The sequence below is a fragment of the Juglans microcarpa x Juglans regia genome, chromosome 4D (genome assembly GCF_004785595.1).
Source record: "Juglans microcarpa x Juglans regia isolate MS1-56 chromosome 4D, Jm3101_v1.0, whole genome shotgun sequence".
Lineage (NCBI taxonomy): Eukaryota > Viridiplantae > Streptophyta > Magnoliopsida > Fagales > Juglandaceae > Juglans > Juglans microcarpa x Juglans regia.
This window is the reverse complement of record NC_054600.1, coordinates 2,042,920-2,095,761: the sequence shown is the minus strand read 5'-3', so window position 1 is coordinate 2,095,761 and position 52,842 is coordinate 2,042,920. Positions and strand designations below refer to the sequence as shown.

The window sequence follows — 52,842 nt, the reverse complement described above, 5'->3', positions numbered from 1 at the left end:
TAAATAATATAAAAAATTATTTATATATAATAAAAACAATATATATGTAATATATGAACCGGTCTAGCCCGGTATTAAAAAAAAAAAAAAAAAAAAAAAAAAAAAAAAAAAAAAAAAAAAAAAAAACCAAAACTGGAACTAGACCAGTTTGGAACCGTTTTTGAAAAATAAAACCGGTATCGAACCAAACTGGTTTTGCATCGGACTGAAGACATCTATCCGGTTCGGTTCGGGCTGGTTTACCAGTTTTTATTTTGAACCCTAGCTAGAAAATGCAAGCTAGTGAGTTCACTTGACTGTCGCTCGACCTTGGCTCAAGCAAAACTCAGACAAAGAGTTCGCTCAACTTGCTCTAAACAGTTGGCTCGAGCTCGACCTGACGCTCGAGCAAAACTCAGGTAGAGAGTTCGCTAGAGATTTGTGCAATGGTGGGCTCGAGCGAAGGAAAACCCTAGTATTTGCTCGATGTTTGCTCGACACTCCGCTCAAATGAATGTTGCACAGGTTGTTCGCTCATAGTGTGCTCGACACTGCACTCGAGTGAAGAACCATATTTTTGCAGCCTTCGGGTTTCTCATGCCTGTCTATAAATATGAATGTTATTTCTTTGATATTGTATCAGAGGGAGTAGATTAAACTAAAAGAGGCAAGAGGCGTGTAGAGCATATTTGAGAGTGAAAAAAGCAATGTTTTGAATACCATTTCGGTCGAGACATTGAAACGAGATATTTCAGTATTGATATCATTTCGGAATAGTCTATATATGAATAAATTATATATATATATGTATATAAATTATAAATAGTCTGGTCTGAATTGAAGGGGTCCAAAAATGAGCTTGCAGTTTGAAGAAATGAAAAAAAAAACAAAAAACAAAAGTGTAAAGGCCGAAATATGTATATCGGCTGAAATCCGACATATCGGCCGGTACATACCAATATATCGGCCGATACAGGCCGATACATGCCGAAATTTTGACCGGTATAAAATAATATACTTGTTTGTACCGGCTACCCGGCTGGTACGGCATATTTCAACCGTACCGGTCGGTACAAAACAGATTTCAAAAAACTGGAAAAAAGCCCTGTAGAGAGAGAGAGTTGAGATTGTGTGAGTAAAGTGAAACTCTTGTAACTCACTGTGTTGTAATCTCCACTGGAATAAAATTTCCTATAACTCTGTTGATGTAGGTAGGTTGACGAACCACGTAAAATACTTTGTCGCGTGTGTGTGCTTGATTATTGTGTTTCCACATTATTGTTTCATTGTCTGTCTCAATATCATTGTGTGTGGGTGTGGTTTCTCTGGTGTTTACCACAACACCATTTTGTCTAAGCAACGAAATTATGAAAATATATACATTGACAAAAATCATATGGTATAACACTTGTAAAAATTATTAATAAAAGGTAAATATTCAAGATATAATCAAGATACCATTACAAAATATTCGACTTATAATACTACCATAATATTATCAGACTTAGAATTTTAAGACAATATGATGTTCTTATTATGGAAGTGACATATATCAATATACTCTAATATCTAATTCCCTCGGAGGCGACAAGATTGTTCTCAAAGGCGATCATAGATGCAAATTGTCTTGTTGAAAATGATGACATACATAATGACAATCTATCTCGCTATATTTGGCATATTTCGAAAGACATGATTATGATCCATTTGTATGAGATTAAAAAGTTCTTACTCTTTATAATACTTCCAATGGACTCCAATTGAAATATTGACTAGTCTTTTTAGAGTATGACTTAAAAATTTGATTTAGGCCTTACTTTGAGGCACTACAAATGGTATTAGAACATATCCCGACCATAAGTATTGTGGGACTTAAGCCATGCATCTCACCTATGATGGAATGGCCTGACGTGGACGTCAGTAATTTAAGGACAGAAAATTGTGATAACTCATTTTGAATAAGTACATGTGATGTTTGAGATAACTTATTGTTTGAAAATAAGTAGTTCTTATTTTTTATATTGATTATGTGCATCTTTACCGTTGATTGTATGGCAACCCATCATACAAGCTGGAATTATTGACCCTTGCGCCACAATTTTTGATCTGACTCACTTGCGATCCTTGTGGGAATGAAATCATTGATGGTTCCAACCCACCAAAAGCCGTGATTAATTGGAGGAGAAAGTTTTATCTTCTCCCATGAGTTGCTCCACCGAATGCCAACAAAAAATGAGCTGTGATCATTTTTTTCCCTTCACGTGTTTTCTTTCCTCTATAAATGTGGAACTCTCATATGGAGTTGTACATATCAAAAACGAGAGAAGAAAAGAAAAAAAGAAGGAGATAGAAGAGAGTTGAGAGAGTTGAGTAATCCATCTCCTCTGTTTTTGTATTAGTGAAGTTTTATATGTAGGCTGTGGAGGGGTCCCCAGGCCCAGGCCCAAAGAGACCAAAATGCATAGACCTAAGTCCCCTCAAGTGAAAATGCTAAACAGGCTCGTGGCCCGGACCAGATGACCAAGTACCAACCCCACAACCGTGAACTTGCCCGGAGAGGTCATGGCAACAAGCTCGGTAGCGCCGAGCTCGTTGTTTCAGGACTTGATGACCTGCCGAGCCTTGTCATAAAGCACTGTACAGACTACTAGACACACGCGGTGGGACACGCCCGATCGTGGGCACGTCAGACCCGAGCCACGTCGTATTCAATGCATGTCAGGGAACCCAGCACACAACGGCGTGATGTCGGGGGTGCGCGAGACAGCTAGACCATGACCTGACGCCCTAACACAACAGGATGGTGGCAGCGGGACTGACCATGCACGACCTGACACCCCACGATTTCCCTCAGTAGTCTGAGCTGCGGCCTGACACGCTGTTATGACAGGGGGAAGTGCTAGCAAGTCTGGCCCTATCTGATATGCCACGATCTCCCTTGGTAGTCGAGACCAAACCAAGTATAAATAACGGTCATCCCTCCCATGGGAAGCCTCTCTGAACTTTTGACCATTTTCTCTTATTTCTCTAAGCCTTCCCCATTTCCTAGAGTGTTCTTCACTAACTTAGGCATCGAAGCTACCTCGTAGGTCACCGAAGTCCTTTCTTCCTCTCTGTTGCAGGTGCTGCGAGGTTGGCTACTGTGGAACTGCTCAGGTCGCGAAACACGACATCAACATAGATGTAGGTAACTACTGAACCACATTAAATTTGTTGTGCAAGTGTGTGCTTGATAACCTCAACAATAAGGGCAGGTTTAACTTTTGTGCAGTTTGTTCCTTTGTGCTTCAACTACTTGCGAATTTGATTCTTAGGAGGAAACATAATTGCAAGTGATTCTTACTAAGAAAAAAAAAATCTCAAATGTGAGAATTTGGAGAATTAGATGATATTTTCTCTCATTTATTTGAAGAGAAGTGATACAACAACAATTTCTTCACAACCCATTCACAATTTCATAGTAAATTATTTTTATTTTGTCATTTATGTTTATCGTCTAGAATGCATAAATTATAAGGCGTTATTCTTAATTAGTTTCTTAGTTAATTATATATTTATGATCATGAGTGAAGAGGTAATTATCACACGCAACACTAGGATCGGTCAGGCCATACAAATATACTCTTGTAAGTACGTACGCAAGTCAATAATCTTACATCAATTCTTCTACGTATAAACAGTTTTGGATACCAATTGTGTACCGATGCCTGACGTGGCTCTTATTATATTTAAAAAAAACAAAACAAAAATAAAAACAAAACACGAAACCGGAAGAGAAGAAGACAATGCAGGGCAAGACCGGAGCTCTTCGCAGAAGAAATCCAAGTTAAAATTCAAAACTGCAGTCTCTATTTTTTTTCAATCACCAACATGGAAGCCAAGGGTTACAACAGTTGTTCTTTAAAAATTTCTAACCGATTTTCATCTTCATCTTCCCTATTCTCAACTCGCATCTCATAGAAAATCTTTAAGAATTAATAGCAACTTAAGTCCTTGACTCCATCCAGGCAAGCTAAGTCTTTTAGTGGAAAAAAAAATGTCAATGATCGGTAAGCTGCCTTTGATTTTTTAGGCCTATCTGCACCTGTTCCCAGAAGCTCCTAAGGCAAATGATTCCAATCTATTGAGGAAAAGAAAAGCAAGCTTCTGGAAAAGAAAATCACAGAACTAGAGAAACTTAAACTAACAGATCTTGAAGTATCGTCCAAGAAGAAAGTCACAGGTAGTAGAAAGAAGAGACCCAAAGGGGATGGAATGAAACTGGTATCCATTTTTTTCTCCTCGAAAAAGCATTTTTTTCTGCTCAGTAAGAACCATTTGGTTACTTGACGCCCCAGTAAGATGAAATTGAAAATAAAATTATGTTGTGGTCCATCATCCCGTATGTAATTTCATGAAACGGATTTTCAATGGCATTTTTGTGAGAGTCCATTGAGAACTGCTTCATTTTTAAAAATGGGTGTTTTTCTTAAAGTGAAAACAGAATATAATGCTCTGCTTTTTTTTTTTTATTATTGAACAAAATGCTCTGCATTTCTAGTCGCTCTCTAACAAGTCATTCTTAAGATAGGAGAAAGATCGATATTGGCTTAGGCCAGAAACGATGTTTAAGGGAAAATTTCCCCTCAAGCATCCCCTTCTAAATAGATATACTTTTATATATACAATTTTTAACTTAAATCTACAATTTACTTTATTTATTGTAGGCATGTGCAGCGCTGTCTTCCAAATTTGATATCATGCCGTAGCTTTAGCGAGAGGAAGAAGAAGATGGACCCTGCCATAGCGGTTGTTGATTAAGCTTTTGGTTTGCAATGCCTCCGGTACAGGATAAATAGATGAATCCAGGTTCTCGGATATTTGGGGATCACAATTTCTGAGCTTCTCTGACTTCAGATTTCCTCAAATATTGTTGTAAAGTGTGAGATAATCGACGAAGAAGTACAGGCTTCAGATCTGTCAAGGGCGAAAAGAAGAAGAGTTTTGTTAGTTACAAGCGAGTTCGTGTACCATATCGCGTACCGATAATTTTTTTAATTGAAAAAAAATAAAAAGAATTTTTTTGAGAGAAAAAGAAAATCTCTTATATTATAAAAATTATTTTTATCTTTAATTCACATTATTTTATTAAATATATATATTATATATTAATATTAATACACGAATTGGTGCATAACTTGTTTGTAATAAAATTTTTTAAAAAAAAGATGTGTTTTCATTTTGTGGGTCCCATACCTGACGGGTGCGCAATGGATGCGCAAAAGTGGCTTGCGTTTAGAATTTTTCATCTTACATATGTCTGTGTGCGCGTGTTCATAAATAACACCATGCAGCTAGATATAATTTGTATATATAGAGACATGATTATAAATCAATTATTGGTAGGTAGTATTTGAAATATATATCAGTACGTAGCTCCTAGAAAGTGGAAGCTAGCCTAGCTAGCTCCTTAATTTCAGAGGTGTGTATATATATCTATATATATATATATGTATCTTATCTTGCTCTCACCATAAATAAACTACTTTGAGATCATTTGATGTCACTCAACACACGTTATTTAGTCACAAAATTAAACTAATTCAATGGTGACTTAGATATGTCAAAAAAAGACTTGCACGTACATGATTAGGCTTTTTGGTAGGCAATTTGACAATGGCACCTTCGTCATATATCATAGTTGGGGAATTCGAATCCTTCCTTCACCGAGGATACTCACTCAAGCTCAAGTTGGGCTATGTGATGAGTATATATGTAACATCCCGTATTTTAGTGTATTTTTACTGAAAGAATTATTTTTATGTAATTAAAATTTATTCTCTTATTTTAAATTGGTTGGATTTTTAGTAAGTTTATTTCTATGATTTTAATTTGGTGAAAATTATTTTTATGTACTTTCCAAATATTTATTTATTGTTATGCATCTAAATTGCTTTTAATATTTAAATTAATTACTGTGGGATTTAATTATTTCAATTTGACTTTACCATTACGTTTAAATTATTTTATTTAACTTGAGGTTTTGAAATCGTTTCCGTTAGATCATTTTTGTGACCCAAGTTATGAGGATTGGACCTCATTTCTTTTCCCTCTATTTTTCTTTTCCTTTTCTTTTTCTTTTCTTCTTTTCTTTTTTTTTCTTTTTCTTTTTCTTCTCCCTGGCTTCCTCCCCGGTGCGCGACTCTCCCTCTCCCTCTCTCTCTCTCTCTCCGTCCGTTCTTCCTCACCGCCCAGCCCGCCGCCGTCGCGCCGCCGTGCGCGACACCGCCCGGCCGACCAGCTCCCCCTCCCTCCGGCGACCTCACTCCCCAAATCTCAGCCCCTACCTCGCTGCCGGTAGCCCACACGCACCCCACGAAGCCACGGGCCACCTTCACGCCAGCGCCGCAGTGAGCCGGCGGTGGCCTTCACCGCCCAGCCCGCTAGCTTCCCCAGCCGCCGGCGACCTCACCCCACCAACCTCACCTCCATCCATGCCGCCGTTAACCACCAGTAGCCCTTCGAAGCCGCGGCACTCTTTCCGCCGTTGCGCCGCCGTCGCACCGCCATTGGCCACCATCTTCCTACCACTTCATTCTCGACCTCTTAGCAACCCATTGGACCCAACCCCACCTCCGATCTGTCACCGGTGAAGCCCCACCAAGCCCATTTCCGATTTGTGCATTTTGGCTTAAAACCACCCCTTGCGCTGCCACCCACGGCAAACCACCACCACCACTAGCTTCACCGACCTCCCTAGGCCCTACCCTACCATTTTTGGGTCTTCGTTTGTCCTCGTTGAAAAGTGGGTATCTGTGACCCACAGCCACAGTGTATTTTACACTGTGGTGTTGCTCAGACATCACCACATGCAGCTTCGTGATCCTCCAGAAATTATTATATTGCACTGTAAGTATTTCTCCAAAGAACTTTCGTAATTTAAATGTATTTTTGCACTAACCCATTTCACTGTATTTTTGGCATGCCAGACTGAGTCCGAGGAGTTCGGGGGTCGGATGGATTTGTGATTGGAGTTGTTTGGTTGGATTTGATTGGATTGGTAATTGTTGGTTTGGACATTGTGTTGGTACATGTGCATTTCATTATTTCATGCATGATCATGTTTGTAAAAGAAAACTGGGTTTTCGTGTATTGCATTCATGTTCATGTGCTTTGAAAAGCTATGATTTTATGTGATAATATTTTTGGTGCGTGTGTATCACGACCCCAAGCCGAGATGGGGTATTAACTCGGTGGAGCTCCTCTGGTTACTCGGGAGCGGAATATACTGAGTAACGTCCCCTGGATTGTCGCCGGGCGACAATGGGATCGGACGAGATGGTCTCGTGCCGACTCCATGGTCCTTCTGCTGGCAGGGACTAGAGGATGTCTGGCCACGTACGCGCTGGGCGCGGAACTGGGCATCGCTCGTTGCGTAGTGTGGGTGCTTGGCCATGTACACGCTGGGCGCGGAACTGAGCACCGCTACGAAGCCAGGACGTGCGGATGGTCCATAGGGGAGGCCATGGTGCATATGGAAATAATGCATGGTGCATTTGGAATTAATGCACTATTTTCTGAAAAAATAGTGCGAGTTGGTTTTTGGGTAAATCATTTTCTGGAAAAATGTTTTACGGATATTTTGGGCCAAATGGGATTTTGGCGTGTGTTGGAAAATTATCATTTTCGGGGAAAATGATGTTTTGTGGAAAAATGCATATTTCATCATGTGCATGCATGTTAGTTACGTTTAATACATTTTATATTACGTTGTTATTTGAGGTCATACTTACCTGCGATACCATTTTGTGGTAACGCAGATTTTGATGCAGATGAGGAGGAGGAGGGCGAGCCTGAGGAGACGGCTCCGCCTGAGGAGTGATCTGGGATCACTCGTTTGTTTATTTCAAAACTATTGTAAAATTATTTTATGGATGACTGTATAACTGCTATTTAAATTTTTATTGATGTTTGATTGTAAATAAATTCTGGTACTTAGTTGACTATCCGCTGCGTTATTTTATTTGTACACTGTTGCATGTACACACACTGGCACTTCGTTGGGATGTGTGACCGTGTTGTCACCATCCTGGTGTCTTGATCCCTGTGTATTTATATAAGTGGGATTGGGAGCGCCACAATATAAGCTAAGTTTATGATCACCCCAAAAATTTCATAAAATCAAAAATAAAAAATAAAAAATCAAGTCTAGAAATGTCTGGTTCACAACGAGATATCATAAAATTAAATTAACAAACAGATCATGCAGCTCATCTCTTTGTTATCTTAACTCTTTCAAGTTATATGAGTAAAGTTTCGAGAAACATGCAATCAGGGCGACACAAGGATAAAGAGATACCTGATTTTATGCGCAAAGAGAGGAGTTGCGAGGACAAAAAAGAAAAAGGAAAAAAGGAAACAGCATTGAGAACAAGAAGAAAAATGGTCAAAAGGTTGAAAAGCATTGGGACGTATTGATGTGAAGGTTGAATGATCGAAAGAGGTGTAACTATTGATACACCTTTGAATCTAAAAAGAAAAGAACTATTTATCATTTTTACCTATCTAATTTAATATAGTTTCAATTACAACCTTTTAATTATTCAGTACCATATAAAAGAATGACAATTAAATAGTTGATAAATATCATTTTTCGTCTAAAACTAGTATCAAGAAGACGTTTAATTGTAGATGCAGTAATCCACTTAGAGAAGATACAAATTTTCCAATATGAAAATTATATCAAAAAATTATCATATGGGAAATTACATGATTGATAGAAAACGGCTAGTACTGTATTCAAAATATTTAGACCAAATCTATTATCTTTTATTTAGTTGAATGTCTAGCTAGTTCAAGTCAACCAGTCAAACATGTTTATTTATAGAGAAATATTTGCAAAATCTTTGACAAGAAAACTGATTATAAGTAATTTTGCATCTTTAGAAAGTTAGAAGAAGAATTTTTAAATATGGAGATTTGAGGGGTTGTGATCTCACATCTTTTGGACTTACGCCCTCTCATGGTGTTAGTTCTAATGGAGGCCGTTGGTTGAGAAAATGTCAAGAGACGATCATTTGATTGAGTCAAAAGGTTGTGTCCCTTAGTAACGGTTGTGCTCTTTGGCCAACAAGTACCTTATGGTCTATAAATATAGACCATTTGTGCAGAATTTGGATACTTGTCATTCATCCACTAAATACGAATCCATAGGACAAACACCCTAATGAGTTTGTCACCATTTTGCGAAAACACTAGTTCTTTGTTTTCTAACAACACTATCTTATTCCTTCTAGATCACTAGAAGGCAAAAAGTGTAATAATTGTGATTCAAATGAAAATATTCAATTTTGATATGCTGATTATGAATTTGCATTAGACTTCCAAGTGTTTAACACTACTGCATATAGTACGTATGAACAACATGAGCATTCATTCACACTTTATTATGTTCTAAAAGATGAGTCGGGTGGATATTATTGTGATATTTGTAAAGAAGAAGGACTCGAAATGTTGATTCTATTATTGTGCAAATTGTACGTATCCTGTTCATCTCAAATACATTCTCAAGAGATTCTCAGATTTAATAAAATTGTACATCTGTTATTCACCAAGTACTGTAATTTCATTTTTCACACGCAGTGCTTGCATGTTGGAAGTGACATAAAGACATATAATATATAGTTGGCAAATGCCGCCTAATAATCGAGCATGATGAGAAAGAGCCTAATTACGACTAATGTATCATGTTGAACAAAAATATTTCTCTTATTAGATTTATTTTTGTGATTAATTTTTATTTCCCTTTTTTAATTATAAAATGTTGTGGGATTATATATATATATATGGTAGCTCTACAGCTACCGTTGGGAGCTCCCGTTGGGCTTTCCTTAGTGCATTTCATCTATATTTTTATTTGCATGCATGTTTTAATACTTTTAAATATTAAAAAGAAAATCCACAACGTTATTTAAAAATACTTTCTTAATTAATAAGTAAAATTAAAAAACAATCTCAACGGGAGCCCCTATCGAGAAAAAATTAGAATATGTATATATATATATATTGTTCTCAACTTGGTTCACTTGTCCCCTCTCTCTCTCTATATATACATAGTCATAAAATTTTAGGTTTTATTTTTTTTAAATATGTTTTATTTTTGTTTAATATATATATATATATATATATATATATATGATTATGCGCGCAACTCAAACTTACTGTATATCAACGTGAAAGTTTTTGATGACTTTTAATTAATTGACCCATTAAATCAGGACTGAAGATTTCACATGTTATAACTCTGTACATTAAAAATTTCATGAACATTTTCCACCAGGCCAGGCTCAAATAGTAGAATTCTTATCTTTTATTTATGACGAATTAAATCCCAAACACTTTCTCCCCACCCTCAAAAGAAAAAGGTTTAAAGACACCAAGAAAAGTTTATTCTTGCAAGAAACAATATTCCTTTCTCGCGAGTCAATCACGGTTAATTTGGGTCAGTGGGCTCCAGCTCTGTCGGCAAGTTGGATTTTGGAATCGCTTTTGGACCGGCAAGTTAAAAACATAGAAAAAAAAAAGGTACTGGAAGAGAGGACTCTTCAAATGTAGATGAGGGAATCAATTCAAAAGCAAAAAAGTATAAATCATAAAAAACCACATCCACGAAAAATCCATAAAAAAACAAATTCTTGATCTAATCGGTGGATAAAAGGACAAGGTTCGTACAATAATTGTAGAAAGTGAACCCCACACCCTCTCAACTCTCTCCATCATGATCAACTCGTCCATACATGAAAATTGAAATACCTCTCACAGTCTTGCTCTTTCCTTTCATATATATAGCACTAGTAACAGCTTTATATGTGAGTCATGGCCATGCATCTTAACTAGCTAGCTTTCTCCCAAGCAAAATCAGAAATTATTTTTCTTCTTCATTGAGGTGAGTCTAATTAATTGCCCCTTTATATCTTATTTGTATATAATCTTCTTCATCTTCTTCTTCCTGTGAAATAGATCATGAAGGCTATATATCTACCAGCTTATATATATATATATATATATGTCGAAAACATGATCATGCATGCATGTGTTTGAATTTGAGAAGTCAAATTGAGTAATTTAATTTGATAATAATATACCCACATCTTGTGCATCATGATCACTTGTTAAATTACAGATCTAGGTAGCCATGGAGCTTCAATATTCCTGTTCCCAACATGATGATCCCTGGTTGTTCATCAATGAATTGGGTGGAGAAATGTGTCTATTATGCGACGAAACAGCATTTGGTTCCGGTTACGGTTGCAATGAGTGCAGTTTATACATGCATAAATCATGTGCCGAATTACCCCAAGAGTTGCACCACCCTTCTCACCCCAAACATCCTCTACATCTTATGTCCCTTCCACTATCACGTAATGAATGTGATAGTTGCAGAGAAAAAACATTCACCTCCAAATACAGTTGTTCTGATTGTGAGCTTAATCTTTGTATTAAATGTACTTCTCTACCACTCACCCAAAACACCCACCTTCACGACCACCCATTGACCCTTGCACACAAGTTGACCATCTCATTCATTTGTGATGCTTGCGGGAAGGAAGGGAAGGGCATGTTTTACTTTTGTGCCAAATGTTCCTTCTTAGTTCACCTTCATTGTATTTCCTTACCATTGATTCGAACACCACTTATTAAAGAAGCTGAAATTCACAACCATCCATTAACTCTGGTTCTGAAATCCATCTCATTCATTTGTGACGCTTGTGGGAAGGAAGGTGGGGCACGTTTTACTTTTGTGCCACTTGTTTTTTTGTTTCCCACCTTGATTGTGCTTGCTTACCTTCTATTGTCAAAGTTATACGGCACAACCACCCTCTCGACCTCACCTACTCTCTTTCTACTAATCCATCCAGCCGTAAAGTTTGCAAGCTATGTGTTAGCAGAGTGGACATGGACCATGGGGTCTATTATTGCTCGAGTTGTGATTTTGCTGCTCATCTTCATTGTGCTACAAGCAAGGAAGATAGAGACGAAACATTTGTTCTGAAGTCTAAAGATGAAGAATCTATTGAGTCATCGTCAAGTATTATAGAACATGAAGATCTTGGACTTGATGAATCCATTGACTCGTTAGCATTTGTTGTCAAAAAGATTAAATTGGGAGTAGAGGGAAGTGAAATAATGGAAGAAATCAAATATTTCAGTCATGAGCATGAGTTAAAGCTCACTAACAAGCTTGGGATCAACAAAAAATGTAATGCATGTATGCGGTCTATCTTTCCTCCATTTTATAATTGTGCTCAATGTGGATTCTTTCTTCACAAAGCTTGTGTTGAATTACCAAGAAAAATTCGACATCCACTTCACCAACACCCTCTCATCCTCCTCCCAACCAATTCTAGGTTTGCTGCATGTAAAACCTGTTGTCGTCCTTGTATTGGCTTCACTTATAATTGTGAAAAATGCAAGTTTGACATTGATGTCCAATGTAGTTTAATCCCAGACACCATTACACATCCTAGTCACGAACATCAACTTATTCTTTCTAGATCATCGGATGCTAAAAAGTGCAGTTGTTGTGATTCGGACAAAGGATTCAAATTCTGTTGTGCTGATTGTGAATTCACTTTGGACTTCGAATGTTTAACACTACCCAATACGATAAAGTACGAACAACATGTGCATCCCTTCACACTCTGTTATAGTCCAGAAGATGAATCTGATGAATATTACTGTGATATTTGTGAAAAAGAACGAGATCCGAAGCGTTGGTACTACTACTGTGCAGATTGCATTTTTCCTGCTCATCCAGCTTGTATTCTTGGGATATTCCTAAATGCTCCATGTTTAAATTACTTAAGTGAACTTTCGATATCCACATGACCAACATCACTTGCTTTGGTCCTGTTATATTAAAAAGTACTAGGGCTTATGAGTTTGCCAATGTGTAATTTCAGTTTTTAAGATTTTTGTATCGACTTTCTGTTTTAATAGAATTTATGTTCTTATAAGCTAGTTTACCTTGTTATGTAATTATTTAGTCATTAATTTTTCTTTTTTTCAAATAAAAATGAAATGTTCTTGGATTTAAGTTAGTGCTAATTTTATATGAACAGAAGAAACATGCAATCAGATAAAAAAAAAAAAAAAAAAAAAAAAAAAAAAAAAAAAAAAAGATAGTGATACACAAAAAGAAAAATAGACGTTTGCTTCATCCTTCGGTTACATACAAAATCTCTTCTTAGGTTTTCAGTTGGTTGGAAAATAAAAATTCCCGATTTCTCAATTTTTTTTGTTTGTTTTTACTTACTTCTTGAGTTTTCTAGAATTTATGATTAGAGTTTTGTTACTCATCATTCCTACGCACCATACTTATTTTTATTTATTTATTTAAAAAAATGATTTTATTCTTCTTAAACTAATTAGATTCTTCTACTCATCATTCATACACCACATATTTGATAAGAGAAAAAAAATAAAAAAAATATAGTATGTAATATATGAGGATGATAAGTAGAATTTTTCTTATAATTAAATCCTATCGTTCAATTCTAATTAAAACTTGATGATGCAGTTGCAACGTGGCGACATCGAAATGCCATGTCAACAACAATATTAAAAATAAACAATTCAACTTTATTTAAAATATAATAACAATTCAATTTTATTCAAAATATAATAAAAAATTTAACTTTTCAAATATCAAAACAATAATAATATTAAAAAATAATATTCTAATAATATTTTATTCAACTTTCATCTCAACTCAAATTTAAAATATATAACATATAACTTTTAAAGTGAAATATTTAGTCCTATTACGGGAGCCACGTTATTCCAAATGGATATTATTGCACCCACTAGGATTTTACTAGTTCTCAATGCATGCATGCGCAACACACACACACACATATACATATATATATATATATATATACATATATATATATATATATATACATACACACGCGTGTGTGTAGAATTTTATGAAATTCTAGAAATAACTCTTTTTTTTTTTTTTTTAAATATGCATGCCAATTAAGAACTCTTTTTAAAAAATTTAATCATTAAAAACTATATTCTCAAACAAAACAGAACAAAATTTATTTACTTAAAAGTAGTCCCGATATGTTTTTTTGATAAGTAAAAGTAGTCCCGATATGTTAAAAAAAAAAAAAAAAAAGGGTAAAACAAAGATCACAACCAAACATTACTCTTCTTTTTTATGAGATCAGGTTTAGGAGGATAAGAATCCTATTTCGATCTTTAAAATTTGTAACTGAAATATAATCAATTAGTCTTAAAACATTTTACAATTGAATCTAACCAAACTTTATTATTAATTTGGGTTATTGATTATTCAACTTAGGTCTATGCTTAAATCTGAACAATCCTTATGATGGCTTCTTATACTATGTTGTATAACATTAAAGAAAACGATATTTTTTTAATTAATATGATTTAATGTGATAGATTAAATTATAAAATTATTTTTATTATAAAATAAATTTAAATTATTATATTAAATTATGTTAATTTTTTTAGATTATTTTGGTTAAAAAAGATGAGAGTTTTAAACCGTAAGGAAAGACAGTTAAGAGTATGGGTGTAAAAATTAACTTGAAAATCGAACTGATTCAACTCGAACCGGTCCACCGGTTCGGTTCGGGACCCGTTCCCTTAGTGCCAAAACCGGCCAGTACCGGTCCGATTCCGGTTCTATGTTTTTTAGGATATGATCGGAACGGTTCACTATATTGTATATTTTAAATAGTGATCATCAATTCTAGTAGTTTTAGGTATGATGAAGATCGACAGATAATGAGGAAGAGAAGGTGGTGAAGTTCTTGAACAAAGAGATTGGCCGGGGTTAGAATTGATTCACGGGAACGAACAAGTGTGGCATCAAAAAAGAGAGCATACGAGTTAAGTTCTCCAAGAAATGCTTCAAGAAATGATGTGGCTTCTTGAAAACTCTCCTTGAGTTTTCTTTTTCTGCATAGTTTTGTTCCCAGATTTAAGTAAGGCTGCATGGCAGCCGCTGATGAAGTTGGTAGACGATTTGTAGATTTAGTTTCGGTGGTTCCTCATCCTCTTCCTGAGTTGGCCGTGTCTCACCGTGCGCCAAAAATCAAGGATGGAGAACTTTTCTTTCAGTTCTCCAAGGAGGAGATATTCCGTTCGGCAGAACCATTCAGGTTCTCAATAGTTTTGAAGTTTCTCCGTAACCGGCCATCTTTGGACGCTATCCGAAACTTCATTCGGAATCGATGGGGCTTGGAAGGTACTCCAGTTGTTTCAACCATGAGGCGTCCGAGAAATGTTTTCGTTCGTATGGTTTCGGAGGAGAATTGCATGAAAGCTTTATCAAGGGAGGCATGCGATATGGACGGTATTCCTTATCGTGCCTTTCACTGGATGCCGGAGTTTAAGGAGGAGGAAGAACCATCAATAGTGCCGGTTTGGATTGCTTTACCAGGTTTGCCTCCTAATTTTTATTATGAATCATTGCTTAAAATCTTGACAGCTCCAATCGGTAGATTTATTAGGCGTGATAACCCCACACGTTGTGCGACTCGCACTGATGGTGCGCATCTCTGTGTGGAGATGGATGCGGCCATTGAGCCTATTTCACATTTTTGGATTGGCATGCCGGGGTTGGGTTCTAGTCGAAAGCAGGAGATTGTGTATGAAACACTGCCTGCTTTCTGTTCCATTTGTAAAATTCAGGGGCACAATGTGCATACATGTCGGGCTGGAAAACAGAAACCAGAAAAGAAAATGTGGGTTCGGCAACAACCAACAGATGGTGATCAAGAACCAGATAGGGAAGAGCCTAGAGAAATAGGATTGGAAGAGCCTAAAGAACCAGTTACGGAGGAACCTGGGGTGGAAGATCAATCTAAGTTGGTTCTTGGGTCTTCGGTTTTAGCCTTTCCAAGAAATCATGCAAAACAAGTTGATGCAGAATAAGTGGATGTTAATTTGGTTTTAGAGGCCCCTGATTCTACTTTGATGATAGAGGAATTAGTAGTGGACATAGAAATTGGAGAGGCAGTAAATACGGAGAGTCTTGCTGAGGTGAGGCAAACGGATGCTAGTTTGCAATCGGAGGCAGTCACGCGAGAGACAGAACAGGTTACGAAAACAGAGCATTTGGCGGAGGAAGAAACAGTGATTACGGAAGAGGCCCAGCGGACTGATGATGCTTTTTGTTTGGAAGAAGGGTCTTTATCGGATCCGGAACCTGATATTCATGCGGAAGTTTTTTCGCAGGATAAGGAGTATCATTCGGACATAGAGGAAGAAACTGGGAAGAGGAAATATAGGGAAAAAAAATTACAGAAAATTAGGAGTTCTAATCGAGTGCTTACTCGAGCCACAAAATTGTCCCTATGATAGGTTCTATTTTGGTGTGGAATATTAGGGGACTAGGTTCCTCTATAGGTCGTTTAAAAATACTGCAAAGAAAGTTGAATTGCAAGATGATTGTTTTAATGGAGCCTTTCCAAAATTTTGTTAAAGCTCAATCATACATGCGGACTCTTCATTTTGATGATGTAATTTCTAATGAAGAAGTTGGTGGGAAAATATGGGTCTTGTGGATGAATGATTTAAATGTACAGATTATACGGATGACCTCACAGTTTTTGTCTCTAAGGATAGTTGAGGGTCAATTTCAATTTTTGGGTAATTTTATTTATGCAAAGTGTAATATGATGGATAGGCGGGTTCTATGGGAGGATTTGAGGTGGAATAGTATGAATAATGATCCTTGTTTGTTTTCTGGCAATTTTAATATTATTCGTACGAATTTGGAAAGACGAGGTGGTCGTCCTAGGCCAATAGCGGCGATGGATGATTTTAACCAATGGATCCATGAGGGTGGTTTAATTGATTTAAGTGCTCAAGGTAGTAATTTTTCTTGGTGTAATGGCCAGAGTGGTTTAGCTAGAGCTTGGGCGAAGCTGGATCGTGTTTTATTGGATGCAAATTTATTGTCTTTGTTCCCTACGGCGTCTTGTTCGTACTTATCAAGGACGACTTCGGACCATTGCCCTATGTTGGTTGAATTTTTTAAGGATACTTATTCCTATGGTCCTCTTCCATTTAGATTTTAGCAAATGTGGGTTGAGCATCCAGAATTTATTGGTTTTATAAAGCAGGTGTGGGATGTGCCGGTGATTGGGACGGGGCTTTTCATTCTTGCCTATAAGCTTAAAAAGGTGAAAGTGGCTCTTCGTGAATGGAATAAGCGAGTGTTTGGTAGGACTAATACCCATATTGAATCTTTGGAAGCGAAGGTTGAGGGTCTGGAAGGTTGTCTGCAAAGAGAGTGGGATATTGATGCCGAGAGGGAGCTTGTGCTGCTTCGGATGAATTAAATTCTTGGAGACGTATCAGATTAGCTCAAATGGCTAAAATAAAATGGAATATGGAAGGTGATCGTAATTCAAAATTTTTTCATGTATGGTTAGCTAATAAACGACGTAAAAGAATCAAAGGGATGAGAACTCCGAATGGGGTAGAGTTTAACTCGCCAGAAGAAATTCATAATGGAGCTATTGAGTATTTTGCGGATTTTCTAAAAAATACTAACCAGTCACGAGTACTTCCGGATTTATCAGATTTGATTTCACCAGTTATTGATGTTGAGGATTGTACATGTCTTTGTCGTACCCCTTCATTGGATGAAGTAAAGGAGGCTCTTTCTTCGATTCCTATAAACAGTTCTCCTGGGCCAGATGGTTTTGGAGCAGGTTTTTTTAAAACTTGTTGGGAGGTGATTAAGATGGATGTCTTCGCAGCCGTTTCTGAATTTTTTATTTTCAAAAAGCTTCTGAGGTTCTTTTTGGCTTCTTTTATTGTGCTAATTCCGAAGACAGATGTGCCTACTGGTTTTGACAAATTTAGGCCTATAAGTCTGTGTTCGGTTTTTTATAAAATTTGTTCAAAAATTATAGTAAATCGTCTGGCAAATTATCTTCCCAAATTAATATCACTTGAACAAGGAGCCTTTATACCTGAGAGGAATATTTTTGAGAATATTAGTATTACTCAGGAAATGGTTCATTCCTTGAATAAGGACACTCATGGAGGAAATATTATGATTAAAGTTGATATGGCTAAAGCATACGATCGAGTAGATTGAAATTTTTTGTTGGAAGTTTTTCGCTGTTTTGGATTCTCTCCCTCTTTTTGTGATTTAATCCGTGCTTGCATTTCGAATATTTGGTATTCTGTTTTGCTTAATGGAACGATGAGAGGTTTCTTCCAAGGTGGTCGTGGGTTACGTCAAGGGGACCCATTATCGCCTTATCTTTTTATTATTATTCAGGAAGTCCTTTCTCGTCTTTTGAAGCAGAGTGTGTCATCACATAAGATTGGTAATTTCGCCCAACCTAGAGGTACTCCTCAGATCTCACACCTTATGTACGCAGATGATATTGTGATTTTTTTGAATGAGGGAAAAAAAATCTGTTAAGGAACTTTTGTTGGTTTTTGAAAAGTATGAAGCATGGTCGAGTCAGATGATTAATAAAGAGAAAACAGCCATATATTTTTCTTCAAAAATTTCTGATGCTCGTAAGAAAGCCCTAAAAAGACTGACAGGGTTCTCAGAAGGTTCCTTTCCCTTTAAATATCTAGGGGTTCTGATTGTATTGGGGCGTCTAAAGCATGTGTATTTGGAGGAAATGGTTAACAAAGTTTGGAAAAAAATTAGTGGTTGGAAAATGAAGATACTTTCATCAGGTGGCCGTCTAATACTTCTTCGGCACGTGCTTTCTAGTATGGCTTTACATTTATTTGCTGTTTTGCAGGTTCCTCAATCAATTATTAAAGCTCTAAATCGTAAGATGAGTACATTTTTTTGGGGGGAGGTTAATGGTAAAAGTAAAAAAAAGTGGATGTCGTGGGAAAATATTTGTAAGCCAGAAAAGGAAGGGGGCCTAGGATTGCGTAAATTAGAGGACATGCAAAAAGCATTGCATATGCGGCTTGCATGGAATTTAATTCAGGGTAAATCCTTATGGACAAATTTTTTTAAAAGAAAATATGTGGGATCTTCTCCTTGATCTCTCATTGATACTAAAAAAGGTTATAGATTTTGAAAAATGATTATGAAGAGTATTCTCGATGTGCTTAATAATTCAAGATGGAAAGTGAGGGAGGGGAATATTTTTTTCTAGTATGATAAATGGAAAGATAGGGGTCCTTTATTGGAGGAGGTCCAGATGGTAGGGAATCCGCGGATTACAGTAAAATAGTGTATACTGAATAATAGTTGGGATATGGACCTTTTGATTTCTTTAGTTGGTCAAGAGAATGTTGACGATATTGTTGAAGCTTTGGCCGGTTGTAAGGAGGGTTCGGACGTGTTAATCTGGACTAAACATGAGAGTGGAAATTTTTCTACTAAATCAGCATGAGATTGTATTAGAATTAGAGGTTCTACTTTGGATTGGCATCCATGGATATGGCATAGGTTGTTGCCTCTTAAAATCTCAGTTTTTATGTGGAGGGCATGGAACATAGTTTTGAGTGTTGATGATAGTCTTAGAAGGATTGGGGTCCCGATTGTCTCTCGTTGTAATTGCTGTGAAGAAGGTAAGTATGAGGACCAAAATCATGTTTTGTTTGGAGGAGAGTTTGCATTTAATATATGGTGTTATTGTGCTAATATTTTTGGTTTACCTCTTGGTCATACTTGGATGGAGACAGTGACGGCTTGGTTAAGACGTGCGTCAACTGATTCTCAAGTGGGGATTCTTGTGGGGTTACTTCCGTCGATTATTAGTTGGCATCTTTGGCGTAGAAGATGCACTGCCCGTATGGAGGGGCGGATTCAATCTGTTAGTGTGGTTTGGCAAATGATCAAAAATTGGATAAGCTCTTGTAGCCATGATATGAAAAAGGTAAAAAAATGTTCTATGTATGATCTTCAGATTTTACATGCTTTGCATATTCCTTCTAAAGCCCCCGTGAGACAGTTTATTAAAATTGTGACTTGGCAAAAACCTGCTCCAGGGTGGTTTAAATTAAATACAGATGGTAGTAGTCTAGGAAATCCAAGACCTTCGGGGGTGAGTGGTATTATTAGAAATGATCAGGGTCACTTGGTTCATGCTTTTAATTCTTATATTGGTTTTGGTTCCAATAATAGAGTTGAATTGTTAGCATTGCTGCAGGGTCTTAAAGCTTGTAAAAATCTAAGGATTATTTTTGTAGAAATAGAATTAGACTCTCAAGTGGTAATCTCTTGGTGGAATAGGCGAAGATGTGGCATATGGTATTTGGAAGATTTCTGGGAGGATACTCTTGCTCTTATGGATTCGATGGTTTGCACAGTTAGGCATGTTTATAGGGAAGGTAATAAAGTTGCTGACTGGTTGGCTCGGAGTGGGGCAGCTGGTCTTAATATGGATTGGAATATAGCTGGAGAATTGCCTAGGGTCCCTCGAGGTTTACTTCGGTTGGATAAACTTGGGTTACCTTCTTTGAGGTGCTGTCAGAATTAAGAATCTGGTTCTATTTAGTTGTTGTGTTGGTTTGGTTAGATTTTATTGTATATGTTTGTTGTACTAATGGTTTTTTTTTTGCAGGTGAGGAGGTTGTTTTTGTAATTTTCTCTAGATATACTAGGTTTTTTTAATATCTGGTTTCGGATTTTTATATTGTAACGCCGGGTATTGGTATGTAACCATGGTTTTCCTCCGCCATAAGTGAGGGTTTATTAATATAATCGGGACGGGATCACTCGTAGACAGGTGATTCTTGGCTCTTCATAAAAAAAAAATATTTTAAATATATAATATTTTATATTATATAAAATTTAAATATATAATATATAATAATATAAATTATAATTATATATAAGATAATGTTATTATAATTTATAACATAAATTTTAATCTTAAACATAAAGATTTATTTGATCATATGCTTTAAACATAAAATATATATACATTACTATATTAATTATATCTCGTTTTAATTAATTAGTATACATTAGTATATATTAGTATATTTATTACATCTTATGTCCTAATAGTTCTATTAATACTATATCACTATATGATACTATAGTGATATAGTTATATTGATAGTTATACTAATAGGTAGTGATAGGGTTACTACCTTTTTACTACCCATTTACTACTCATAGTTCATTTCAAGTTTTTTTTATTTTTTTATTATTTTCTTTTAAGTATTTTTTTAATATCCTTAATCATTAAGAAAAAATTGAATATAGTTTACAAATAGTCACTTCCTTAACCATTAAGTAAAATAAAAAATTAAAAAAAATCAAATATAAAAAGAGTAGTAAATAGATAATAGGAGGGTAGTAACCCTATCATTTTCCTATACTAATACTATTATATAGTTATACTAAATTAAAGCCACTATAACTAATACTAATATATAGTTATACTAATCAGTAATCACTATAACTTTAATTAATATTTATACTAATACTAATATAGTTATGCTAAATCACTATAAATTATAACTTTTTATGACAAATTTTCAATTTATTAAAACCGAAGAACCAGACCAGAATCGGTAAAATCGAAGGTGCTGGTTTTAGGAGGGTAACATGTGCGTAATCGGTTTTGAAAAATACAAAATCAATGCATACCAGTTCGATCTTAAATTTTGTCCAAAACTAGACCGGACCAGACTGGTTACACCTCTAGTTAAGAGCACTAGTAATGGACTCAACAAAGTTATATTTTAGCCAAAGTTGAACTAGATTGCATAAAAATTCACTGCAGTGGACTCAACAAAGTTACAATACTTTTAACTTTGATAATTTTCACTAGCTAAATTTGTTGAGTCCAAGTTACTGGCCAAATATTATTTTAGCATAAAAAATTCATTCTCCTGCGTGCTATTCGTTTCGCGAGAGCTCACAACTTTAGAAAATTCCTCTTCGTCTCAAAAATATCAACTTGTTGGAGTGCTTCAAGTTCTAGTTCTGCAATATTATGATTAGTTGATGCCAATTTTTTCTTTTAAAATCTAATATCAATGTTAGAAAATTAATGTGTATTTTTTTAATAACGAATAAATATTCAAATTACAATTAGAACTAAAATAAATGAAAATGTCAAAACCAATATTTTAATAGAATATTGATAAATTTGGAGAATCTGTTATTTGGTGTTGTTGAAAAGTGGCTAGCTAAATTTGTAAAAGTAAATTCTTTAGTTAAATTTTGGCCAAACTTTGTTAAATCCACTACTAAAAGCACTAGCATTGGCTTTTTTTAAGTTAAAATTCCTGCATTAGACTAGCTAAATGTATATTTGTGGAACTTTAAGTTATAGTAATTTAGAACCCCTAGTCATATTTAGAGACTCACTATAGAAGGATCAAATCAATATTTTATAATTTTTCCATCCAACTACCTCTCTCTTTCTCTCGCTCTTCTCTCTCTCTCTCTCCGCTTCCATCCAATTTTTTTCTCCAGGTACGTTTCACCTCAACTCAAACATTGTTTTCTTTAGACTTTGTGGTAATTTAGTATTCGCAAAATCGGTATTACGTTGAAATTTAGAGTAAATATTAAATTTTAATATTAATACAAAATATTAAATATTAAATACAATATTTGTAAAATATTAATTTTTTAAAAATATTATTTAAATATATAATAATATATTACTATTTTCACATAGATATAATCTAATATGTATTAATCTTTTCAAAAAATTTTACTATAATCAAAACTTCAAATTCTAGTGAAAATTTACATTTTCCAATAGCTAGACCATTGCAATGCTCCCAGCGTAGAAATCGCCGCCGACAAAAACACACGGACAAATTGCACATGGAATAAGTCACCCGGAACTGGAAGTGGACCCCATCTTCGACAAACATGATACCAAATATACCCCTACACTCGATCTCTATTTTTTTTTTTTTGTCACCGACATTTGCGAATGGCTGACCGACCTTAGCTCTCAGTTCTGAGAGGGAGTTAAATTTGGTCTAGGGTTCTTAGCAATGGCGGAGATAGGGAAGACTCGGCTTGACTCCGGTTGGCTTGCTGCGAGGTCCACGGATGTTCAACTTAGTGGGACCCAGCTCACCACCACTCACCCTCCCTCCGGACCCACCTCCCCTTGGATGAACGCCGTCGTCCCGGGAACGTAAACGCCTCTAATCTCACATTTTGCTCTCTTCCTCGATTCCCTGGTTATTTAATTGTGAGACTTCTCTAGCTAGAAACTTAACTGGAAAATGTGCAATCCATTGGATAAACAGGCACATCGATTTAGGTGTTAGTTTATTTTATTTGACTTTTAATTTTATTTTTGGGTTCTGTTTTACTTTATTTGAGATCAATTTAAATAGCATCGATCCTAGTGGTGATTATAGTTGGTTAAAGGAATAAAATATAATAACCATAATACGAATGAGATGAAAATGAAAAAAAGGTTCTGATATTTTATATATTTCGGTGAAAGCACACACTATGGTGTAAAACTTGCCAATTGAAGCCAAAAAGTGAGTCAGTTGGACTGGCTCGACTTATTGGTCTTATAAAAAATGTCGAGGGGTTAGGAACCAAAATGTATTGTGGGAACTTCTGAATGTTGTGCATTGTGTAGGAACCAAAATGCATTGAACTTTTGAAATGTGAAGCTGTGAACATCAACTTAATGTTTTATTATTACTGGAAATAGGAATAGATGGACTTTCTGTAGGAATCTTTTTTTTTCCTAACAATATTTTTCCCCACGTTATAAGCTTATTGCCTTTGTGGTATTGATGAGTATATAGAGTTGTCCTAGTTATATCTTAGCATTTGTTTTGAGTTCATATCTTAATAAGGCTCCATGGTGATTTAACGCTTATTTGTGATCGTACTGGTAGAATTTAGCATACATTATGATTCCTACAAAGCAAAACTGGGCAAGAAGTGCTGCATCTGTATATACCAATTTTTATATTAAAGCTTTAGGGAGACTTGTAGAAGGTTAAAAAAAAAAGGCAACATGGATGCATTTTTGAAGGGGCCATGGTTGACACTGATTTGGTTGACAGCGTTTTGGCAACCTTGGTGAAGAACAAAGTTGTTCCTGATCCTTTCTACGGCATGGAAAATGAGACAATTATAGATATTGCTGATTCTGGAAGACAGAACTACACATTCTGGTTTTTTACAACTTTTCAGAGTAAGCTGGTATGCAACTCATCTACTTGCAATATAATCTTTGAGGTTAAAACTTACTTTTGGCTTGCATTCCCTACAGATTTAACCTGACGGTGCCTTTTCTTGCTAATGTTTTGTCTACATTATTTTCTAAAACTAGTTCAGTACTTGGATAGTTGGCTACTGCCACTTGGTCAAATTTATTTCTTCTTTGGAACCGTTATTTGATTTCGACATTTCAAATTGAGTTGGAATTCATCAAACTCGTTTAGAACCTGGCATTCCTAAAATTTTGTGCTCCTTAATTTCAAATCTGATCATCTTCCCCCAGTATATATACGTGTCTAATTGCTTGATCTTTTGCAGTCAGGAAATCAGCACCTGGATCTGAATTTTCGTGGAATCAATTATTCTGCCGAAGTATATTTAAATGGGCATAAAAGAGTCTTGCCAAAAGGGATGTTTCGGAGGCATTCTCTTGATGTTACTGATATTCTGCATCCTGATGGCCAAAACTTGCTTGCTGTTCTTGTTCACCCTCCTGATCATCCTGGGAGAATTCCTCCTAAGGGGGGTCAAGGTGGTGATCATGAGGTTTATAGCTAAATCAACAACCTATTCAATTTACTTATATCCTTATATCTGGAGCACAGATATATCATAATTAAATTAATATTTTGGGATCTAATGCAAATGGAATGGAGCAGAGAATCTCCGGTGCTTGCAGAACATGCAGTCTAACATTAATTTGTTTTCATGGTAGATTGGAAAAGATGTCGCCACACAGTATGTTGAGGGATGGGATTGGATTGCTCCTATAAGGTGATTATGTTGTAACTTTTGATCATGGAAGTGGCTATTATGATTGTTATCTTCTTACCTGATGATATTTTTTCCTCAAGTCCCTCGTTGGATTATGAGAGGTGATTGCAGAGATTGGATAACATTATTAGACATGAATTGTAGGCATGGAATGCTTGCTGAAGATGATTTATTAAGTATAAATTGGACTTTAAAAGGAATACACAATGCATTATGCCTTTTGTGATCCTATTATCAGCATCAGTTTGTTCACTTCTCAATTGAATGCAACTTTATATTTATAGATCATCACAGCAAGTATTTATGTTTCTAATAAAGTTAACCTTGGTGCTGGTGCTATTATAGGGATAGGAACACTGGCATATGGGATGAGGTATCTATTTCTATAACCGGGGTGAGTTGCATTGCAAAAGCTCAACTTTTGTAACAATAGTTATGTGATTAGCCATCATGTTAGTGGCATTAGGATTTCATTGTCACAAGCTAATCAATGAACTGGTGCAATCTAAAGTAGTGCCGTCGTGAGCTGTAGATATGCATGCTTATAAAGATTGTGCTGTAGATTCTGTTTTCCTTAATTTAGTTTCTAATAACATTTATTCTTGGCCATGCAATTCCTGCATCAGAATTATTCCATGATTCTTCCATTCAGATTAAGCTTCAGATACTGATACATTACTAATTGCTGCAGCCAGTGAAAGTAATTGACCCCCACTTGGTTTCATCGTTTTTTGACAATTACAAGCGGGTATATTTGCATGCTACAATCGAGTTGGAAAATAAAAGTAGCTGGGTGGCTCAGTGTTCTTTGAATATCCAAGTGAGTACAGAACTAGAGGGAAACATTTGTTTAGTAGAGCATCTTGTGACTCAACATGTATCAATCCCTGCTGGATCACGAGTGCAGTATTCTTTTCCTCAGGTCAGTGAAACTATGCATTCTTACTCAACAAAATGTGAGACTATGCATACTTATTAGTCTTGGCAAAAATAGTCTTCTTTCAGTCTGTTTTTTTTTTAAAGCATTTTAATATTTAAGATTTTTTTAGTAAGTAATCCAAAATTTTATTAATGAACTCAAATGATGTTCCAAGTACACACTGGGTGTACAAGAGGAACAACTAACAAGGATTTTTTTTTTTTTTAACAAAGAAGATACAGTAAAATAATGAAATTCTGCCTAGTAACTGTACATGCTGCCAAAAGGAATAAGGTATTAAAATGGAAGGTTTTAAGCTCCTCCACTGTCTGCTCATGATCCTCAAAATCGCTGTTATTCATTTTCCTCCAAATACACTAAGCTAAGCAGATAGGAATCATCATCCACACTGCTAGAATTTGTAGGCTGTTTTCATATAACCCTCTTTAATTGGCAAAAAAGTACTTATAAAAGAAATTGGCAAATAAGTATAATATTCTTCTAGGCATAGCCCAAACCAACCCAACTTAACTAAAAAAAGTCATTCCACGAGGCACTAACAATTTCACAATGGAATAAGAGGTGGTTTAGCGATTCCTCACTCTTTCTGCACATACAACATTGATATTTCACTGATATGAATTTTCCTTAGGTAATCTATGGTGAGGATTTCCTTCAAGAGATTGTCCAAAGAAGAAAAAAAGAAGCTAGAGGTGCCCTGGTTCATCAAATACCCCTTCAAAGGATTGGGTTACTATCTTTAAGCATATGGATTTTGTAGAAAGATCGAACAGCGAACTTCCTGTCAAGTCTAAGACCCCATCCTCTGCTGTTGTGTTTTCCCAAGAATCCACCCTATGCGGCCTATATACCTCACTAAACACAGCCCACTCCCACACCAAGCTCAACTGAGTTTAGAATTTACGATAATTTTTCATGTGCCTCCCTGTCCTGTTGGTAATGCCAAAGCCACTTTCCTAGAAGTACACGATTGAACCAAAGCAAGTTTTGAACTCCAAAGACTCTCAGAAATTGGAAAGCACCTTGGCTCAATTTACTAGGAAATTTGAACTCTTCAACTAGCTTGCTTCATGAAAAGTCTTGCTGTAACTTCTCTATTCGATTGGCTGTGCTAGTGGGAAGGGGAAACAAGGAAAGGAAGTAGGTAGGCAAATTAGAGAGCGAGCTCTTAGGCCCTTTGGTTATCAATATTTAAGTTGCTCTTCTTTCCACGAAAGTTACTGACCAGTCAGGGCAAACTTCTTTTATTCTTAGTACCTTAAGCAAAATTCGAAGTCCATGCACCATTGGATTGACTGTGCTGGAGGTATTGTAACGGATGAGTTCTGAGATCGGGCAGGATTGGAGTTTAGATAGGCTTGGAGTTGATTTATGGAAATAGGCCATATGAGCTAGTGTCGTCGTCCTATTGAGGCGAAGAAGACTTCTTTACTTATTCTAGCATGTTTGAAAACCATTAATGTACTCATCACAGAAGTCTTTATTTTCATGCACCCTAACTCTTTTCATGCTACGACAATCTTCCTCACACTTCTATCTCTGTGGTCTTTAACCCTTCTTTTCTATTCTAATTCTTGATATAAGGTTTATCTTTTCCCTAGATGTCATGCCCTAAAATATGAATTTCTTTGGTTTTTGCAATTATCCTTGCTGGTCTCTGTGTAGACTATTTTTTACCTTCATATCTTCTACTTATTCGGTAAAGTTACTTATATTTCTCTGTCAATTTCTTATTATCTTAATGCAATATTGATCACTTAGGTAATGAACTTCCTTCTTAGTTCATTACATTGATATTGTATATAAAGGGAGGTGAAAGGGTAAGATACCTCTGAATGTTAAAAAAAAAAAAAAAAAAAAAAAAAACAACAAAGAAAGAGAGAGAAGTAAAACTTTACGTATTGGGCCCTAAGAAGGGAAGATAAGTAGCCTTTCTTACTAATCAATGTCTTGAACTCTCCTAAGTCAAAATCTGGATATTTGTAATTTGGGATGAACCAAGCATTTGGAGCATCCTGTTACTATGGACTCCTATAGGTCTCGTTGCCTGGTTTATGGCTTTCATTACTCCTGTTGAAGTGCTAATTATATGAATTCACAGCTTTTTTTTCTACAAGCCCAACTTATGGTGGCCAAATGGTATGGGAAAGCAATCCCTGTACAATGTTCAAATTACTGTTGATGTGAAGGGATACGGAGAGTCTGATGCATGGAGCCATCTATTTGGATTCCGGAAAATTGAGAGCCATGTTGATAGTGCCACTGGTGGAAGGTATTGTTTCACATACATTTTATTAATGTCCTAGCTTTCTCGGTCCCTGCATCGGGAGTGCCTCGATTTTGATACTATGAGCTGTATTCTACACACTTTTTTCTCTAAAGGTTGTTCAAGGTCAACGGGCAGCCTATTTTTATCCGTGGTGGTAATTGGATATTGTCAGATGGGTTACTACGTCTTTCAAAGAAGCGGTACAAAACAGACATCAAGTTTCATGCTGATATGAATCTAAACATGATTCGTTGTTGGGGTGGCGGATTGGCCGAGAGGCCAGAATTTTATCATTATTGTGATATTTATGGTCTTCTGGTAAGTTCTGCCTCTCTCACTGCATGGCATGACCATGGGAGTTAGCATAAAAAAATTTGGCATTGTTGATTTTGGTAATGCTTTTCAAAACTACTGGGGTTTTTATCTTTCGTTTATCTAAATTGTCTACAAAAGTTCTTGCCATTTGCAGTTGTTGAAAAGCTTGTTTTAAACTGCATAACAAATGTATGTCCCATATACTTGGGCTTTTGCCTATTCTTATGATCGATAAAATTTTGTTTACTGATAAAAAAAAAAAACTTCATAACAAACGCTGTCGAAAAATTAAATGCACGAACAACCACAGGCTTGTGAGCAAATTCATTGTTTTCATTGCTATAATTCATCAGTAATTGTATTTCTAAATTCTCATGCCAGCTACATGGATTATCTCTGCCCGATATGTTTCTAGCCACCCTGTTGATCTTGTAATGCTCTCCAACTTTAGTAGCTCATTATAAGTGAGGTCAGTGGTCTTTGCTTGCATGACCAAACCATATTTTTTTTGTCTTCTAGCCAATTGGAGCTAGCCTTAGTGTATGCATTCATTTTGTATTTTATCTCTTATTGCTACTACCAATGATTCATGGTCTCTAGATAGTGCTAAATGGTAATAATGGATTTGTGTGGCCAACTGAATTACTTAGGATAATTGCTTTGTTGAGTGCAGATGCATTTTTAAAATGTCAGTAATAACCTATCTCAGCATCCTTTTTCTAAGAAAAGCTATTTGATAATTTTCCGCTGTTTGGTATTTTGCAGTGAGATTCTTAGGTACTCTTGCTTATTTAGTGAATGGAACTTTGAAAACAGAGTGAATTCTGCATACTCAAGTAAAAAAAAAACAGAGTAAAATCTGCTTTGCTTTAGGCTGAAGCTAATGTAGAGCTTTGCCAACTCTGGATTCGATGTGCTACTTTGGATTTGATATTTTAAGTTCATACGCTATTAAATTACTGATAGTATAACTTGATCCATATGGCTGATCTGATTTTTGTAGGTGTGGCAAGAGTTTTGGATTACAGGAGACGTTGATGGACGGGGTGAGCCTAAATCAAATCCAAATGGTCCTCTCGATCATGATCTATTCTTGCTATGTGCAAGAGACACTGTCAAGCTCCTAAGGAACCATCCTAGTCTTGCTCTCTGGGTAGGTGGAAATGAACAAGTTCCACCAGATGACATCAATGCAGCTCTGAAAAAGGACCTAAGACTCCATCCCGATTTCGAAAATCCCAATGAAATGAGCAAAGCTTCTGAAGATCTATTACCAGCGTTCAAGGATCCTAGCCAATATCTTGATGGCACACGTGTCTACATCCAAGGATCTATGTGGGATGGGTTTGCAAATGGAAAGGGGGACTTCACGGATGGCCCTTATGAAATTCAAAATCCTGAAAACTTCTTCAAAAATGATTTTTACAAATATGGATTCAATCCGGAGGTTGGTTCTGTTGGGATGCCTGTGGCAGATACCATCAGAGCAACAATGCCTCCAGAAGGCTGGAAGATTCCGCTGTTTAGGAAGGTTTCTGGAGGGTATACAGAAGAGGTTCCAAACCCTATATGGGAATACCATAAATATATACCTTATTCAAAACCACAAAAATTTGTTCCTGATCAGATTCAACTCTATGGTACCCCAGAGGATCTTGATGATTTTTGTTTGAAGGTAAATCAAAATCTTTCTCTGACTATTCCAGGTGACTTGCTGGATTCTCTCATCTCTGTTCTTGTAGTGACCAAAGTTGAAATCATAATCTCAGGCTCAACTGGCTAACTACATTCAGTATAGAGCACTGCTGGAGGGCTGGACTTCCCATATGTGGAGTAAATTCACTGGCGTCCTGATTTGGAAGACACAGAATCCATGGACTGGTCTTAGAGGCCAGTTTTATGATCATCTTCTTGACCAAACAGCAGGTTTCTATGGCTGTCGCTGTGCTGCAGAACCAGTCCATGTCCAGCTGAATCTGGCTACGTATTTTATAGAGGTATCCTCTACATTCATAAAAATTTATGATTTTTGTGTCTAGACCGGATTGAATTTAAAATGCAAGGCAAATAATTTGTTTTTTTCTTTTTATTTTAAGAAAAATGGAAGGCATATTTTGTATCTGATGAGCTTTTTCCATGGAAGATGTATTAGCCAGAAAGAAAAAGGAAATCTCTAGTTCAATTGATAAAAATCAACATTTTCTTTCAGCAGATGAGATGTTAAGGGGAAAATGGATATTACGAGAATACATTCTTTGTACTTCATCAAAAGAAGGTATATAATTTCAAGTTTTTTTCTCATCCATACATGAGCAGGTTGTCAATACTACATCAGAAGAACTATCTAATATAGCTATTGAAGTCTCGGTCTGGGATCTTGACGGTACATGTCCATACTACAAAGTTTATGAAGAACTCTCCGCTCCACCCAAAAAAACAGTGCCCATTATTGAAATGAAGTATCCCAAGTCTAAAAACCCAAAGCCAGTCTACTTCCTTCTTCTCAAACTCTACCACATGTCAGACTATGGCATTTTATCTAGGAACTTTTACTGGCTGCATCTGTCTGGTGGAGATTACAAGCTGCTGGAGCCATACAAAAGTAAAAAATACCCCTCAAGATTACATCTAAGGTTTTCATCGAGGGCTCCACTTATGAAATTGAAATGCATGTTCAAAACACATCAAAGAAAGCTGACTGTAGAACTTTAACCTATTTGAACAAGTTCATGGCTAGGCAAGGCAATGGTGATTTTGATATGGCCTCAGTGGAACCTGTACACAGTGGGACTGATGAAAAGCCTGAGATCAGTATTTTACAGAGGATTTACAGATGTTTGACAAAGGAAAACAATGGCTTGAGGGTTGCTGAAGTGAATGGGACTGATGTAGGAGTTGCATTCTTCCTTCAATTTTCTGTTCATGCTGTGAAGAAGGACCCCAAGAAAGGTGAGGACACAAGAATTCTTCCTGTTCATTACTCAGACAACTATTTCTCATTGGTACCCGGTGAGGCTATGCCAATCAAGATCACTTTTGAGGTCCCTCCAGGTGTCACCCCTCGAGTCACGCTTCGTGGCTGGAACTACCATAATCGCCATACTGTCCTTTGAGCTTGGGTAAAGAATAATTATTTCATGTTGATTGCTATGTTGTGGAAGCATCAACCCCATGGGTAGATTGTAATCTCCAACTACCCACAGTTACGCGCTTGATTGTTTGCTGTGAGAGACATTTGTTACTGAAAGTTCCAGCAGTAATACCTGGAATAAAGTGGCTAAATCGATTGGGAGAAGCTTCAATTCTTTCTACCATGGTTACCTCGTTGCTGAATACCTCCATAAGCCTTATATATATATAATGTTATGATCTCAACTCCAATTGTAAACAACTTGCAGAGATGAACTTTATTTATATAATATGAGTTTCTCGTGTGGGTTTTGTTTTATATTATCTTTGTTAATTCTACCAATCTTGATTAAGGGAATGATACACGCGAAAGAGATAAACACTTGAGGCAGAGGTTTTTTTTCCAACTAGAACTGTGTCCTGCTGATGAGTATTAGCCACATCTAACATGAAGGAAAGCTTTGGTGCAACTTCAATTCATACACGACTTGAAGATAGTTGGTTAAATGAAACATGAAGGTGAATGTAAGCCTGATTAAAACAAAACCCAAAAAAAAAAAAAAAAAAACAAAACAAAACAAAACAATTAAGGTCTGTTTGTAAACTGAAACTTGAAGGTCCGTTACATACAGTTGTAGAATGTGCAAGTGTTGTGCAGTTGTTTTGAAAAAGAATAGAGTTCATTATTAAAATATTAATTTTTTTTATGTGAGTGTTATATTTGTTTATTTTTTTTTAAAGTGATTGCATGACGTTTGTACACTTACGACTATAATTATCATTTTTCTTTAGATAGCCATGCAAGATTCACAACTCAACTAATTACACAAAAAAAATCAAGCAATTTCATTCACCCAAACATTTGTGTTCGATCGATGAAGTGGTTGGAGTTGTTTTGTTTAAACGAACAAGCACAAAGGAATACTATCCATTTCGAGTCCTTTTCCATCAAAATCTACCCCAAATATATCCGCCCTCTCTCTCTCTCTCTCTCTCTCTCCCTATCTCGCCTCCCGCGCACCTGCACTACACTGAAACCGAACGTTAGAGAAGCAAGACCGTTGCTTCTCATAGACAAAAACAGCAGGTATCACTGTCCCATTTTCATGGATGAAATCCAAATGGATCTTCCACAAACTCAGATCCCACTCTCCCGCTTGGGCTTCCCGTTTTCTCTCTCCCTTCAGAACCCAAACCCACCAGAACCCAGTTTCAGAAATCTCAATGTTTGTCCTCGACCACTCAGACATAAGCCTACTCTTATACATTTGTGGAAAAGAATGTCTCCTGCATTTGGGTTCTTCCATCCATGCCTCGATCATCAAGAACTTTGAGTTTTGGGACCCCGAGAACCGGGTTAATATCCGGAGCGCCCTAGTTGTTTGGAATTCCCTCCTGTCTATGTACTCGAAATCCGGAGAATTGTCAAATGCAGTTAAACTGTTTAGTTATATGCCTATGAAAGATGCCGTTTCATGGAATACAATTGTTTCTGGGTTTTTAAGAAATGGGGAGTTTGGTACTGGGTTTGGGCTATTCAAAAGAATGTGCGAATCTGGTTTTTATCAATTTGATAAAGCTACTTTGACTACTATTTTATCAGCTTGTGATGGACCTGAGTTTTGTTATGTAAGTAAAATGATGCATGGTCTAGTAATTTCAAGTGGCTACTTGCAGGAAATTGCAGTGGGGAATGCTTTGATAACGACTTATTATAAATGTGGGTGTTTTAGCTCCGGAAGGCAGGTTTTTGATGAAATGCTTGAAAGGAATGTTATTACTTGGACGGCCGTAATCTCAGGCCTTGCACAGAATGGGTTCCATGAAGAAAGTTTGAATCTTTTCGTAGAGATGCGTTGTGGTTCAGTTGATCCTAATTCTTTGACATACTTGAGCTCCCTTATGGCATGTTCAGGTTTGCAAGCACTAAAGGAAGGGCTTCAAATTCATGGGCTCCTTTGGAAATTGGGAATGCAATCAGAGTTTTGCATTGAGAGTGCTCTAATGGACATGTATTCAAAGTGTGGTAGTGTAAAAGATGCATGGAAGATCTTTGAGTCTACAACAGAATTTGATGAGGTTGCCTTGACTGTTATCCTCGTGGGTTTTGTCCAAAATGGATTTGAGGAAGAGGCTATACAAATTTTCACTAAAATTGTGAAGGCAGGAATTGAGGTTGACCCTGACATGGTTTCAGCTGTTCTTGGGGCATTTGGAGTTGATACTTCATTAGGTTTTGGTATGCAAATTCACTCTTTAGCTATCAAAAAGAACTTCAGTTGTAATATTTTTGTCAGTAATGGGCTTATAAACATGTATTCTAAGTGCGGAGATCTGGAGGATTCGGTAAAGGTCTTCACTCAAATGCCTAAAAGGAACTCTGTCTCATGGAACTCCTTAATCGCAGCTTTTGCCCGTCATGGGGATGGCTCCAAAGCACTACAAATGTATGAACATATGAGGTTGGAAGGCATACAGCCAACAGACGTGACATTTCTGTCTTTGCTCCATGCTTGCAGCCATGTTGGCTTAGTTCAAAGGGGCATGCAGTTGTTGGAATCCATGGCTAAAGATCATGGGTTGAGTCCAAGATCGGAACACTATGCTTGTGTTGTTGACATGTTGGGTCGAGCAGGACTTCTGAATGAAGCTAGAAAGTTTATTGTGGGATTACCTGAGAATCCTGGTTTAGATATTTGGCAAGCATTGCTTGGTGCTTGTAGCATTCAAGGAGATTCAGAGATGGGAAAATATGCTGCTGATCAGTTGCTTTTGGCAGCACCTGAAAGCTCAGCACCATACATTGTATTGGCCAATATATATTCTTCTGAAGGCAGGTGGAAAGAGAGAGCCAGGACTATTAAGAGAATGAAGGATATGGGGGTGGCAAAAGAAACGGGTATAAGTTGGATCGAGATCGAAAATAAAACCCACAGCTTTGTTGTCGGGGGCAGATTGCATCCTCAAGCTGAGAACATATACGGGCTTTTGGCAGAGTTATTTAGACACTTGACAGACGAAGGATATGTTCCAGATAAGAGGTTTATTCTATTTTACATGGATCAGGATGGGTGATAAGCATTGGCCTAATCTGTTCTACACTCAAATGTACACTTTCTATTAGTCAGTCTTTATACTGATAATCTCTCTCTCTCATATATAATTGATTTTGAGAAGTTTTAGGTCTACATTCAAATCTTACACAAAGAAATTTACACACTGACATGAAATGTAATACTTCAGATCTACTTTACCATAAAAATTGTTTTATACTCTAATGAATTAGATTAAACCATGTAAGCATGAAGTCTTTCTTGTGTAAGATTCTGTGTGGACTAAACATTTTTCATTGAAATTTTGAATTGTCAGCTGGTTCATAGTTTAACTGGTTTTGCCCACTTAGCATACTTGGTAGGAAAATGCAGAGGAAAGAAATTAGCAGAAAACGAGTAGATCATGATCTTTTAATCTTTTAAGTCTCGGAAATGATTAAGTTACATTACACCTGACAGAAGTTAATTTCTTTGTTCACGATCCTGCTGCATATTACATGCCATGTTTTTCCGCTCGCTCCGTCCCCGTGCGCCTATGCAAGTTCACAAGCACACACATATCCACTTTCCAGGCACATGCAAACTGCTCAGTGTGGCGTTTCCAATCTTAGAGAAGGAAGCATTCCCTCAAATCAGAGATAAAAAATGGTTTTCAGCCTTATGTAAGGAAGACAGTCACTGACATGGCCTGAAAGAGTTTGTGTTTTAACCATTTCATCTTTGACGTTTGTAAAATAAAGCTATAAATACTGTCTGGACCAAGGCTTTTGATGACCAGAGTTGTAAAACAGAGCAAAAGTTCACGATGCAAAGAAAGAAAGTTCACGATGCAAAGAAAGAGAACAGAGTGCCTAACTATCCTCAGGATTTACGACAGGAGGAAGCAAGCCAATGCCATTGGGAGGTCATCAAGAATAGTGGGTTTGGTAGAAGCATGGATGGAGCTGCTGAAAATAAGCACAAAAGCGCAGAAGGATTGGAAATTTGGTACTGAGGATAATGGCAGTCAACCCTTTAACCCGTTATTGTTGCTTCCAGAGTTTATCTTCCCTTACGTATTGTTCTTGAAGTTCTCTGAATATTTCCATTGATGGAGGTTGGAGTTGCACATGGTCAATGTCTTTTCCTAGGTCTGTGATTTTCTCTTGAATATAAAACTAAAGCTTTTCACATGAAACAAAAGCTGTGGATCTAGAGAAATTGTTTTGCTATGTTTTTCAAACCACATTAAAACCGCTTTAATACAGGGTCCAAAAATCAATTAATTTTGAAGAACGGCTTGGAAGAGGATTAAAAGACCCAAGGTGTCCCCACGAATTGAAGGCTTAGGAAAGATTTGTAAACAGCAGACCGCAATTTCTTCTAGATATGGACAACATAAACCAAAAAGAAATTAAGGCCTCCTTTGTTTTTACAGATGATATGAGATGAGTTGAGATAAAAGTTAAAAGTTAAATAATATATTGTTAGAATATATTTTTTAATATTATTTTTATTTTGAGATTTTAAAAAGTTGAATTATTTATTTTATTTTGTGTAAGAATTTATAAAAGTTATAATAATTAGATGAGATGAAAAGTTTTGTGAAAATAAACAATGCCTGTTTAGAACCCATGGTATTGATTAAACTTCTTGCTTGGTTTTCCTTGATCTTGTTTTCCATTAAAGTCAAGAAAGCTTAGATGGGAGAAGAAATTCTATTGATACGACTGAATTTTCTTCTAAACTGGAACCCATCTATAAAAATGACGAAGTGTCAATTACAAGTTGGAGGAGTTCCACTACTTAATACTTTTTTTCTTTTTTCTACTGAAAGAAGAGCAAATAGCATTAAGATACCTTGAATTCTTATCTGAATTACATATAAAGATCTAAAATAAGAAGGATAGACATATAAATAAACTTCTACAACATTTATTAAGCATTAAGTTTTTCTAAAAATCCCTATCTTATGCAGTTATAAATATTATAAGACTCATTTTATGTCTATTTTTATCTTACCTTAAACTTTAGAATTTGGGGGGAAAAAAAAAAGAAGTTAAAAACGTCTAATTGATTTCCTCTTTCGAAGAAGGGTTATTTGATATATTGAACTACCAAGAGAATGACAGCAATTATAATGTCGACTTCAGGCGGCTAACTTGGTCTGTTAGTGTTAGATGACATTTAAAACATGTAGCATATAATGCTATCATACACATAAATGCATTGAAAGCAGAGCTCGTTTTAATGAACTAAGCTTTCATACAACAATCCCCTCTGCTGCTGAAGTTTCTGCCACTTTTCTCGCAGATCGAAAGGAGACTCAGAAGTAGTGGCAGAAACTCTAGATCATCATTAATTCTCGACTATCATGTAGGGACTAGATTACATCAATTAGGTTCTTCAGTTGGTGTAGAAGAATACTATATATAAATTTTGTTGCCATAATAATTTAGTTAAAATTTAAAGCATTTCTTCAATTTTATGCCTGCCCTTCTCACTTCCAGTATTGGTGGGAGTTACCCCCATCCCTCTCTTCTAATGTGTAATTTTATCACTTATTTTAAAAGTTTAAGTAAATGAGAAGATGTAGATTTTATTATTTATTTTATATCTTAATATTTACACTCACGTGTAGGCCAGACTCTCTCTCAATAGGTGGCTCAACAAGTGAAATATTTAATTAAATTAAATAAAGTGTAGATTCAGAATTTGAACTCAAGACCTCTACTCCTATACTATGTATAATCATTAATTATCTCAAAAATTTAATTAACTGATGAAAAGAGATAGATTTTATTATTTATTTTATATCTTTAACACCCCAATGTACTGCATATGCTCTCTACCCTTCTCTCAATGTAATACGTATATTATAGCCTCATTTGCTTATAGAATTGAAAAAAATAAAACATAAAAAGTACAGGACACTCGATCCCTTGATGAACTTATACTCGTAGGAATCAGAGAGAGCAGTCAGGCATTAGTAGCTATAGCCAGGGGTCATATTGTGTTGCATTAAATGCACTTATAAGCCCCACAACAACCATTGATAGTGATTCCGAGGCTTCTAATCTATTTATTCCGTTGAGCTACCAAGAACTACCAAGATAAGGAAAGAAAATCCTCCTCACCTGCTTTGCCAAGTATTAAATCTTGTCTAGCAGGTTCCATGATAGACAATAAATAAGTGATTTCTGCAAAGTATCTCAAAGCAAACCATACAAATATAAACGAGAGAGAGAGAATGGAATGCAATAAGGTCACAGCAGTAATATTGTTCATCTCACTCATCTCACATGTTCTGACATCAGCAGCATCTGAATCTGTCTGTGGAGATGTCACTGATTGCCAAGCTCTTCTAAAATTCAAGGAAGCCATAACAAGTGATCCAAGAGGTTATCTCCAAGCTTGGAATAAAGCCAATTCCTTCTGCAACTGGACAGGGATTACATGCCATCCACATCTCCAAAACCGGGTCATAGCTCTTGAGCTTATTGACATGGGCTTACAAGGAGTTATTTCATCATTCCTATCCAATCTTTCCCTTCTCACCAGCCTTTCTTTATACAGAAACCGCTTCCATGGAGAAATTCCATCTGCTTTGGGAAGGCTTCCAAATTTAGTATATTTGAATCTGAGCACAAACCTTCTTGAGAGTGAAATCCCAGCCTTACTACAAGGCTGTCAAAGTTTGGAAATCTTAGACTTGAGTAGCAACTATCTATCTGGAATTCCTGAAGAACTTGGCTCGATGAAGAACCTGACGCACTTGAAACTCGCTATAAACAACCTCACCGGAGACATGCCGTCGTTTCTGTCAAAGCTGACACAGCTAATAGAATTAAACTTGGCTGCAAATTTCTTCACCGGAAAGATCCCTTCAGAGCTTGGAGCTCTAGATAAGCTGGAGATCATGTACTTACACGTGAATTATCTCGAGCGAATGATACCTTCCTCGTTAAGTAACTGTACTGCTTTACGTGAAATTTCAATGATTCAGAATTTTCTAAGTGGAGAAATCCCTTAAGAACTTGGTGACAAGCTCCAAAAGTTGCAGAAGTTGTACTTGCTAAACAACAGTTTCTCTGGGAAAATTCCAGTATCCCTCTCGAATCTTTCTCAGTTGACACTCCTTGATCTTAGCATGAACAAATTAGAGGGTGACGTTCCACAAGAGTTGGGGAAGTTAGAGAACCTTGAGATTCTCTACTTTCATAGCAATGACCTGGGAGGCGGCTCTGACAATTCTTCCCTCAGTTTCTTAACAGCACTCACAAACTGTTCATTGCTAAAAAAACTGAACTTTGCTTCATGTTTGTTCGCCGTAAATCTACCGGCTTCTATTGGTGCTCTTTCGAAAGAATTTTATTACTTCAATCTCTTGAATAACCGTATTACAGGAGAGATACCAGGAAGTATTGGGAACTTGAGCAGCCTTGTGCACTTAACTCTGTGGGGCAACTTTTTGGATGGAAGAATACCTACAACATTCGGAAAGCTTCAGCAGTTGCAAAGGTTAGACTTGGGAACAAACGGACTTTCTGGGCCAATTCCCGAGGACATGGGAAACATGGATAATCTTGGTTTGCTGGATGTGAGTGATAACTTGATTAGCGGGTCGATTCCCTCTACACTTGGTAATCTCTCTGAACTGAGATTTCTTTACCTGTCTGGAAATCGCCTATCAGGAAAACTTCCCCTCGAACTCACCCGATGTTCTCGCATGATGCTTATTGATTTATCCTTCAATGCCTTGCAAGGATCTATTCCCGTAGAGATCAGCAACTTTTCGAACTTGGAACTCTCACTCAACTTCTCGAACAATAACTTTCCAGGAGAGATGCCGGCAACCATTGGCAAACTGATAAATGTACAGTCAATGGACTTGTCAGGGAATAGGCTTTCTGGTGCCATACCAAGTTCGATTCGAAGTTGCATATCTTTGGTGTATTTGAACCTGTCCAACAACATGCTTGAAGGTACAATCCCGGAGGACTTGAAACTGATCACTTATCTTTCAGTGCTGGACTTGGCTCATAATCAATTAACTCGTAAAGTTCCAAGGTGGATCTTTAATGAGCATTCTCTCAAGAATCTTAATTTGTCATATAACAACTTAACAGGAGAAGTTCCAAATACTAGATGGTTCAATAGAAGCTCATTCATGGGGAATCTGGGGTTGTGTGGTGACCCTGAACAACTTGGTCTTCCTCCCTGTGAAGTTCAGAAGCAAAAGCAGCGGAGAAACAAAAGTTCCTATGTGATTGCAATTACTGTAAGCTGTACTTTATTGTTTTTGGTGCTGGTAGCTGTCTTTATTTTCTGCTGCTGCTTCAGGAAAGAAGCTACTAACTTATCACATTCAATAGTATTGGCTTTCCCCATCAACCATGGAAACCAAACTTTTACACAAAGGGAACTTGAAATTGCAACAGATGGGTTCAGTGAGGAAAACTTGCTGGGAAGGGGTAGCTTTGGATCAGTTTATAAAGCAATCATGGACAAGGGAAAATCTGTCTTGGCAGTGAAGGTTTTAGATGTATAGTCGGTTCAGAGTTACAAAATATGCAAAAGGGAGTGTCAGATAATGTCTGGAATCAAGCACCGCAATCTGGTTAGATTGCTTGGATCGGCTTGGAGTTCACAATGCAAGGCTATTGTGCTGGAGTATGTGGGAAATGGGAACTTGGAACAGCATCTTTATCCCCACGGATCGGAGATAGGCAGTTGTGAATTGAAACTGCGTTGCAGACTGGGAATAGCGTTGGATATTGCACATGGATTGCAGTATCTGCATGAGGATTGTCTAGCTCAGGTTGTGCATTGTGATCTGAAGCCACAAAACGTCCTTCTCGACAATGATATGGTGGCTCATGTAGCAGATTTTGGCGTAGGAAAGCTTTTCTTAGCTGACAAACAAAAAGAATACGTTAGCACAACATGCGTCATACGAGGAACAGTAGGTTATATAGCCCCAGGTATGCATGTGATCATTAGCTTATAATGATGATCATGCTTTGTTTCTTTATTGAGAAATGATATTTGCAATCATGAGTGCGCAAGCGCCGTGCAGTCATTTTGAAAAAAGTAAATAAATACGGAATTCACATGAAAAGAAATTAATTTTTTAATAGTGAATCTCACTCTTTGTCAAATTGACTGTACGACGCTTACGTACTCCACGACTGTACGTAGCATTACTCTTCTTTATTTACCTTGTCTAACATATATGAGTACTAATATATAGTAGAGTTCCTACAATCTCTACTAGTCTTATATGATGTCGATTCTTTCAAATTTCTACTTGAATTTTTTGGTTCTAAGTGGGAGAGCTGTAAACTATGAAGTAGACTCTACAATATTAAATTTTTTAGACAACATTAAATATTATCATAAACATTGTTGAACCCATTTCATATATCAATCTCTCTCTCAATTTGAGGTTTTCAAGTTTGGTCAACTTGAATATATCTCTTTTTTCGATTTTATGAAAAAATTGTCATGATCAATCAAAAACTAAAATAAAAAAAATTAATTCAAACTAATACTCATTTCATTCTTCATGTTGTGTCACCAATCATTTGAACTCCAAGTCAGTTAATAAGACTTTTGTAATAAAATTTCTAATAAATTTAGGAACCCTCGAGTATAGTAAATCTTTGACAACATTGGAAATTGAGAGCCAATTGAGAAAACTCCTGCAGCTTCTTCAACTAGCATTACGATAAGATACCTGCAGCATGCAAAGAAGATCCTAAACAGCATATAATTATTTCAAACAAGACAGAAATATGCATCAAACACCTAAGCCAACTTTTGAAGCGTTCATATAAAGCATCATGTGGTAGATAGTTCCATGTGTGAGTTGGTAGTAGTAGTCATGTAATCAATATTATACTAAACATATCTTTAACTTCAGTCAATGTAAATATGGTTCGATTTGATGCAACGTGAAGAATCTTACCGGAGCTTGACATGCCACAACTCCTCTTAAAAGAGAGACGTGGTTCGGAACGCATGAGCAATACTAATCGATAGGGCCTCATTGATAAGTACTGCTACAATTATGAATTAATTTCAGTATGATGGTGGTTTTATATTGACCTTTTCCATTCATTATCATTTCCTCCCTTTGTTAAGCATTTACATTAAAGCAAATTATATATGCATGCAGCAGTTCCTGCTGACATACACAGTTGTTTTTTAACAGAATATGGACAGGGAATTGAAGTTTCAACAAGAGGGGATGTATACAGTTATGGTATCGTGCTGCTAGAGATGATGACTCGAAAGAAGCCCACAAGTGAGTTGTTTTCAGATGGCCTGGATCTAAGGAAATGGGTGGCCTCTGCATTTCCTAACAGTATAATGGATGTTCTGGACACCTCATTAAAGCAGGAGGCAATTAGTTCAGGGGCAGGCTCAAGCACAAAGGCTTGAGCACTGCTGCTCCCAGATCATAGACACAGGGTTGATGTGCACAGAAGAGAATCCACATAAAAGAACACCCATGTCTTTGGTCGTACAAAGGTTGAAGAAGTTATGGAAGGAACAAAGATATGAAAGACAAAGGGTGTAATCTCAAGTTGTTGAAACTTGAATATTTTCCAAATTTGTCTGTAATTGAGCTTTGATACAGTTCTAGTTCTTTTTTATTATTGCTTTCGGTGTTTGTTTTGAGTGTGACGTTCTTCAATTACTAAATTTATAATATGAGATCTAGGGAAAATAAATTGAAGTGTGGCGAAGTATTTTAAACCTTTAAATTTTAAAATTATCTAATATTTATTGATATAGTTTTTTGAACAAATAATTTGTGCAAGGATCATGCACACTCTAAATTTATAGATAAATACTTAAGCCACAAAGAGATTATACAAAAATAAACTCACAAATTAACGTAGCTTGATGCAATACGTTAGATTATAAAGTTATTTTTATTGTAAAGAAGATCTAACGGATCACATGAAGCCACATAAGTCTGTGGGTTTATTTGTATATACTTTTTTTGTGTATATAGTACTTCTCAAATTTATATCTAGTATTGCTTTACCTTTTTATGTTAGTTTAAAATTATGTGTCCATGACTTTTTACATGCTCTCAAATAAGAGTAAAGTTCTTGTTTAAAAAATTTTATAAATTTCTATAAATGTTAAGTAATATCAGCAAGTAAAGATGAGAAAAATAAAAGATGAATTGTTTTTGGAAAATAACGTGGATAAAATTAATATTTTCATGGATCATTATAAATAGGATTTCTAACAAATAAATAAATTAATATTTATTGTATATTGTTGAGAGAGAGAGAGAGAGAAAGAGAGAGACATCCAACACAAAAATAAATTAAATACGAGAAAAAAAAAAACATAGAGAAAAGAAAAGTGAGAACCTAACAAACACAACCACAGCACTTTATCGTCTGAAGTTTGAACCACTGGCACTTTAATGTGAACTACAGTCTACGGCTCTGCTTCTTGCCACCGAGAGACACAGAGAGAGAGAGAGAGAGAGAGAGATGGAATGTTTGCTTCTCTGCAGTTCGACCCCTTCAATTCTTCCGTTTCGAAAAGCCGTAACATTTCCCAACGGTCACCATTTTCCCTCCAATTTTAGAAACCCAGAATTGTTTTCCTCTTCTCTTTCAAGTCTGAATTATACAAATTGCAGAGAGAGAATCGGGGTGGACGCTCCTCTTTCCAGTACTTCGGCTTATGTCGTCCTCGGCGTTGAGCCTGACTGTTCTGCCGCCGAGCTCAAAGCCGCTTTCCGAGCTAAAGTACATACATATACCCTATTCGAATCAGCGTATGCTCTGTTTTTTTTGTTTTTAGTTGCGATAAAAATGGAGGAAAATAAGAGAAATTTGACTTTTGCGTTATGGTTTTTTTTTTCTCGCCGGGTGTGGATTTGGCGGCTAATAAAGAACAATTTTTTGAGGGGCTGATGAAGAACTCTGCTAAGCCATTTAGGTGATTTGGCCTCAGCTTGGTGGAGTATTTATTTGGGTGGGTATTGGAAAAGATACAGAACTGGAATTGTAATTATAGACAAGGCCTTGGATATGTAAAAACACAAATAAAGTGTATTTGATTTCCACAATTCATAATTACTTATTGTTTGGTGGTTGTAGACCTAATTTCTTTCCTATGATTTAAACAAAGGTGAAGCAATTCCATCCTGACGTGAACAGAGATGGGCCAGATTCTGATACAATGATTCGCCGAGTCATCCAGGCATATGAGGTACTGCTAGTTATAAATATTTGGACGGGGCTAAAAAGGGAAAGCCAAATATGGGTTTGATGTCAAGTGTTGAATTCAGATTGTAGGGAAACTCTCACATTATGTAGAATTAATCTGGAGTTTATTATTCATGTCACTAATCTTAAGTTTTTGTATTGTTTCATTTTGCTTCTCTTCCGAATTCTTGTTGCCTATTTTTTAATACATCCGGTATCATTGTCTAAATATGCTGATTTATATAATTAAGCTTAAAAAACATTATAGCTATATGCAGAACCGACTTGTTTTTTAATTTTAGACTTGTAATAACTACAACTAGTAACTGTTGTTAGATAATATGTGTGCAGATGTTATCAAACTACAGTCGATCAGAGATCATCGAGAGGTAAACCTTTCCTATGTGTCAAGAATTTTATAGCAGGGTGTGCTTGTAATTTCTTTTTCTTTTTTTGGTTTATATTTTCCCTATCACTCACATTGAAATTACGCTTACAACTGTTGATTTGGACTGTTAGTTGTTTGGTCGTGTACGCCGGCACCAAGTGAAATTGCCAACTTTATTAAAATGACAGTAGTAATCAACGATTCATGAACGCCATGCTCTCTTCTCTTGATAGTTTATCTGGCTACATTGTGTGAAGTACTTACTGGTGCATGTTAATGGTGTTTTTCTAACAGGATGTACATAAACTAAATATGAAACAAACATTTCCCGCATCTTTTGCTTGACTTTCTATGAATCATAACCTTTTCCCTGAGATCTAAATGATTTGATTTATTTGTTTTATCTGTTGTCTGTTTCATTCATTGTACATCTTATAATACTCTCACTATTGAAGTTGCATTTGTAGGGAATGTTTAGATCCCTTCGAAAATCCAGAATGTGAAGCATTTGATCTCTTTGTTAATGAGGTTCTCTGTCTTGGCAAAGGTACTGCTGCATTCATTATATTGTATGTTACAATTGCTGGGTCTATTCTTTCCCTGTTGCATGCACCGTAGATTGCCATAAAAAAAAGTACCCTTGGTTATCATCATATGCATGAAGTGCTCTCGGGAAATCGTCTCATTGTCATGAACTAATCCCCGTGTGGAAAACCTGTTCATGCTGAGTTCCATTGATACTCTGCACTAATGGATGAAAATCTCAAGTTTTACAGATATTTGACTCTTTTTTTTCTATTTCTTACTTTTGTGATAGTATGTCATCTTGAAAAACCCCAGAAATTCTTGTACAATCATCTTATTATACTAAAACCTTATGCAATTAGGTAATTACAGCATCAAAGTCGATAAGCCTTGGTACAGCTATATTTGTGAAAATCACTTCTTAGCATCTTGGAAAGAGGTCAAGCAAATGATTTTAGTCAAAGTGTGATATTTTAGTCTTTCTTTCAATGTTGCTATTTCTAAATCATCTGCAGGCTGTCCATATTCTTGTGTAAAAGGGGCCCCTCATGCCTTCACATATGCTTCCACCGGAACTGCTAGGGTATCTTCACAAGGTTGGTTAATTTGCTAGTATGTTGTGCTTATTTTCTCATGCGTTGTGTAGAAAGAACAGATGAAAGTAAGATGGGGTGCGGCAAGTTGTTTTTATTATAGTAGTATAGTCGTTTTTATTTGATGGGGTTAAGGATATTTTAAAAGAAGGGGACAGAAGAATGAGAACAAAGGCACAGATTACCACTCACCAGTTTATTTGGTGGTTTTAACACACTATAACTACTATGAACAGAAAATCAGACCAATGATATTCTTTATTATTTCAACTTTAAAGCCTCTGTGCATTTGATTAGGACATGATGATGATTACCAAGTTCAGATGGCGGTGGGTCAGTGCCCAAGAAGTTGTATTTATTACGTTACACCTTCGCAGAGAATTATCTTAGAGGAGCTACTGGACAGGTATATCTCATAACTCCCCGGAAGGCATTGTTGCTAGTCATAGAGGCTAAAATTGATCCAGAGAACTAATAGAACTACTACCCTGTAGCCACAACTGTGAAAGAAATGGAGCAGGCTTGTGTTCTTTCACTGCCAAAAGCTTAGAATATATATACACGCTGACTTGTAATATAAATAGCCTTGATTTTGTCACATCTCACTCACAAATATACAAGCTTACAATTTGGGTTATATCTTATGGTTGTTCACAATTGTTCTCTTTCTGGTTTATTTTGATATTGCAGTATCTTGAACAAGCCTTATGATACATCAGCCGAGGCAGAATTGCTTTATTCTCTTATGGCAAAAGCCAAGTTTGAGAACAATCGATACCAAAAGCCAAAGAAGCAACCCAAAACTTCAACCAAACATGTTGATTGGTTTTGACATTTGGACTACGGGTTTGTATGTGGCTTTGATTTTTATTACCAAATTCACCAAACAGCACTCTGCTTATAGGAGAAAAGGGAAGCCGATACTGCTTTCAGATGTTAGTAGGAGTCTTGTTGTCAAGTGCATGTACATAAGAAAAGCCAAGGGACAAAATATATTTTTGTTTGTGTAATGAAGTCATAACACCATATTTTTGAAGGAAATGTTTGTAAATATTGTAAGTTTCTGTTTTTTTGTGACTCGGGGGCTCACGTTTATGCTCCAAGAAACAGTTCTTTACTTGCTGATGAGCATTTTGGTCCCCTCCCCTATTTGGTCGGCCTTCTTACGAATCTGCCTTCTTTCTCTTGAGAAGGAAATTCCGAGCCCCACATATCTGCCATTACTCATTGGAGACTTCAACCAATGTTGAGGAAAATGAATAGAAGTAATATTTTAATTCAAACATAGGACCTTAGGCTTAGAGATGGAAAGTAATAGAGAGAGAAGACACCAAGTATGCTATATTTTGGTGCATCTTGTTGCGCCATTTCCTGATATTACATTGAGAAGAACAGGTACTTGACTCAAGATTGTGTAATGCAACTATATGTATTATGTGTTATAAAGTCGGGTTCAAGCTACAAAATTTAAAAATAAATGATGCAGGATAGAAATAGATTGATCTTCAACATAATTGTGGGAACAGATAAAAATAAAAGGATTATTTTGAAATCGCCTTCATAAACCGATTTAGTGAAGAGAAGACGCTGGCTGCTCTGTTAAACAGAGATGGACCCTGCTCTGATCCCTCTGCTACATCTCCAAATATTATCTGCAAATAACATCACATAACTTTTCACTTCGTCTAGTTCTTAGAGCTAACATTTTGTTTCTGTTTGTGGGTGTGGTCAGGCTTAACATGCAAGATTTAACAATTTCTAATAACGTTTACATACAACTGTGAAGTGCATAAATGCCACGTAATCGCTTTGAAAAATAGTGAAGTCCACTATTAAAAAATTAATTTTTTTCATGTGAGTTTCAATTTATTCACTTTTTCAAAGCGATTACGCGGTGGTTGCACAATTCACAATTGCAAATATCTTTTCTCTACGTCACACCTCTTGCAATGAGACATTCTAAAAAGTTACAGCAACTTACCTCAAGATCCTCCGCATCAGGACGGCTAATGAGTTCTTTGGCAAGGAGGTATCTGTTTGGTCTATCCTTATCATCATAGAACACCTTCCACAATCTTGTGAAAGATCAGAAAACAGATTCAGAGGTAAGAGTACCAGAAGCAATGATTGACATGAGAACCAAAAATGAAAATCTTAGAAGGGCCCCTGATTGTTTCACCATGTTAACGGTATCATGCACTCACAACACAGATATCATCAATACATGGATAATGATGCATTTGGTTATAGATATAGAACTAGACAACAGGTGCCCATGAGAGGTTAGGAACTTGCTAAGATGCAAACTGGACCTTACCCTGGATAACACCTAAACACGGCACCAGATGGCAGAGGTCTCATTGAGTAAACTGTTGAAAAAGTGCTGCAAAAATAAAAACATAGAGTTGGTTGTTTGTAATGATCTTAAACATGTATAATATTATACACATGAACGAGAAGAGTTCACAAGATGTTACTGGTGGTCTAAAAAATCTTGACATGTTAGTTAAATACAATTAACTGAAGGAAGTGTAGAAGGATCGATGGTGAGCCAAGACAATACAATCAGTGAGGAATGTTTTACATGGCATGATCATATTCTTAACATATGGGCAGCAGTTATTGAGTATGATAAGAGATACGATAGCCAATCATTTAACTAAGGTACAGATTGCAAAATTAAGGTGATTTGAGTTCAGCTTGATAATATAAAATACCTTTTTTTTTCCTAATGAACTAGAGCAAGAGGAAAGGCTAACCAATTGAATGAGCTTAAAATAACAAGAAACAGGCTAGTTCGAAATGTAGAGAGAACGATGATAAGCATACCGTAGAAAATATCGCCTTAACCTTCGAACATTGACCCCAACTCCTACATCCTCACTGATTAGACGCGGGTTCCACATGATGAGAGGCCTCGGCTGCCAATATATGAGATGCTGTGAGGACAATAGTTCTAAACCAAGCCCTCTATTCTAGAGCATATGCATTAACACTCCTAGATCAAAAGAACTAAAAAAGCAATGAAATAATTTTAGGTTAGATATACACTAGGCCATAGTACAAAACAAATGGAAACCTTGACAGAATATCTGAAAGGGCTGGACAAAATACCTACCCTTTTGACCCAAACGAACCAATCCAACTGGAAACAGTCAAATTTTTGGTGTGTCAGATGGGGGGGCTGGAAAGAAAAACGGATTTCCAATGGGAGTAGGGTTGGCTGTCAGGTTATGGGTGTTTAAAAAGCAACCACTCCCAACCCAACTAGCACATAGCATATATGGTGGTGGGGTGGGCAATATTTCACGCCAATCACCAGACCTAGTGGCAGGGTATGAGGTTGACAGCCACCAGTGTCATTGCAGTTCAGGAGTCCGGATGTTTTGGTCAGTTCAAAGAGTCGTCTACAATGGCTGACATATGTCAGTTTGACCACTGGAAACCATCAACAACTTAGCCAAGGGGAGTGGTATCCAAGCTCCAATGTCACCAGAATGATATGAAAGAGTCAAACAAAATATGTAGCAAACTGCCAAACTGTAATTTCTACAGCTTGAATATAAACAATCCAACTTTATTTGACATATATCATCAGACAGCAACTAATACACATAGATAGGTATTTTGGTTAGTAAGTTGTTCGGAAGCCATGATACAAAAATGTGTTTTCTATGGGTATATGTGTAAGCAAATGTTAACTTAGATATTACCAATAGACAATGGTGCGGCGAGTAGATAAATATTAGTTTCGTGTTAGAATTTACTGAAGAAAGAAACTTCTCCAAATTTACCATGGGGTTGTTAGTGATTTGAAATAGGATATAATGCATGAATGCATGCAATGTACCTTACAAAGAAATTCTATCGTTTGGTATACACTAAGAAGTAAATATGAGTCATCATCACAATAGTGTCTAGACTTCTGATCATGAGAATCATGATAACAAACAGAAATGTGTATATTAAGACCATCGCTTCTAATAAAGGACTGAGGAGATCAGAATGGTACTGGTTCATCTGAGAGATCAGATGCAATTCTCTCTACATATCCCAACATCTGATAATCAGGAACAACCATAACCACGATCTCGTCTTCATTCTCTACAGGCTTCCTGTCACTTAAGCTGTATGAAATAAGACAAAATTTTATCACATATATGACTAATTAAGTTCAATTAACTAATATTCAAGTTTATGCAGTAGAGCTTCATAAGACAATGACCCTGTACCAGAAAATAAATATGTAGAAAAAAATGAACAACAGAGTGCCAGATTCATATGAAAAAGGATGGTTAGCCAAGCTGACGAAGTACATGCTTATAGGACTTCCATCGATATGGTGGACATTACCTAGAAAATCCAAAAGCAGCATCTTTCCATCGGTACTTTAGAAGTGCAGCGGCACCAGCATCGGGAAATATGGCTTTAACTCTCTAAAAATTCAAATTACAGAACTTAGCAACTGAGATAATGTATGCTAAATAGTAACACTAAATATACTTATTATAAAAAGGGAAAAAAGCATACATCATTAACCAATATAAGATACAGTAGTTTGAATTGTCATCAATTCCTTAAGACTGATTGCTCAAGGATTGGTAACTGTTTTACTTTGTAATGGATACGGGCTAAAATTGCCAACTTCAAAGCAAAGGTTAGGTAACATTAATAGAGAACCTCCTTCATATGTTAATACATTCTCTCAGACTGTATAGTTAAGTCAATCCCAAACACTTTATTTTTGTAACTTCAGGAAATATGTCCAAATAACCTGAGATCCTGTTTCTTTAATTAGTGTATCCAAGAAAGTTCTTGACAGCTCCCAGAGCTCAGCTTGTGCACCTTCATCATCTAGAAACTGCAACTGGGGAATTAGGAGCTCAACCTGTAAAAAGATAGCATGACTTTAAACAGTAGAAAAGAGCAGAGAACCGGCTAAAGTAGTGAAGTCGATTTACAGAACTGAACATTAGAGGTGGCATCTCACCATGAAATACCTCTCCCTTTCTCTCTCTCTCTCTCTCTCCCTCTCTCTCTCTCTCTCTCACACACACACACACACAAACTGCCCAAAATTTTAATAATATCTTCTATTTCAAAATGTACAACTCTTTAAACTGTCCCGAGACAGGTTTGAGTTCAATTGTTGCAAGTATTATACTGCAAAAGGTTTCATAGGCTGAAATATTGATAAGGCAGTAGTAGAACTCAGCATAATTTGCTAAGAAAATTAAAATATAGGATAGCTCATTACCTAATATACCTCTTTTATTTTATTTACCTTTTGAGGACTTTATTACACCAATACCACTTATTTTAATTTTTCTTTTTCTTTTTTCAGTTTTGGATATTATACCTTTTCTTTCTGATACTGTGCTTTCAATAGAAAAGAAAAAACACCAAATCTTCCTGGGATAGGATTGCTTTGAAAAATTCAAAAACTTCTTTTTTTTCTTTTATTAGATCCATTTCAGCTTCAAACTAATAGAACTAAGGAGAAAAAAAACCAAAAAAATGAGGAGCTTCCATTTTCAATCAATAAGATTACATTTTTCTTTTTGCACGTACTATTGCTCTCATTCCTCCTGAAGACAAAAATGAGGCAGTTGCTTGACTTGATTGCTGGACGGCCCCCTCCAAGTCAGAAGGCAAGCAGCTGAAAGATAAAATAAATCATGAGTGGCTTTCCTTTAACTTATCAGATTCAAGGCCAAGAAACAAGTAATCTAAATGACAGTTTATCAACTCAACCAAAAAAAAATTGTTATGAGATGAACTAGAAGTTTGCGTCTTTAGCTATGTTTTGAGGTCAGGGCCTATACATTATCGATATTACTAGCATGCTTCCTAAATACAAAATACCAAAATTTTTAATTATCACGTAATCAGTCAGTAGCCAAACCCATAAAATTATTATAAGACTAGACAAAATCCTAGGCTACCATACAAGCTTGTTAAGCTTATCATAAGGCACTTTTTTTTTTATATAAGTACGCTTATCATAAGGCACTTGAGCTAGAAGAAGATGCTTAACCTGTTAAGTACCACTCCTTAAGATGGAATTGTGTCCATTTTACTTTTCAATCGAATCACAACTAAATTATAAGGGGCATAGGTGCAAGTTTATTTCTTTTTCATTTGCTCTTTAACATAAGCTCCCAAAAGCACGTAAAACTCTATTCCATTCCGTCTTAAGGTCTCCCTTCTCCTTCCTAATCCCTTCAACTACCAACACATTACATATGTTCATATTTTTTCAACTCGTAGGCATAGTGCAAATTATACACATAGAATGAGATATTTGGCAAGATTTACATAATTAACAGATTCAAACGCCTTATAAACAACAATAAAATGACTCAATCCGTCCAAAGACCCCAAATTGACTCTTCATCAGTGGATATCACCAAATTCCCTTCAATTTCACTATAGCCCTCCATCATATATCCTCCACATATTCTGATATATAGCAACTTGAAACCCAGAAAGGAAATTCCCAGATAAACTGATAAACTAAACAAGTGAACCCAGATAAGCGAGGTAACTCTTAAGTGTTTATACGAAACAGAACCTGTCATCATCTTCCTCTTCTACATCTTCTTGAATAATTTCTGGCTGTGCTGGTAAAGTAGAAGGTGTGATGGTATTAGGACTATCCTCACCTTGGAACTTATCAAACTTGGCACGTATGCTTGAGCTAGAGCCAGCTCTGTTCAGTGAAACTCCATTGTGGCCGTTAAAGATAGAGTGAGAAAAAGATAAGGAAAAGCGTGTGGCTGAGGATGGGTTGAGTACTGATGCAGAGGAGCATGAATTCAAGAAGCAGCAAATTGAATATGAAGAAGCCATGAAGTTGCTAGAGCTACTCCAAGGCCCAGGCCATAGAGTTATCCCACTGGTTTTATCAAATTTGGTAGCTATTTTTTCATTAATCGTTCATTGCCAATTGCCATTGCCATTGCCATTGCCAGGGAGTCGGTCAGATTCCATGATTCTAACCTACCAATGACTATCTGCCACGTCAACAAAAAGGCACGCATAATCATCAGTATCCTATTTTATAAGGGTGCCGCTGGGAGCCACCGCTTCCAGCCCCGCTGGGAGCCACCGCTACCGCTAAGTGTAAAATATTGTGTTTTTTTTATTTTATTTTTTTATACATATATTTTTTTAACACTGTAAAATATTTTTTAAAAAAATAAAAAAAATTATAATATCATTAAAAAACATTTACTTAATCACTAAGTAAAAAAATATATATTAAAAAAATTAAAAAAAATATAGTGGGACCGGAAGCAAGACCGGGAGCGGTGAGAGTAGCTTTACTCATTTTATAATAGAAACAATATATAATATCCCTCTTGTCAAATATCGACTAGGATTTTATAATGGAAAATATTTTAGTCACAAAAAAATTATATAAAACTAAATTTATAAATTTATATGACTTAATA

At 36.3% G+C, this 52,842-nt stretch overlaps 5 protein-coding genes and 1 pseudogene across 10 annotated transcripts; 5 read left to right on the top strand and 1 right to left on the bottom strand.

Moving 5' to 3' along the window:
* The first annotated feature begins 10,760 nt into the window (after positions 1-10,760).
* Positions 10,761-12,978, top strand: LOC121261664. Of its 2 annotated transcripts, none has more exons than XM_041164133.1 (2): positions 10,761-10,903; positions 11,907-12,978. In XM_041164133.1, exon 2 carries the CDS (start codon positions 11,914-11,916, stop codon positions 12,844-12,846), a length of 933 nt encoding a protein of 310 aa, XP_041020067.1. In that variant the 5' UTR covers positions 10,761-10,903; positions 11,907-11,913; the 3' UTR covers positions 12,847-12,978. The 2 variants fall into 2 exon arrangements, with proteins under 2 accessions (XP_041020067.1, XP_041020066.1); XM_041164132.1 differs by having other exon boundaries at positions 10,781-10,903; positions 11,141-12,978.
* A 9,913-nt stretch (positions 12,979-22,891) lies between these two features.
* Positions 22,892-31,921, top strand: LOC121259121 (mannosylglycoprotein endo-beta-mannosidase). The gene is given in 12 exon segments (XM_041160614.1): positions 22,892-23,120; positions 24,019-24,157; positions 24,494-24,721; positions 24,891-24,949; positions 25,295-25,343; positions 25,641-25,875; positions 27,969-28,161; positions 28,272-28,476; positions 29,477-30,148; positions 30,243-30,470; positions 30,790-31,078; positions 31,081-31,921. Coding segments are annotated over 12 exon segments (2,949 nt in total). The 5' UTR covers positions 22,892-22,974; the 3' UTR covers positions 31,587-31,921.
* A 577-nt stretch (positions 31,922-32,498) lies between these two features.
* LOC121259697 (pentatricopeptide repeat-containing protein At3g05340) lies at positions 32,499-42,197 on the top strand. The gene is made up of 2 exons (XM_041161409.1): positions 32,499-34,710; positions 41,851-42,197. The coding sequence occupies exon 1, from the start codon at positions 32,713-32,715 to the stop codon at positions 34,675-34,677; it is 1,965 nt and encodes a 654-aa protein (XP_041017343.1). The 5' UTR covers positions 32,499-32,712; the 3' UTR covers positions 34,678-34,710; positions 41,851-42,197.
* Positions 36,264-40,664, top strand: LOC121259696 (annotated as a pseudogene).
* An 830-nt stretch (positions 42,198-43,027) lies between the features above and the next one.
* On the top strand, positions 43,028-46,453 carry LOC121259699. 4 transcript variants are annotated; one of them, XM_041161415.1, is made up of 8 exons: positions 43,278-43,417; positions 43,565-43,646; positions 43,803-43,883; positions 44,231-44,268; positions 44,735-44,814; positions 45,308-45,388; positions 45,683-45,791; positions 46,076-46,453. In XM_041161415.1, exons 3-8 carry the CDS (start codon positions 43,854-43,856, stop codon positions 46,215-46,217), a joined length of 480 nt encoding a protein of 159 aa, XP_041017349.1. In that variant the 5' UTR covers positions 43,278-43,417; positions 43,565-43,646; positions 43,803-43,853; the 3' UTR covers positions 46,218-46,453. The 4 variants fall into 4 exon arrangements, with proteins under 4 accessions (XP_041017346.1, XP_041017347.1, XP_041017349.1 ...); XM_041161414.1 differs by having other exon boundaries at positions 44,216-44,268; XM_041161412.1 differs by lacking the exon at positions 43,565-43,646 and having other exon boundaries at positions 43,028-43,417; positions 44,216-44,268.
* A 263-nt stretch (positions 46,454-46,716) lies between these two features.
* LOC121259698 lies at positions 46,717-52,315 on the bottom strand. 2 transcript variants are annotated; one of them, XM_041161410.1, is made up of 9 exons: positions 51,960-52,314; positions 50,957-51,044; positions 50,160-50,273; positions 49,739-49,821; positions 49,398-49,512; positions 48,215-48,306; positions 47,703-47,768; positions 47,367-47,460; positions 46,717-47,037 (listed from the first exon to the last, which is right to left on the bottom strand). In XM_041161410.1, exons 1-9 carry the CDS (start codon positions 52,235-52,237, stop codon positions 46,927-46,929), a joined length of 1,041 nt encoding a protein of 346 aa, XP_041017344.1. In that variant the 5' UTR covers positions 52,238-52,314; the 3' UTR covers positions 46,717-46,926. The 2 variants fall into 2 exon arrangements, with proteins under 2 accessions (XP_041017344.1, XP_041017345.1); XM_041161411.1 differs by lacking the exon at positions 47,703-47,768 and having other exon boundaries at positions 51,960-52,315.
* Between the last annotated feature and the right edge of the window lie 527 nt (positions 52,316-52,842).

Bases quoted from the DNA above. Each gene is read 5' to 3' on its own strand.
- LOC121259699 (XM_041161412.1), top strand. From the start codon at position 43,157: ATGGAATGTTTGCTTCTCTGCAGTTCGACCCCTTCAATTCTTCCGTTT. The intron at 43,418-43,802 runs GTACATACATAT...ATTTAAACAAAG, and splicing joins AAGCCGCTTTCCGAGCTAAA to GTGAAGCAATTCCATCCTGA. The intron at 43,884-44,215 runs GTACTGCTAGTT...AACTGTTGTTAG, and splicing joins GAGTCATCCAGGCATATGAG to ATAATATGTGTGCAGATGTT.
- LOC121261664 (XM_041164133.1), top strand. From the start codon at position 11,914: ATGGACCATGGGGTCTATTATTGCTCGAGTTGTGATTTTGCTGCTCAT.
- LOC121259698 (XM_041161410.1), bottom strand. From the start codon at position 52,237: ATGGCTTCTTCATATTCAATTTGCTGCTTCTTGAATTCATGCTCCTCT. The intron at 49,513-49,738 runs GTAATGTCCACC...TATTTCATACAG, and splicing joins GCTGCTTTTGGATTTTCTAG to CTTAAGTGACAGGAAGCCTG. The intron at 47,769-48,214 runs GTATGCTTATCA...TTATTTTTGCAG, and splicing joins TTAAGGCGATATTTTCTACG to CACTTTTTCAACAGTTTACT.
- LOC121259697 (XM_041161409.1), top strand. From the start codon at position 32,713: ATGAAATCCAAATGGATCTTCCACAAACTCAGATCCCACTCTCCCGCT.